Source organism: Phodopus roborovskii, unplaced genomic scaffold (assembly GCF_943737965.1).
Source record: "Phodopus roborovskii unplaced genomic scaffold, PHOROB, whole genome shotgun sequence".
NCBI classification, from domain to species: domain Eukaryota; kingdom Metazoa; phylum Chordata; class Mammalia; order Rodentia; family Cricetidae; genus Phodopus; species Phodopus roborovskii.
Window position 1 is genome coordinate 5,530,742 of NW_026126517.1, and position 72,089 is coordinate 5,602,830.

Sequence of the window (72,089 nt, forward strand, 5' to 3'; positions counted from 1 at the left end):
TGAATGAGGTAACCCAGTCACAAAAAGAGGAACACAGTATGTACTCACTCATATATGGATTTTAGACCTAGATCAAATGATCACCAGCCTATAATTCACATCAACAGAGGTACTAGGATACAAGGTGTGTTCTAAGAGGTTCATATAAAGTCCCTCACAGAACTGGGAAGGGACATGTCCCTCAGAGCACAGGTGAAGCGGGGGGGGGCAGCAAATGGAGAGAGAAGTAGGAGAAAATGAGGGGGAAGAAAAGAAAACATGTGTGACCAGGAAGATTGAGCCTGGTTAGGAATAGAAGATAAGAGAGAGAGAGAGAGAGAGAGAGAGAGAGAGAGAGAGAGAGAGAGAACATAAAAGAGGGAGCCAATATTGGTTTGAAGATAAAGTTGAACACAAAGAAAGGTCGAGGGAACTACAAGACTGCTCCCAACTAACAATCTCAGCTTCCGTGGAAAGGCTATCATAAATGCCCTTCCCGGAGAGTGAGATCAACAACTAACTTCTCCATGGAGCCTTCAACTAATGCCTGTTGAAAACAGGATCAAACACCCATACATAAACACTGAGTCCAAGTAGAACCCAGATGCAGATGGAGAGGACAAGACCATGTGGCAGAAACACATAGAGACAGCTTACCTGAACAAGGAGGAGCTAACAGCCACTAGACTGATAGCTAGGAAGCCAGCATGGGACTGACTCAGGTCCCCCTGAATATGGGTCTCAGCCAGAAGGACTGAGCAGTCTAAGAGACCTCAGACAGTGGAGCCAGGATGTATCCCTGGTGCACAAAAGGACTTAGGAACATATTCCCCATGGAGGGATAACTGCCTTAATCTAGAGACAGGAGAGAAGCCCTAGCCCCTACTTCAAATGACCTGTCAGATCTACATGACCCCAACTGGATGGCATTCCCCTACATATGAAATTGGGGTGGGGGGATGGGAGGGGAGGGTGGTTAGAGTGCATTTGAGAGGGCAGAGAGGGTTAAAGGGAGGGAAGAACGAAGGGAGGGAGGGAGGGAGAGGGAACTGGGATTGACATGTAAAATAATAAATTAAATTTTAAAAAATGCTTTGACTCCAAAATTTAAGTTTAAGGACAAGTTACTGGGGAAAAGGATTTCTATTTTTGTTTTCACAGAAAATGAAAAGATGTGGATTCCTTCCAGACTAATGTGGTTTGACCACACCAGACCACCTGAAACAGAGTACAAGGTGATCCTACATTCAAAACAGCTGGACAAAGCAGCCCTACAGATTACAGCCAGGATTTCTGAATCTTCTTCGAATCCCCCATGACAGCACCCCTTACCAGCAGATAGTAGTTTGGAAAGAACGACGCCCAAATTCCTAAATATTGTGTATAAATGTTTGTTTTCATTTAATTGGACTTTGTTATATAAAATAAAATAATAAAAAAGTGAGGGATTTGATCATATGAACACCTGACATTCAGAGACATCACTCAGTATAATGGAAAAAAGACTGGCTTGTCAATATGTACTAACATAACAATCAGACATCTGGTGTCTCTGAACCTGCAGTCTGAAGATAGCTCTTTGCCAAACAAATTTGATCCCTACTTCTCATCATGAAAACCATCAACAAAAAGGTATTTTGAGGTGGATTGTAGGCCTGAATGTGATATGCCATGTGTTTTAAAGACAAACATCTCCATGAACTTTGAATAAAAACTTCTATAAGATTGTATAAAATATATGATGCAAACTGACAACCATAACAAACATCAGTACTAGAGATGTATCTCAGGTGGTAGAGTTCTCTTCTGGCATGCATGAAGCCCCGGAGCACTACATAATCCTAATGTGATAGCACACATCTTTAATCTTAGCATTCTGAAAGTAGAACTGAAGGGCAGGAAGATGGGAAACTCATGGTCATTCTCAGCTACAGAGCAAGTCTGATGACAGCCTATCTCAAAAACCAATAAAACACTCTAAGACAAAAAATGGTGATGGCTTCAGTTCTACTATAAACAACTAAGATACATTTCAGTTTATCAAATAATAATGCATTAATAATATAATTGAAATACTCATAATGTAAATAAGAGCAAGTGAAGGTGACCTCAAGAAACAATGCTTGATAAAAGAAACTAAACAGTGTTTTGTAGGTTGTATGTCCACTTGATAAAAAAATATTTATTTTTATTGTTAGGCATCAGAGACACAAATTAAATACACAACAAAATATTATTAAATCCCTCCAAATAGTGGGAAGGAAGATAAAAGTAAATGTCCTACCAATAAGAAGCAAGTTGTGTAAGACAGATGTGAGAAGAAAAAAGCTGGAGAGGAAGTTACACAAGAAAAGCCAGGTCCTCTCTAAAATTCTAGGGCTTTCCAGGGTGGCAGTGAAGGATATTCCCATGGTATGTCTCACCAATTTTTTAGGTCAGTCTTACATATATGACCCTCTGTTTAATGATATCTCTCTATTTTGAGGTAAGAGATGAGATTTTACTGGTACATCCAAGAACAACACACTAGAACCTTGACATATAGTGGATGTTCCATTGTCCCAGAAACACATATCAGACAGACAGTTATTATATTGCTACCCTCTGCAACACTCTTACATTGATACCCACTGAGACTCTGACAGTCTAAAAATCTCATGGTTCCTCCTAGGGAAGCTGCACACAGAGAGTGTGCCACACTATGAGGTCTGTGGACACATAGGAGACTTGGCAATGGCTCATGTACCCATAGTACAGTAGACCTGGAGATGTCCCCAGGTCCTTCAGTGTCTGATGTATGAGGCTAGCTGCTGAGTTCCTACTGTCTCACCCACCATCACTGTCTGTCTGCAGTCCTTCTGGTGCTCAAGCCATGGTGGAAGAACACTTGGTGAGGCTGGAGAGTTGTTGAGGAGCCAGACATACTGACTTGCTCTGCATGTTCAATGGCACATTTCCAAAAGGAATAAATTTTCCTTCTTCAAAACCGGGATCATGCCCCTTCTCCATACACCAAGACAAAAGGACCACATGGCTGAGACCCTTCTCTATGAAATGATCATATTGTCCTCAGATGGCTCTGTGTGAGTCCATAGCCTTTTCAAACTGTGAAAGAGACTGCATTCAAACACTTGAAGAATACCCATCAAGTACAGCCTTTTGATTAACAGGAATTCAGAATCTTTTCCTAAATTATCCCAAGACTTCAGTAAGGGTGAATGAGTCGGATGACTCTGTAAGTATATATCAATCACAGAAAAGAGCAAAGGATTTAGGGGTCTGCTACTGAGCCACGTTCAGGTTCAGCCCAGATGGAGACTGAATAGTAAAGGAGTCCATCATAACCCTTTAAAAAAAAATTAAGAAATGTACCATAGGATAACAGGATCAAAATGTGGAACTGTGTGAGTAAATCAAAATTCATGATGGAAACAATGTAAGTGGGTAAGGATTTGTTTTACTGGCATTTCAGAAATTTCAGTTCATAATCCTTTTTTTTTTTTATCCTAGGCCCATGCCAATGGTGACTTTCATGGCAGCTGTAGTACATGGCAGAGGCTACTCATCTCATCATGGACAGAAAACATGGATAGTAGAAGGGCCAAGGAGCACCTTTAAAGGCATACCCCCTACTGACCTTCTTCATCTAACAATGCCAAACCTCTCAGAAAGTTTACAGTGTCCCAACATATTACCACCACTGAGGGACTGAGAATTTAACAAATGAGCCCTAGGGAACATGTTTAAACTGTAAAGGAACATCCTCAGCAGAAAATGAAACTCAGTTTCTCTCAGAAAACATACAAGATAAAACAACATACCTAACCCAGACCTATTACAGATAATAAGGCCATTTTCTTTAAAAGCTGTCTTAGGACTGAAACAATGGCTCAGCATTTAAGACTATTATATAATTTAATAAATTCTTTGAACATAAGCAAAGAATACATATTGTTCTTCCAGAGGACCTGAATTTAGGTCACAGCACTCATGATGTCAGATGGCTCACAACTATCTGTAACTCCAGGTTTAGGGGATCCAACAAATCTGGCTCCCAAGAACAATCCTATACATATGATATATACTTAGGCAAACACATAAATAAATGCTTAAAAAATTAAATTTAAAAACCTACTGTCACCAGAATTATACAACAGTCAATAATAATGTTCATTATCCCTAGTGTCCATGTTCTGGCTATACATAGTGTTTGTTCAAGTAATGGTTTCAGGTCTGGTATTCATCTTGTAGAGCAGAACTCTAAACAGAAAGTGGTTGGTTGTTCACACAATGTCCATGCTACTATTACACTTCAGTAAGCAAGCTTGTCATTTTTGTATCTTTCAAGGCTCATAGCTGAGTATGATTGCTGACTGCTTTTCTCGTCAGATAGTGTTTATAGTACCTCTCAGTACTATTAGAGTTAGCCAGTAGTTACGAAGAATCTAGACAGTACCAGCATTGTTACTGGATTTCTCCATATTCATTGATTCAAATATGTGATGTCTTCAGCAATAGTATCTTACTGTCAAGTTCTAAATGGTATCCCAAGGGAAATGTTAATAGCTTGTAATATTTGGGGAAGTCTATGAGACCTTACCTATCAACAATTCTACAAGAAGTAATCTTTTCATGACACTGTGCTTACTCTTAGTTTGCATCTGGTATTCAATGAGGAATTTGTTGCCCTCTTACAGGGTAACTCCATTTTAAATACACACACACACACACACACACACACACACACACACACACATTACAATTGACAACTGTTAGCTTCTGGAAGAGGGAGAGACAATTTTCTCTAAGAATGTATCCACTGGTAAGTTGACTACTCTCCGGGGGAAGACCTCATCTCCATGAATACTTGGGTATCATAAATTAGTCTTGATGGGTTGGATGTGTGTAGAATTAGGGTGGATCTGGGAGAGGGGGTTGACTGTGACCAAAACATATATGAAATGCTCAAAGAACACACATACACAATTTCTCTCTCTCGCTCTCTCTCTCTCTCTCTCTCTCTCTCTCTCTCTCATGCATATTCAATCTCTGTGTATAAAAGAATGTTCTTTAATGATCTGAGATGCAATAAAAACAACATCTGAATCAAAAAAATCTTTAGAATACTTTGCACTGAATACTTTCAATATTACCATAAGGTAAAATTTAATTGCTTGGGGGTTTCATAGTTTTAGAGACTTTATAACCACACCACTTGAAACTATAAAAAGTAGTACTGTTAATTGATCTGCTTGGCTCTAACTATGTACATTTCTGTATAACCCTATGGAATTTGCTCTAGAAATATTTTTTCTGGCTCCAACTAATTGTTCTTGTATTAAAGTTTCATTCTATGGCAGTGTATCCACAGTAGTAAGAGAAGGCCAGTCACTGGCATACAGATATGACTATATCTGAAGAATAATATGAGATCAAAACGAAATGTCTTTCTACTACTTGAGCACAACGTAAGTATAATCAAAATACTCACATATTAAAGCTTTGCTTTTCTTATATGAAAAATTAATACACACACATCTATTCATTCTTTCTCTCTCTCTCTCTCACATACTCGTGTCTCTGATCTCTCTGGATCAAGCACAGTGGTATATGCCAGGCAAGTGTTCTGCCACCAGTCTATCCCCTGAGTCTTACACCTTATTTATAACTCCCTTTCTGGTTACCTTGGTAAAATTGTGTATCTATTCAAAATATCTGCCTAAGTCAATATTACTTTACAACAGCAATTGCAGTCTGAAAGAGTAAGTGACTGGGCTCCCAGGGTGAGGGATTGGGTTCACATCATTTCCTCAGCAGGCAGCCAGACAAAGAGATGACTTCCAACTATCAGGTAGACAGGAGAGAGACACAGAAGCTTAGCTATCTTTCTAAAGTACACATGTGCTTGGTAGCAAAAATCAATGTTCTTTGTCTATAGGTAAAATATGCAGCCATAAGCCCTCCAACTGAGCTGTCACAGGGGGTTCACTGGTTTTCCTAGAAGGTTTCCCTCATCCTGCCTTCTTCCAGTGACAGTATTAGTCAATCAATCATTTAGTCTCCCCTGACATAACCCTCTCTTCGCTCAATATCAGTATGGTAAAGACAGGTAAGCAGGAGCTGGGCTCACCGAAGAGCAGCATATGATCTCTATCCCAAGAATCTTGTCATTTTGAGATTGAAATTGGATATATTGATTGTATCAGACATTTAAAGAACTCAACCCAGACTATAAGTTAGCCAATCATAAAAGGTTGACAGAAAACTCAAATAAGAATTTTTTAAGAGTAATATATTCCGTGAGTTGCTACCCCCAGCTTCCCCAGCTCTCTAGCAATCCCCAGCTTGATGTGGGTAAGAGTTCAGCAGTGAAAAGCAAATGTTTGTTGTTTTTGCCAAAGTACCTCTCTTATTTCTGCTGCAAGTGAACTGTTACTGTTTCATAACATAGATTTGTATTAACTATAGTTCAAGGAATGAGAACCATTGGCCTTCCACAGAGATGCCAGGGCAGTGATGGACCACAGAACACTCTTCTCCAAGTCAATCTGTTCCCTATCAGTAAGCTCCTGCTGTTCCTCCCTGTCCAGCTCCCACTGACTAATCCCTTGTTGGCTGCAAAAGAGAAGCCTTTGCCTAGAACTTTCTGGCAAAACTAAAGAGAATTTTCTGACAGAAGCTTATCCATTCTGGCCCATGTGCTCTCAGACATATTTGATTTCATGTGGAGAGCTGATATTTCATAGAAGGAAGGCCACCACTCCATCATTCTCATGGCCCTATCTCCGCTGCCCTAGGACCCAGGTCTCTGGCCAACCACTACCTAGCATGCGAATCATACAGAATTCCATACCATGTCAGTGGCCTCACAGTGGAAGCAGATTCATATTCAGAGTTTGACTTTAAAGACAGCTAGGATTAAACTTCAAATCAATATTGAACCATGACCTGAATTCAGGATTATAAAATCTTATCAGATTCCTAACATGCATTTCTTAAATGTTCCATAGATTAAAATAACAACAACAGCAAAAGAACTTGAGGAGCATCCTGGATTTATGTCCTAAGAAAATGTGTTCATCAATTGAATCATCCAGGAACAAGAGATGGGTATCTAGGAAATTAGATTTCAAGGTAGACACATTCTTCAGTGTATGAAAACAAGATGTCCTTGACTTCATGTCTAGAAGAAGGTTAGATGCTTAACTTGTGAATTAGGAGAAGAAAGAATAAAAAATGTGTTTATGGAAATGTCTATCTGGGGTATATGTTGCTGTGAAATGCTCTATTTAGACTTTACTTTGTAAGACATTTGTAAAGGTCCCAAGTCTTGGCTTAGGTGAAAATGTAGGAATTGATATGGCCTGTTTTTAGAGACACTGAGCTGTGGCTTATTATTAGAAGCCTCAAAGAGATAAGTAACCAAACACCCACATACTAGTCTAGCTGGAATGACTAATTGCACTGTTTTTTCAGGAATGGACTACAGGAAATAAAGTAGATGTTTACTGAGGACACTGAAACTAGATGCCTCTTGCCCCAATACTCAGTAATATTGTAGGTTAAGTGGGGCACAAAGAATAAGAAAGTCTTTTTGATATACCATGACTATTGCACACACCAATTCTCAATTGCCAAGATTGTATCAATTAAAAACTTCTAGCATGGATGCTAGAAACTCAGCAACTACACAAGCCATTGGTAGTTGATGGATATTAGGAAAAGGAGAGCTGTAAAGGAGTAAGGTTTTTCCTCCCGCGGCAGGTCTTGTCCCGCCGCCATGCCAGCCCCAAATAACATACTGAGACTCTGTATTTGATATAATGCTGTTGTCCGGGTACTAGTTTCTTATCAGCTAGCTCTGTTTTAATTATTAACCCATTTCTATGTATATCCACGTGGTCTTACCAGCAAGAGGCAACTGACAGTTCTACCTTCTCCAGACTCTCCATCTTGACTCCTCCTTCCTACTTGTCTCCTAGTCCCTCCTATCTTCCTTTCCTATTGGCTAACAGTGCTTTATTCTTTAACCAGTATGAGAAACATATATACATAATGGCATCTCCCATCAGAGAGCCATTTTTCTTTGTTGAGAAATGGCACTGTAAGGTTTACCATGTCACATTTGATGACTGACACTATGTAAATAGGGACAATAATAATTACAATAAAAGCCAGATACCACACATCCTTCACAAGGGTCTATCTTGGTCTACCCAGTAAGGCACATTTTGTAAATTGCCCTGACCCACTTTCTCCATATCAGACTCAGCCCTAACAAAATAAAGCCTCATACCCAGGTCTCAATGCAAAAATACAAATTATATGCAATTTCAAGGAAGCATGCACAAAATCCACTAGGTTTATATCAATAACATTCCCCTGGGCCAAGAAATATCCAACTTTGCTCAATTTAAGGTGGATATTTTGTGATTTATCTTACTGGATCATTATCTTCAATAGAAAAAACAACCTGTTCTGTCCAATTTATCTATGAACTGAATATAATGCATTTTCTATACAGAAGATAAAAAATAAATATGTTATTTGAATGAATAAACTCATGTAACTGGAAACACAAAAGAAATAATCACCAATGAAACTTATCTAAATAAGCACCATTTGAAGGAACCTGTTCCTCATACTAGGTTTTCTTGTCCAGATTTAAATACCTCAACTTGATCTGCCATGCTTTGTTGACACCCATGGAAGGTCTGATCCTTTCTTGACAGAAACAGAAGAGGAGTGAACTGTGGGTAGAGAAGGGAGGTGTGTGTGTGTTGGGGGAGGGAATGGGAGGAGCAGAGAGAGGGGATACTGTGGCCTGGATGTAAAATAAATGAAAAAAAAATCTAATTAATGAAAAATAAAATAACAATTTGAAGTTCACTAATGATTCAAGAAGTTTAAAGAAAGCACAAAGAAATAGATTAATGAACTTAAAGTGAAAGAAGTTAAAGAAAATAAATGTGGGAGAGATGCTGAAAAATAACATAAACATAAGGCTAGTGGAAATAATGAAGATAATCTAGGAATTGAAAACAGAATTAGATGTGGAGTTAGAAATACTGAAGATGACTCAAGATGAAACGGATATGGAATTGAACAACCTATTAACTATTGCCTTAACATGAGGTGGTGTCTACCTTTGATCCTAAGGTAAAGTGTGTTGTTTCTTGGATGCAAAAGAAAGATGGATCATATTTTATTTTATTTTCTCCTCCTCTTAAACAAGGTCCACTCTGAAGTTATGGCTGTTTTGAAACTCTTTATGTACATCAATCTGGCCTTGAACTCACAGAGATACACCTGCCTCTGATTCTGAAGTGCTGGAATTAAAGATGTGTACTGCTACAACTAGTGGATTCTATTTTCTAATCTAATATGGTAATGGTAGCCTGTGGCATTTTATTGGGGAAATGAGCCCATTAATATTGAAAGTTACCAATGACAAGTGTTTATTGATACCTGTTATTTTACTGCTATGATATAGTCTTTCCACCCTCTTTTGGTATGAAATTACTTATTTATTCCTTGTGTTTTCTTAGGTGTGAAAACTTTTTTAGACCCAAGTTTTCCTTCTAGAGCTTTCTGTTGAGCTATATTGGTAGGTGGCCACTGCTTAAATTTGGTTTGAATGTGAAATGCCTTTCTTTGTCTATTGCAATTGATAGTTTTCTTCGATATAGCAGTATGGGCTGACATCTGTCATCTCTCAGAATTTGGATAAAACCCATCTAGTGCCTCTGACTTTTATGGTCTCCATTGAGAATTCAGGTGTTATTTTAATGGGTCTGCCTTTATATACTACTGGGTCTTCTTCCCTTGAAAGTTTTAGTATTCTTTCTTTGTTCTGTATCTTTATGGTTTTGATTATTATATGTTCTTGTGAATTTCTGGTTATTGTGTAATCTATTTAGTGTTCTGTATGCTCCTTGTACATTGTTAGTCACATACTTGTTTAGCTTGGAAAAATTATGTTTTAAGATTTTGTTGAAAATATTTTATGTGCCTTTGGCCCCAGGTTTTTTGAATTCCTATAGTTACTTTATTCATGGAGTCGGTATTTTCATAGTGTTAAAGATTTCCTGAATTTTTTATTCATGTTTATTTACTTATGTATAGATTTAATAGATTTTTGATTAAGGCATTAATTTATTCTGCCTTTTCTTTAATCCCTGAGATTCTCTTGCTCATATCTTATATTCTATTGGCAAGGCTTATCAGTAAGTGTTTTCATCTGACTTCTTAAATTTTCATTTCCAGGTTTTTAATGTTGGGTTTTCTTAAGTGACCCTATTTCTATGTCAAATTATACTGTCAAGTCTTGAATTATTTTCATTAGTGAATGCTACTGTTTGCTTGTGTTTTCACAGACTTCATAAGAGATATTTTCATATTCTCTTGAAAATCATTCAACATCCTGAATAAAATGAATGAAGAATATACGATATTCAAACCCAAAGAATATAGGATATAGACAGAATAAACAAGAGTTGGATGGCACAGAGACATGGATAGAACCAAACATGACTGGAGAAAAAAAAAGTTTCAGCATAATGATGCCTAACAATATTCTGTTATTCTCATAGATCATTGGCTACTCTAATGTCATCAGAGAGCCTTCACCTAGTAACTGATGGAAACCGATGCAAAGACCCACAGACAAATGAAAGGCATAGCTCAGGGAATCCTGCTAAAGGGGCGGAGGAAAGAGTATATGAGCTAGAACGGTCACCACAGGAAAGCTCACAGAAACAACTAATATGGGATCATAGGAGATTACAGATTGTGAAATGACAACTAAGGAGCCTGCACAGGACTTACCTCAGCCTTCTACATAGATGGAACAATTATATAACTTGGTCTACTTGTGGGACTCCTAACAGTGAGAGCAGCAGCTGTCCCAAATATTTAACTGGCTTTTGGGAACCAATTCCTCATACTGGGTCATCTTGCCCAGCCTTAATATGAGGAGAGGTGCTTAGTTTTACTGAAACTTGATATGCCATGCTTTGTGGATGCCCATGGGAGACCTGCCCCTCTTTGAAAAGAAACTGAGGAGAAGTGGATGGAGTGGGCCATTAGGGAGGTTGAGGGGAGGAATTGGAGGAGAGGAAGGAAAGGAAACTAGGGTTAGAATGTAAAATAAATAAACTTAATTTTAAGAAAAAACATACAGACTATAAAAATTTTAAAAATCACAGCAAAGGAACACACAAGAAAGGAGACAATAAAAAGACCCAACTTTCAATATGTAAAAATAGAAAAGGGCCAAAAATTCCAAGTCAATGCCATAGACCTGATCTTCAACAAAATAACAGAAGAAAATTTCTCCAAACTGAGGAAAGCACACCCATACAGATACAAGAGGCACATAGATCACCAAATAAACAAGTTCTGAAAATACCAATGGCATATAATATTTAAATTAAAAATGCACAAAATCATACATAGAATAAGAAAGTATATTGAAAGTTACAAGAGAAAAATTACATATGAAGGAAATTCCAGAAGAATAACAGTGTTTTATCAGTGGAAACTTCAAGAACTACATGAGCATAAAAGAATGGACAATATTACACCAGTAAAACTGGATCAGGAAGTGATATCACTGTACTAATACCTGAAAAAATAGACTTCAATCTAAAACTAATCAGAACAAAGAAAAGCACTTCATCCTAACAAAGTGAACAATTAACCAAGAAGAATTATAATCCTGAATATATGTGCCCAAAACTCTGGTGCATTCAATTAGACTGGAACTTAAAACACAGGTTAATATTACTCATTAATAGTAGGTGATGTTACTCTCCCAATAGTCATTTCATCAAAACAAAAAATAATAATCATAAACAAAGAAATATAATAAATGACACTTCACCTCAAATAGACTTAAAACTTATCTACAGAATATTCCACTCCAACATCAGAGAATATATATTCTCCCCAGCAGCACATTGAAACTTCTATAAAATAGACAAAATCCTGGGTCACAAAACAAATTCATAAATACTGAAATAGCTCTCTGTATTTTATCTGGTCCCAATGTAATAAAACTTATAATCAACAGCAAACAAATCTCTTGTAAGTACAGAAATTCATGGAAATTAACCAACTAATTACTAAATAATGAATGAGTCAATGAAGAAATAAAAACATTCTGAAACTAAATGGCAATGAAACACAATACAGCAAAACCTCTGGGACACATTAAAAGAAGTATTATGAGGGAAACTCATAGTTCTAAGTGCTTACATTAAAACATCAGAAACTTCATGAATAAATGGTTCAATGATGCATGTGAAAAATTTGGAGTTGGTTCTTTGTCAAAATAAGCAAGATTCATGGAATCTTTACCTTAAAAAAACAAAGAAGTAAGAAAAGTACCTAGATTAGCAGAATTAGAAGCGAACATTACAACACACCCATACACACACACACACACACACACACACACACACACACACACACACACACACACACACACAGAATATTATAAGGAGATACTTAAAAAGCCCATATTCCATTATGTTGTGCAACCTAAAAGAAATGTATGAATTTCTAGAGTCTTTTACAGAGATACATCAAGAAGAGGTGAACAACCTAAAGAGATCCACAACAAATGTGGATGTTAAAAAAAATAATAAAGAGCCCTTCAGCTAAAAAACACTCAGGCCCTGATAGATTAGTTACAGAATTCTAAGAAAGCTGGCTTTGTATTTTTTGCTTGTTATTTTGGTTTGGTTTTTTGTGTTTGTTTGTTTGCTTGCTTGCTTTTTTGTTTTGTTTTTAGAGATAGGGTTCTTTGTATTGCTTTGGAACATATCCTGGAACTACCTCTGTAGATCAGGCTGGCCTCAAGCTCACAGGAATCCACCTACCTCTGCCTCCCGGGTACTGGAATTAAAGAAGTGCACCACCAATGCCCACCTCAATTAATGCTTCTTAACCAATTGCAAAAAACTTAGAAAAAATAAAGATTCCAAAATTCCTTCTCAAAGAGCTGGGATTATACCAATATCAAAACAAATTAAAAATACCACAAAAGAGAAAACCATAAGCTAATTTCCCTGATGAATTAAAACATACTCAATAAAATACTTCAAAATAAATACAAAGATACATCAAAAGGATTAACCATCATGATCATGTTAGCTTCATCCCAGAGATGTGCCTTTTTTTGACACATGTAACTTAGTAATTGTAGTAATCACCTAAAATGATACCAAAATAAAACCCACATTATTTCAATAGATGCATAAAAAGCATTTCACAAAATTTATCAGGTATTTTTATGATAAAAGTACTAAGGAGAGTATGAGTAGAGAGAACATACTTCAACATAATAAAAATTATATGTGAGAAACCCATAGCCAACATCATCCTAAATGAAGAAAAACTTGCAGCAATCCCATTGAAGTCAGGATCAGGACAAAACTGCCCAACATCCCCACCCTTTTTCATTGTTGTACTTAAAGCACTAGCTGGAGCAATAAGCAACAGAAGAAAATTAAAGTGATACAAATAGGAAAAGGAAGTTGTCAAATTATTCTTATTTTCAGATGGCATGATATTATTCATCAGACATTCCAAAAATTATATCAGAAAACTTCTGGAAATGACTAAAAATTTTAGCAAGTCGATAAGATATAGAACCAATGTGTACAAATCAATAGTTTTTTTCATAAACTGCCAACAAACATACGTATAAAGATGTCATGGCAATATTCACATACATAGGAGCCTCTAAAAATTAAAGATTTAGAGTAATCTTAACAAAGGAAATGAAGGACATCTGCAATAAAAACTTTGAACCTTTGAAGACAAAGGTAGAGGAAGATACTAGAAAGTTGAAACACATCCATATGCATTAATTATAAGATTAATATTATGAAAATAAAAATTCTATCAAAAGACATTTACAAACAAAATGCAATTACAATCAAAAGTCCCATCTTACTTCTATCAGAAATAGAATAAAACTATTCTAAAATTCATATGGAATCACAAAAGTTTGTGTGTGTGTGTGTGTTTGTGTGTGTGTGTGTGTGTGTGTGTGTGTGTGTGTGTGTGTGTGTGTGTGCTGGGTGGATTAGCATGTCATATCTCAAGATATATTTCAAAGCCCAAGTAATGAAACAATATGTTGTAGGCACAAAAATAGACATGCAAACCAATTTGTCCAACTTCCAAATATGTAAGTAAAAACATCTTCTATTTGACAAATATGCCAAAAATATACTCTAGGAAAAAAGAGACCATCTTTCACAAATGATGCTTAGAAAACAGAATGTTCACACATAGAAGAATAAAATTTGACTCATATTTATCATCTTGATCAAAAACTTGTTCTAAATGGATCAAAGAAGACTTAAATGTGAAGCCTAAAACACTGAAATTACAAGAAGAAAACACAAGTGACACCCTGTGAGACAGGTTAAGGAAGAGACTTTTTGAATAGAACCACATTTGTCTGAAAACTGAGGCCAATAATTGACACGTAGAACCACACAAAATGAAAAGTCTCATTTACAGGTCAAGACAGAATTAGTTAAGTGAAATGGAAACCTATGGAATGGGAGAAAATATTTATCAACCAATTATCTGACAAAGATTAATATCTAGAATATATAAAAGACCTCAAAAACACAGTCAAATTAAAAAAAAAACGCACTTAGAAAAGGGGTTTGGAATTTGAATAGAGAGCTCTTTAAACAAAGAAATAAAAATGATTAAGAAATATCTCAATGTTCCTCTTTTTGTGACTGGTTTACCTCATTCAGGATGGTTTCTTTAAGTTCCACCCATTTCCCTGTGAATTTCAAGATTACATTGTTTTTTCTTTTCCCCCAGAGAGTAGTATTCCATTGTGTAAATGTGCCACATCTTCTTTATCCATTCTTCAGTTGAGGGGCATCTAGGGTTCTTCCAGGTTCTTGCTATTACAAATAATGCTGCTATGAACATAGTTGAAAACATGTCTTTGTTGCATGGATGTGGATCATTTGGGTATATGCCTAAGCATGGGATTAGTGGGTCCTGTGGTAGACTGATTTCCATTTTCCTGAGGAACCACCATACTGATCTCCAAAATGGCTGTAGGAGTTTGCCCTCCCGTCAGCAGTGTAGGAGTGTTTCCTTTTCTCCACATCCTCTCCAGCATGAGTTGTCTTCATTGGTGTTTCTAATTTTAGACATTCTGGCAGGGGTAAGATGGTAATTCATAGTTGTTTTGATTTGCATTTCCCTGATAGCTAAGGATGTGGAGCCCTTTCTTAAGTGTCTTTCAGCCTTTTTTATTCCCTCTATTGAGAATTCTCTCTTCAGTTCTGTACCCCATTTTTTAAATAGGGCTATTTGGTATTGTTTTGATGACTAGTTTCTTGAGTTGTTTGTATATTTTGGATATCAGCCCTCCGTCAGATGTAGGATTGGTGAAGATCTTTTCCCAGTCTGTGGGCTGCCGTTTGGTCTTGTCAACTGTGTCTTTTGTATTCACTCACATATGAATTTTAGACATAGAGAAAAGGATCACCAGCCTATAATTCACACCACCAGAGAAACTAGAATACAAGGAGGAACCTAAGAGATTCATACAAGGTCCCTCACAGAAGGGTAAAGGAACAAGATCTCCTGAGCATATTGGGAGTGGGCGAGGCAGTGAGTAGAGAGGGGACTAAGAGAAAGAGAAGGGGAGGAGAGGAAAGCACATGGGACTAGGAAGATTGAGTCAGGGGAGGAAAAGATGAAAGAAAGAGAGAGAGACACACACACAGAGAGAGAGAGAGATACACCATAAAAGAGGGAGCCACTATAGGTTTCAAGATAAAGCTGACTCTAGAGAAATGTCCAGAGACCTACAAGACTGACCCCAACTAACAATTTGAGCAACAGTGGAAAGGCTACCATAAATGCACTTCTCTGATAATGAGATTGATGACTAACTTATCCACCATCATAGAGCCCTCATCTAGTAGCTGAGGGAAACAGAAACAGACACCTACACCTAAACACTGAGCTGAACTGCAATCCAAAATGCAGAGAGGAAGGACAAGACCAGGCTACAGAACCCCACAGAGACAGCTGACCTGAACAAGGAGGATCTAATGGGCCCCCAGACTGATAGCTGGGAATCCAGCATTGGACCATCTCAGACTTCCTGAATATGGGTCTCAGTTAGAAGGCCTGGGCAGTCTCAGGGACCTCTGACAGTGGAACCAGGATATATCCCTGGTGCACAAAAGGACTTTGGGAGCACATTTCCCATGGAGGGGTACTTCCTTAACCTAGAGGCAGGAGGGAGGGCCTAGTTCCAACTCCAAATGACTTGACAGATTTAGATAACCCCTACAGGAAGGCATTACCCTACCTGTGGAGTGGGGGGGGGATGGGATGAGAGGGTGGTCGGGGGCATGAGAGGGGGAAAGAGAGGGATGGAGGGAGAGGAAACTGGGATTGATATGTAAAATAAGAAAAATGAATAAATAAAAATCTAAAAAATATATATCTCCAAATGTTCATCATCCTTATTAACTTGGGAAATACCAATCAAAACAACTTTGAAATTTCATCTAACTCAAGTCAGTATGGTAAACCATATCCTGTCAAGCAACAAATGCTGGAGAGGATACAAGGAGAAAGGAACACTCTTCACTCTTGGTGAGACTTAAAACTGGTTCAGAAGTGCTGGAAATCAATGTGGGGACCCCTCAAAATCTGTAAAACCTATCACATGACCCATCTATGTCACTCTCTGGAGTATGCTCAAAGGTCTCAACATTCTATTCTACTGATAACTTTCTCAGCCATGTTCATTGTCATTCTATTCACAATACCTAAGAAATGGAAACAACCTAAATGTCTTTCATCTGACAAATAGATAATAACAATATGATATACTCTGTGGAATACTTCACAAATGAAAAGAAAAATAAAATCATGAAATTTGCAGGCAAACAGATGGAACTAGAAAGATCATAGTGGACAACCCAGACACAGAAAGACAGATGCCACAGTTTTTCATATGAGGTTCCTAGCTACAAATCTTCTGATGGCAAAAAACAGTAGAATGAAAGATAACCATGGAGGTTTGAGCAATAGAGAGGAGATAGCATCCCCATCTGAACTAACAATGCTCCCATTCCACAGAGCAATACATGAGAAACATTCCTTTATATTGTTGGCTGGAGTTTTTCAAGAGATTCACAAATCAGCATATTCTATTGCTGTTGCTCTTAGTTGCATACCAGAGGTGTGAGATCAATCCCTATTTTTAAAGAATCTATGTAGTACATAAACACAAGCCAAGGCACTGGGAACATAAAAGTTTACACAGAATTTTATTTTTATTCAGGGTTTGAGGACAGATAGTCCTCCTACTATATTTTTAGATTAATTATACTTTAACTGATATATAAAAACATTAAATTTATATGCATCAATGACATACTATGTGGATTTTCAATACATGTGTACATTTTTTGATTTTTATTCTGGCTGTCATAGGCCAAGCTGTTACCTCTACCGGAGCATAAATAATACATAGCATACTGCCCCAGGATGTCTTGATTAACTTTCCTGCTAGAGGGAATTTTTATTGCTTGTTTACTCTACAGGACCTGAAGAAAGCCTGTAGTACCCACATATTGAGTTTCTGTGTATTCACTATCAACCCCTCAATTGGATTGTACCCATAATATGTGCTTTCAGTGAGTTAGCAAATTATAGGTATTTAGTGCATGATGATGACATGATACTAATTTAAGGGCCTCACAGACACCTAAACTTATGATTTTGCTGTCATAAATTCAGGTATATCCCATCAGGTCTCACTTGGTAGTCATTTTATATATGCAGCCATTTGTGGCTAAAAGTAGAGCTCTGAATTCCTTATGTAGTCCTCAAAAAATTATCTTGACCTGGCACAGGACCTGGCCTCCTTTTAGTCAATGTCCTTTGACCAACACTAAGCCAACCATATGATTTTTTGCTGTCAGTCTACTTGTGACCCTAGATCTACCATGACTCTCATTCCCTTAGGCTAGGCATCTCCCCTGAATGCTTTTACTTTTTTGATAATATCCTAACAATAAGAGCACATCTGATCCCAAGACCCACTGCTGCTGGCTCCTCGGGACCTCACAGGCCTGAGTTCCAGGCTGGTTTCAAGGCTCTACTGAATGTGGTCATAGTGCACAGATGCCAATCACTTGGACTTTGGGGTGTCATACTGTGCCAGATGTGTTTTTTTTCCTTTTACTACATCCACTTTAGTGGACTTTTAGATAAACCATCGCCATACTTATGTGGATGCCATTCACATTCAACCAGTTCAGTTTTGTGTTGGCAACATCCCCATTGTCTTCTCATTTGATAAAGAGAGCCCTGTTAAAATATCTTATGATTCTCCTAAGATCTGCTCTAATGGTTAATTCAAACAAACATGAAGATTAAATTTAATCTCATGAATTAGCCTACCTATTTGAACTTACCTTGCTAGTCAATCTCCTAGAGTTGTATGCAATCACATAGGCCTGGAGGATCCAGGTAATCTCTAACCTTACACTTGACCCTTAAGACATCCCACCCTTTCCATCAGTTTAGGAAGTGAGCCAGATAAACTGCTTGGGCATGTGGTAGAGGTCTGAGTAGCTATCCTGAATATAAGATCTTGTATTACCTTCTTGTTCAACACTCCTAATCTTAGAGAAGCTGCAAGGTTCATTGATCATCCTCACAAGAAAAGCATCCATGAAGAATGAATAATGGAGCACAAGCAAGTGTGAGTGACAGAAGACAGCCTAAGAATCAATGTCTGACAAAACTCTAATGACAATCTGATAATAGCTCCTCAAAATTAGCATCTTCTTCAAATATATTTTAAATAGTGCAATAAGGGAGGAAGTCTTGGCTGAATTAATCACTACCTGAGAAACAATTTCACAGTACAATAAACAAGTAGAGATAAAAAGTGATAAATACATTATACCATCCAGGTCTTGGCCAGAGTAATTTCTTTGAAATGTAAAGGAAGGAAGAATGGAAGGCAGGCAGACAGGGAGATGGAGGAAGTCAGGCATTCACACATCAGTGACTAGCCATGCTTGCTTAATTAAACAGGAAAAAGAGGGAAGTCAGCTCTTATAGAGGATATTCTGAGATGACAAATACTCAATACAAAGCCTTTTTCCAGCTGTTGAATCCCACAGACAAGCACAAACCAGTCTGGTTCTACTTTCTGACCAAAGGACAATAATTGTTGGAGAATATTACAGGATATGCAGATGATATATTGGGAACTATGAAGTGATTATAAAATATAGTAGATAATATAGAGCACACACTTACTTTCAATGCAAGTGACCCATTCTCTCCATGAATTTGTTACTTCTTGCTTTTGAATTTTAGGCATCGTCTTGAGATGATTGCGGCACAAATCAATAGGCAGTAAGATGCCCTTGTTTCTCAAACATTAAGTGACTGCCCTTCATTTCTCTCTGCTAGAAGGTTGAATTCTCTGTATTGAGTCTATATTACACAAGGAAGAAAAAACAGAACTGAAACTCTTCTGTCATAATATGATTGGGTTTTTATCACTTTAGACCCATAGTGGGAAAATAAAAGTCTGTTAGCCATTGCAAATCATATTGGCTTCACGGAACACTGCATACTCTGGTTGTGACATTTAACTGGTAACAGTGGGAGTCCATCAGATGGTACCCTTGGCATGAAAACTTTGTAATAAACGGGGATGTCAGCATTACATAAGTGCCCTATAGAGATGTGTCCTCTAAACGTGCCCAGAGTTCCTTGACATAGTTTAGAGTCCTCAGATACTCTATAATTTAACACACTGGTCTGTTTTTTTCCAGGGGCATGCCAGAGAATGCTCTAAGAATCAGTGATGTGTGCAGCCAATCAAAGTTCTCTGTAAGCACACTGCCAAGATGTCTCGGATGACTCAAGGATTACACTAACTACAACAAAAACATTTCTAAAGAGAGAAATGATATTTACTAATCCAAGCAGTCAGTTCTGTTGAGAAATTAAAGTGAGTTTTAAGTGGTTAAAGTAGACAGCCGATTTTTAAGTCTGTGGAGTCAGATTCCTTTGGTCATCTGTATGACATAGACTATATTTTTCTTAAAACATATGTCATGTTATATATTGTACATTTTATGTAATAATACATGCAATATATAGTGTATTTTATACATAGCATTTTATATATACACATGTACAGACATCAGTAATGCCTAGGACAATACTATGCTCCAAATTCTCTGTCTCTTTTTTACATCACTCACAGGAAAAAGGATGCATCCCATTCACGAACCCAGTTATTTCCTTTTTGTTCTCAAGGTTCATTTCTTAGTCAAGCCTATGTAAGATATATCTCTAAACATCCTTTTCCAATAGTCATTTTTTGTAAAACCTGCTTCAGTGATAACAAGGTAATTTTAAAATTTACAGACAATCTTAAAATCTTACATCATACTAACATAATTGGGGCAGTTACCCATCTCTGTATTTTTACTTTAAGAATAAAGATAAAATAGTTTAGCTACAATTCTTGTAAAATGATTTACATACTTATTATAAAGGTAAGCATGTGACTCAGAAGGAATAAAGTGAAAATAGTGTCAAAGTTTTATCCCATCTTGGATGCCTCATTTAAAAACTAATTTTTAAATTGACAAAACTTGACTTTAAATCTTACAAAGGAAACTCCATATTGGACTACCTATATTTTAAATCCAATTTCTTATAACAAAAAAAAGAAAGAAAAACCTAACTTTTCCTATTAAAAACATATATACTATAATATATTCCTATTAAGATATATACACATAAGTAAACTAAGCAAAGCTACTTTTATTACTATGAAGATACAAGAAAACCAGCACTGTAAATGGCCCCATAGCATGCTCATCTGTAACCAACTAACTTTAATTCCATTTATCCAGATATCCAGATTTGATGGAATCTTCTTATCCAAATTATACAAAAGAAGTCAGTCCCTATTAACAATATCCATGAATGATGTCTTTTTTAAAATGATTTAGTATCCATCATTTATGTATATAAGAGAATTCATCTTTAAAGTGATGGAAATAGATGCAGACCCACAGCCAAACATTAGGTAGAACTCAGGGAATCCTGCAGAAGAGCGATAGAACGGATTGTAGGAACTAGAGGGTCAAGGACACCACAAGAAAACTCATAGAATCAACTAACCTAGGCTCATAGGGACTCACAAAGACTGAACTGACAACGAGGGAGCCTTCATGGGACTGACCTAGGCCCTCAGCAAATGATACAGCTGTGTAGTTTAGTTCACTTGTGGGACTCCTAACAGTGGGAACAGAGGCTGTCTCCAACTCTTTTACTGGCTTTTGGAACACAACTACTCATATTGTGTCACCTTATAGCACTTTAATATATGGGGAAGTACTTAGTCTTAGTACAACTTGATTTGCCATACTTTGTTGATACTCATGGGAGACCTGCCCTTTCCTAAACATGCAGAGGAGTGGATTGGACTGGGAACAAATGGAGAGTTTAGAACAAAAGGAGGATCTGGGGGAGAGACTGAGAGGAGATGGATGAGAGGAAACTGTGTCTGGGATATTAAATAAATAAATAAATAAATAAATAAATAAATAAATAAATAAATAAATCAAAGAGAATATAAACATATGATTTCAAATCCAGTTGCTTCTTAACACAAGTATAATGGGAGAAGAGATAATTAAGTTAAAAGTTTGGAGACTAAAAGACTATGAAGTTTATATTTTACTGTGAAAATTTAGGTCAAATTTCTCTCAGTTTTTAGTTATTATGTCAAGTATTGTAAATCTTCTGAGAAGAATATTTGATACCCCTTCAGTAATGCATAGAAGTAAATGGAAATACAGTGAGGATATGGAAATTTTGAAATATACTCTCAAGCAACTTGATGTAATTGACAGTTATTGAATATTACACTTCTAATAATGCAGTAAGCATTCTTTTTCTGTTGCACCTAGAATACTTTTCATCATGGAAGATATTGCATGCCATTAAAAGTATCAATCAATTGAGAAGTCTAAAATCATATCAAATATATTACTTTATCGACTGGTAAGCTGACTCAATGGGTTAAGATACTTTCTGTCCATAACTGGAAAATCAACTTTGATTCTTAGAACTCATGTAAAGGTGCAGAGGGAGAATTGACTTCCAAAAGTTTGCCTCTGACATCCACACAGAAGCCATGGGATGCTTGTCCATACACACACTCACCTCCGACCCCCGCCCTCTCTCTCACACACACACACTTTTAAATAAAATGTCTTTGAGACACTGTAGTACTATATTAGAAACAATAAAAATTTTATCTCAAGTTTTCCTACTGTTTAGAAATTAAATAATGTTCTTAAAAGTAATACTTCATGTGTCAAAGTAAAAATCAGAGTGGACTTTAATAATATATTGAGCTAGATGCAAATGAAAGCACATTAATTTCAAAATAATTTGAAGATAGACAGATATACTAGTTACATCTCTCATTTCTGTGATCAAATTCCTCACGAAATCCAACTTTGGGGAGTTTACTTAGGCTTGCAGGGATACAGTCCATTATGGTGGAGAAGGAGTGGTGGCAGGGGTAGTGGTCATATTACATCATCAGTCAAAATCTGAGAATGAATAGGGAGTGGGGCAGGTTTAAGGCCCATTCATGATGACCTTCATCCTGCAGTGAACCCCCAGCTACATATGGTTCTCCAATATTCCCACAAAACACCATTAACTGGGTACCAAATGTTGAAAAACATGAAATGGACACTTTACACTCTGACCACAACAACAGGGAATGGTATAGATCAGGGAGGAAAACAATGAAGCAGAAAGCATTAAGAGAAACAAGAAAAAAGGCTGGATTTTTGACAAGAGAAAAGAAAAAACAAACTCATGAAAAAGCAACAAATTTTCATCATGAGATCTGAGAGATGGCACCATGAAACAGTATAGGCAGTAAAAGAAGAATGATAAACTGTTATGAACAATAAATGGGCAATTTATACAGGATAGACAAATTCTTTGAACAGTAACTTCTATCAGAGACAATGCAAGAGGAATTATCTGACTTGAATATATCTGCATATACCTAAGAAAATCAATTTGTAAGATCTTCCCATAAAGCAAATTACAGGCTCAATAATTTGACTAGTGAATTTTACAAAGTACTTCAAGGAGCAATCATAGCAGATTTTCATATACTTTTAGCAAATTGGGGAAGGATAGACTATTTTCCAATAGATTTGCTGAAGGCAAAATTTCTCTCATACTAAAACTACACTAAGATATCAGAAGAAATAAAACTAGAAACATATCTCACATGAACACTGATTCAAACATTTTAAATGGAAGTTCTGAATTAATAATGTACCATGACCTAATGGAGTCCATTTGAGGACTGTAAAATACTTGACTTAACATTATATCTGAATATAAATAATTTAACTGTCCTTTCCCCTGGTACCCGTTAGGAGACTTGAAATCTGGTAGCATCCTGAATCATGCACATCTGTGTGATTTATCACCCTCTGGATCACACCTTAGTTATGATGAGAGATGAGATGGTTCAATCTGGGCTATTTACTAGAAAGACCAGCCATGCGATTACAAGGTCAGGGCTTGAAGAAAGCCTGATCTCTGAGAGCAACAGAGGTAGAGCCCTAGTATCTGCTTGCCCAAATTGTGGAACTCAATGAAATGTTCTAATTCATGAAATACAGATGTCAATCATCCACTCTGAAGCTTCCTAGTCAAGCACATGATGTGCCAGGACAGTGATGCTCACTGACTAGATGGGGAGAATTTGGCTGGACACTTCACCATATGTGTGTCTGGCTTTGGCTGGTTGAGATTTATATTCTTCCTAAAAAAAAAAAAAAAAAAAAAAAAAAAAAAAACTATGATCACGGTAATTTCATAAATTGTAATTGTGGATGACTGGGAATTCTCTGGATCTTTAGTCATCAGATGGAGTGTGGGTGGCCTAATGAGTCCTGATATGTAGCTGGGTTATCAGTAAGGCCAATCTTGGGGAGAATCTAGCCCATATGTTGGAGGTGGCAACCATACAGTACATTCAAATACAATTAAAGCAACTACTCAAGTAGGCCTGAGAAGTATTTACCAAATACAGCATTTAGTCTCAATAAACACGTTCAGCTATCAATCTAACAAAAATGATCTACGAGAAACCTACCCTATACTCAGTTGTGAGATTGTGATTTTATTACTGAAACTAGTAGTAGGATAGGTCCTCATCCAAAACATATGGGGACATTTATATCATTATTAAAGTAGATATTTACATCTCCCACCATTGTATCCTCTCCCACATCAATTTAACCCTTCCTGGCCCATTATTTCTTTTATCCTTTTGTTCTATTGTCTTCAACAATGTCTTCTGAACAAAGCAGAATTGCTGCACATAATAACTTGCAGCAGTTATGACAGCATACAAAAGAGTTGTGCAAGCCTAATCTCAGGGTGGAGAGGGGAGATAGAAATGAAGCCCCACCCCTAGCCAAGGAGCTACTGACAGTTGTTAGCTGCTGGGGAAGAGAGAGTCAGTTTTCTTTAAGAAACTGACTTTAAGGAACTGACTTTAAGAGTGTAGCCTCTTGCAAGTCAACCTCACTCCCTTGAAAGACCACATATCCAATAATATTTGGGCAGCACAAATTGATCTTGATTGATTTTAAAAAATAAAGGACACAAAGTTTCTCTACAAAGAGGGTAGAGAAGGGAGCATGGGTCTGGGAATAGTTGGAGAAGAGTGAGTGAGTATGGTCAAACACCTTGTATAAAATTCTCAAAGAACTAACTTTTAAAAAGCAGAGATAATTAAGTCAAAGTCAACCAGGATATATACAGAAAATGGCAAATCTGCCTATCTTCACAGATGACAAGCTTATCAAAGTTAGAAAACTGGAAACTGTAGCATGCATGTATACTGAACAAATTAAATTTGCGTAGCAAGTGTGTAAGATACAAATTCAATATAAAAATCAATTGGAACTTTTTCTAATGTTTTCCTTCTTAGCTATCTTTCTTCATAAGATAAAATAGTTGACTGTAATATCGAGTAGTACCATAAGTAAAGAAAGTGCTAAAAAATCAAAATGAAAATTAAACAAAATAGAAAATTATCTATGGGGAAATGTCAATGGGACACAAAAGCCAAGTTAAAAGGCATGTAGTGAACATAACTAAGATAAAATTGTTTAAAATGTAAATGAGCACATGACGAGAGAAACAATACATTAAATAAATAAGTAAAAAGTAGTTAAGAAGATGTGACAAAGGACTTCTCCAGAAGACGTCCAGGTACTTTATGTAAATATTCTATTGTTAAGTTTCAGTAGAGCATACTAATATCATTCTAGAAATATACTGAGTTGAAATCTGAGAAGCACTCTCTCTACTAGGCAATCAAAGTTAACAGCAACAATGATAACTCATGATGATCATTTCTATGCTACATATGATGTAATAAGAATGGCAATTTACATTCTGTGTTCATTCACCAGTTCTAAAACCTAAAACTTTAATCTAATCATGAAGAGAATAGAAAATCCCAACTAAGGAATAGTTTACAAGATGTCCAACTAGGTTTTTTACTGAAAATGAAGGTTATCTAAAATAAGGAAAGACTAGGAGACCATCAGCAGGGGATAAGAAACATGAAACCTAAATGTCCTAAGGCATTATGGAGCCATGAAACTGTGATAGAATAAACTAGACACCTTAGTTAATAATAATGTATTGGTATAGGTCCATTACCTGTGAGACATCTACTGTGAAAGACATTTATATTAGAGAAAATGAGTGTCATTTTATAACAATTCTCTGTTCTCATTTTGTTAACAATTGTAAAAATGTTTGTAAAAAGTCTACTTTAAAGCACATATTCCCAACCAAAAATTTTTGTTTTGCAAAAGTATCTATTTGATATATTTGAGACTTAAAATATTTCAACTATTATTTAGGATAATTTTTTTTAAACTGTGAAATACTATTTAATCAGATGAAAGATGTACAGTATTACATATTGAAACTATTTTATAGTATTTGTTTTAGTTTTGAGATTATAATATAATTTCTTTTTCCTTTCCATTATTCCTTCCAAATCCTTATCTATATCCTTGTTCTCTTTCAAATCTATGGTCTCTTTTTCATTGTAGTTATATGCATATTTGTATATAAATATATTCCCAAACACATAAATACACCATACTCAATCTGTATATTACTTATATATTTGAAACTATTAAATAATTGTTGAAAATTAAAAGGAACAAATTAAAAGAGGAAATATAATATTCCATGGGCCTTAAGACCCAGTATTCTTACCAATATATCCCAAACCAATCTAGAGATTTGATCCTATCCCAAATCCTAGCAACATTGTTTTACAAATTAGAACTTTATTAAACTTGTAATTGTTTTTAGCAGTTTGTAATTGACAAAACAAATGCACATTTATAATATACAATAAACTATTTTGATAGATGGATTCATTTTGTAATAGCTAAATTAAATTAGATAATACATTATATTATGAATGATAAAATTTAAACTCATAAGGAAACACAAAAACCAAAGTTGAAGACCCTGATTCAAAATGGAATATAAAGTTGCAGGGCAATAGTGCAGTCTTGTCACAAATATAAGCAGAGTGTTCCAAGGGACAAGAATAGAGCCCAGAAAAAGACATGTATCCTGATGAGAGTTCAAAAGAAAGTCAATAGAGGAAAATGGCTTTTTAACAAATGTAACACCTGGCTATCTATATTTTTTCAATGTCCTTGTGACCTAGTATATAAAATGGCTCATAGTGAAACATAGGAGGAAACACAAAGGCATATATTATACAATCCTTAGGAAAACACATAAGAGAAAACCTTTGTAATTGACTGGCCATCCTAATGCCTGTCACTTGAGCTGCAGACAACCTACCCTCTGCTGTGGACTATTCTTAGGGCTAGAAATGACCTGAGCTTTCTCCTGAGCTCCATATAAACATCTATTAGGGAATAGCATGTGTCATTCTATTCGGCTTTGCAGTCTCCAGTTCTCCTAAGCCAAGGCAGATATACCATTAGCAGGGATACAGCTAAGTTTTGTGGTGAAAAAAATCGAATTTGTCCTCCAAAAAGCCCAATATTTTCTGTTCTTGTGCCTGCCACTGTTCAGCTTTGTTCAGAGTGCAGCATCCCTCATCAGTCTGGAATCCTGCAAACTCTGGTGGAGAGTGCCAAAGACCTAAATGCTAGTAAAGCTCATGCACATGCCTCGGGGTACATGAACACACATTGTGTGTTTGTGGAGGGGGCACACAACCAAATATACATTTCTACTATGAAACTGTTTTCCTCCTGATCCTCTTGATTCTCAGATCTGTGTTCCTCATTCACCTATAACCCTATAGGTGGTTACACTCTCTAAGTAAGTCTCAATTCTGTTTTTCTAAATATAATTATTGCCTGCTTTATAGCCATGAACTTTAACAATTAAAACATCAGAAACCTTTGATTATAACTACTACAATTTAACCACAGAATGTCAAAATTTGAGAGGACTCATGGCTCATGATCATGGCTCACTCCAAAAAGTTAGTGCTAGTTGAATTTGAGACAGTGAAAGTTTACAAAAAGCACTGCAGGTGAGCAGGGCAAAGATGGAAGACAGGCATCCTGGCTCCTAACTTGTGACTTGCACCTGCAGTCTGAGTTTCTACACTGGCTGACTTATTACATATGTAAAAACATATTAAGAAAATGAGGAAAATACTGCCTATTCATCAGAGTAGCAGTGTCAAGTGCTTAGGCAGAAGGAGGAGAGCCTACTGAGTTACTTTTGTGAATAATGATAATGAAACTATACTGCACCCATTTCCTTTAACAAATATAACCTCCTGAGTCTCTGTAGTGCATACACACATACACATGTACATTTTCATAGAGCTACTTGGTAAACAAAACTATCTGTTTGACTTGGAAACAAAAATGTATTTTATATAAAATGTGTTTAATACAAATATTAAGCATTAACTAAGAGGTCAGTGACTCTTGAGTCATAGTAGTATAATAAGATGCATCAGCCCTTCAAAAAATCCTATCTTGAGTTGCCCTTTTGGTGGAATATGCGACCGGATTCACAAAACCTACAAAGTCTAGGACAAACATTTGAAAGATTTCAGAATCTATAATGTCTAGAACTCACTGGTAAAGTATTCACATTCCAGGAGTGATGTACTACTCACATTCTCAGACTTATTCTCATTTTTCTAGTCCTTATCCTACATTACATTCCAGTTAGCACACAATTGTGCCCAGTTGTCTGTACAGCTCATGGTCTGCCTGTGCCTCTCAGAGCCCTCTGACCCTCATCTCCCACATTCAGCACTCTGCACTGTTCTTGCTTCTGCATGGTCAGCACAAAAGGGTAATACCAGTCTTACTTTGTGAGAAACTCTTATGTACTTTGATCTGCATCCACATAAGCCCAGCAGTGATCCTCCAGGGGCTTTGACGAACAGGAACTCAGGGAGAGGAATGTTCTAATGAGGCAAAGGAAAGGGGTGGTTGATAGAGACTGGAGAGGACTTTTACTGCTTGTCCTGGGGCAGATACATCACTAAGTTTGTGACTTTTTTCCCAGGCTCCCCAGGGTCAGAATACCTGGCATCACAGGAATGATCCTGAAGTTGTGAGCTCATTTTCTTTGTGTTCATTTCCCCAGGAATAACCCTCATCATGGAATTTGCTAATATAATTATTCCTCAAGAGCATGGAATAGAATCACACAAAATCAACATGCCTTATTACATTTCTCTGATTAATTTACTTTGGAACAAATACTAATTTCCTGTATCTTCCCTTGGGCCACACTTAGTAATGCCATCATGGATGCTGGAGAGTGCAGCAGTTGTCACCAGGTGCTGTTCTGATGTACTCTAGCAGCAGCTCAGCTCTTGCCTAGTCTAATCTGAAAAAAGTATTACAAGACCCATAAATGCTGGTTTAAGTACAGTATTCTACCTGACATTGAGAGTCATAAGGGATTCTGGAGAGAGTTCCTGTCTAGACTCTTCTAAGAGCATCAACAAAGTACAGTTTCCATTAATACAAACTAATAGTGTAATTAATTATATTTGTAAGTGGCCTTCACATCTGCTAGGAGTGCCATCATGCGAAGGGCATTTGTATCTATAGTCTGGACCTCAGAGAATTGCCCCCAATTCAGTGCTAAAAATGACTGATGAGCCTTGATTCTGTGCCAATCAGCAGAATTTGTTTATGCCAGTGTTTCCCAATATAACCAATACAAAGACTAAGGAAGTAGAACAACTAAGTGGCTGAATGCACGTGTTCCTCACAGTGCAGGAAGCATGGAAGTAAAAAGGAACTAAGCTGTTTTAGATATCTATGTAGTCTAAGCAATTTACTCAAGGTCACAAAGAGCCAATGTATGAAGTCAGACTTTTCCCAATCCAGCCAACATGCAAGCATATCTGTTCATACCCTTGTTGTGCATCACTATTCATTCCCCAAAGGAGGTAATTTACACTAGGGAAATACCTCTGTCAGCAAAGTGCTTGGATGCAAACATGAGTTCAAAACCCAATAGCAATATAAAAGAAATCTGCACAGTACTCTGTACTTTTAATTCTTGTGCAGATACAGATAGATCTCAGGACCTGGCTGGTAAGCCAGCCTACTGAATTGGTGTCAGTCCAAGAGAGACTTGTCTTGAAAGACAAGTTGGAAAGCACTTGGAGAATGATATACAAACTTGATCACTGGCTGCCACACTTGTTGATCTGCAAAAAGCATGCGCACAAATATATGTATGCATGTATGTATATATATACATATATGTCTGTATATATATATATAATATATATAATTTAAATTATTTGTTAATTGAAAAAGATAGCTTCCATAGCTATTTATTGACTTTTATTTGTTTCTTTGATAATTGCTTTCCCCTCTCTTCATTTCAGGCTCAAAATGTTAGTTGGGGTCAGTCTTGTAGGTTTCTGGACATTTCTCTGGTTTCAATTTTCTCCCTCTTTTATGCTCTCTCTCTTTCTCTCTCTCTCCCTCCCTTTTTTCTCTTTATTCCTCCCTTGACTCAATCTTCCTAGTCCCAACTGCATTCTTCTCCTCTCCTTCTCTTTCTCCTATTTTGCTCCCAGCTCAATGCCCCCCCACCCTGACTCCCCATATGCTCATGAGATCTTGTCCCTTTCCTTTTCTGTGAGAGACCTTATATGAATCTCTTAGAATTTTCCTTATATCCTAAATTCTCTGGTGGTGTGAATTATAGGCTGGTGATCCTTTGCTCTATGTCTAAAATCCATATATGAGTGAGTACATACCATGTTCTTCTTTTGTAACTGCCTTACCACATTCAGCATGGTTTCTTCAAGGTCCATCCACTTTCCTGCGAATTTTAAGATTCCATTTTTTCCCACAGAGTAGTATTCCTTTGTGTAAATGTACCATGTCTTTATCCATTCATCAGGTGAGGGGCATCTAGGTTGGTTCCAGTTTCTTGCTATTACAAATAATGCTGCTATGAACATATTGAACATAGTCTTTGTTGCATGGATGTGAATCCTTTGGGTATATGCCAAAGAAGGGGACTACTGGGTCCTGTGGTGGACTGATTCCCATTTTCCTGAGGAAGTGCCATAATGATCTCCAAAATGTCTGTATAAGTTTGCACTCCCACCAGCAGTGGAGGAGTGGTCTACTTTCTCCACATCCTCTCCAGCTCAAGTTGTCATTGGTGTTGCAAATTTTAGCCATTCTGGCAGGAGTAAGATGGTATCTCAAAGTTGTTTTGATTTGCATTTCCCTGATAGCTTAGGATGTGGAGCATTTTCTTAAGTGTCTTTCAGCCTTTTGCATTTCCTCTATTAAAAGTTCTCTATTCAGTTCTGTACCCCATATTTTAGTAGGGTTATTTGGTGTTTTGTTGACTAGTTTCTTGAGTTCCTTTTATATTTTGGAGATTAGTCCTCTGTCAGATGTAGGACTGTTGAAGATATTTTCCAGTCTCTGGGCTGCTGTTTGGTCTTATCTACTGTGTCCTTTGCCTTACAGAAGTTTCTCAGTTTGAGGAGGTCCCATTTATTAATTGTCAATCTCAGTGTCTGTGCTACTGGAGATTTGTTCAGGAAGCAGTCTCCTGTACCAATTTGTTCAAGGGTACCTTCAACTTTCTATTCGTAGAGTTTCAGTGAGGCTGTATTTATCTAAAGATCTTTGATCCATATGGACTTGAGTTTTATGCATGGGGATAGACATGGCTATCTGTAACCTTCTATACACTATCATCCAGTGTGCCAGCACCATTTGTTGAAGAAGCTTTCCTCTTTCAATTGTATAGTTTTAGCTGTTTGTCAAAAAATAGATTTCTATAGGTGTGTGGGTTAATATCAGGATTTTTGATTCAATTCCATTGGTCTACCTATCTATTTTTGTGCCAATACCAGGCTGTTTTCAGGACTATAATAGAAATTGAAGTCAGGGATGGTGATGCCTCCTGAAGTTCCTTTATTGTACAGGGTTGTTTTGGCTATGCTTGGTCTCTTGTTTTTCCATATAAAGTTGATTATTATAATTTCAAGCTCAGTGAAGAATTGTGCTAGGATTTTACAGGGAGTGCATTGAATCAGTAGATTGCTTTTGGCAAGATTGCCATTTTTACTATGTTTATCTTACATATCTAAGAGCATGGGAGATCTTTCCATTTTCTGATATCTCCTTAAATTTCTTCCTTTAAAGACACAAAGTTCTTACTATATAGGTCTTTCACTTTTTTTGGTAAGCATTACCCCAGGATACTTTATGTTCTTTGTGGCTATTGTAAAGGGTGATGTTTCTTTGTTTCTTTCTCAGCCCCTTTGTCATCTGAATAAAGTAGGGCTACTGATTTTTTTTTTTTTTACTTTATCTTTTATCCTGCTAGTTTGCTAGCATTTATCAGCTGTTAGGAGTTCCATGGTAGAGTTTCTCGATTTCCTTATGTAAACTATCATATCATCTGCAAATAGTAAAAGTTTGACTTTTTCTTTTCCAATTTGTATCCCATTGACCTCCTTATGTTGTCTTATTGATTTAGCTACAACTTCAAGTAAAATATTGAAGAGATAATGAAAGAGAGTGCAACTTTGTCTTGTTCCTAATTCTAGAGGAATTGCCTTGGGCATCTCTTCATTCACTTTGATGTTGGCTTTTTGTTTCCTGTATATTGCTTTTATGATGTTTAGGTTTGTTCCTGTTACCCCTGATCTCTCCAAGACCTTTCTCATGACATGGTATTGAATTTTGTTAAAGGGTTTTTCAGTATCTAGGGAGATGATCATGTGGTTTTTTGTTTCAGTTTGTTTATATGGTGGATCACATTGATAGATTTTCTTTGTTAAACCATCCCTGAAAACCAAGGATGAAGCCTACTTGGTCATGGTGGATGATTTCTCTGATGTATTGTTGGATTCAGTTTGCCAGTATTTTATTGTGTATTTTTGCATCAATGTTCATGAGGGATATAGGTCTGTAGTTTTCTTTCTTGGTTGTGTCTTTGTATAGCTTGGGTACAAAGGTGATTGTGGCCTCATAAAAAGAGTTTGGTAATGAATTTTCTGTTTCTATTGTGTGAAACAATTTGAGGAGTATTGGTATTAGCTTTTCTTTAAATTTCTGGTAGAATTGTGCAGTAAAGCTTTCTGGCCCTGGGTTTTTTTTGTTTTTTGTTTTTTGTTTTTTTTTTTTTTTTTTTGGATGACTACTTTTATTTCATTATGGATTGTGAGTCTATTTAAGTAGCTTATTTGTTCTTGATTTAATTTTGGTAAATGATAGTTACCCAAAATTTGTCCATTTCCTTTGAATTTTCAAATTTTGTGGAGTACAGGTTTTCAAAGTATGACCTGAGAATTGTCTGGCTTTCCTCACTGTCCATTGTTATGTCTCCCTTTTCGTTTCTGATTTTGTTACTTTTCTTGTTCTCTCTCTGCTTTTTGGTTAGTTTAGATAAATAAAGGTTTGCCTATCTTGTTGATTTTCTCAAAAAACCAACTCTTTGTTGCACTTTTTTTTTTTGTATTGTTTTCCTGGTTTCTACTTTATTGATTTTAGCCTTCAAATTGATTATTTCCTGGCATCTACTCCTCTGAGGTGACTTTGCTTCTTTTTATTCTAAGGTTTTCAGTTGTGCTGTTAATTCTATAATGTGACTTTATCTGTTTTCTTCATATGGGCACTTAATGCAATGAACTTTTCTCATAGCACTGCGTTCAAGGTGTCCCATAAGTTTGGGTATGTTGTGTCCTCATTCTCGTTGAATTTTAGGAAGTCCTTAATTTCTTTCTATTTATTCTTTGACCCAAGTATGGTGCAATTGGGCATTCTTCAGTTTCCATGAGTTTTTAGGGTTTCTGCAATTTGTGTTGTTGAATTCCAACTTTAAAGCATGGTTGTCTGATAAGATAAAGGGGACTAATCCTTTTTTTTTTTTTTAAATATCTGTTGAGGTTTGTTATGTCACCTAGTATGTAGTCTATTTTAGATAAGATTCCATGTGGAGCAGAGAAGAAGGTATATTCTTTTGTCTTTGGATGGAATGTTCTATAGATGTCTGTTAAACCCAATGAGACATAACTTGTTAGTTCTTTTGTTTCTTTGTTAAGTTTCTGACTTGTGGTCCTGTCTAGTGGTGAGAGTGGGTTATTGATGTCTCCCATTATGAGTGTGTGAGGTTTTATGTGAGCTTTGAGTTTTAGTAGTGTTTCTTTCACAAATGTGTGTGCCTTTGTATTTGGGGCATAGATGTTAAGAATTGAAACTTTGTGTTGATGGATTTTCCGGTGATGAATAAGAAATGCCCATCTCTTTTGATTGATTTTGGTTTTAAGTCTAACTTGTTAGATATTAGGATAGCCACACCTGCTTGCTTCTTGGTTCCATTTGATTGGTAGATCTTTTCCCAACCTTTACTCTGAGGTAATGTCTGTCTTTGAAGCTTAGATGTGTTTCTTGTATACAGCAGAAGGATGGATTCTGTCTTCGTATCCATTCTGTTAGCCTGTGTCTTTTTTAGGTGAGTTAAGACCATTAATGTTGAGGGAAAGTACGACCATTGATTGTTAATGCTTGTTTGTTTTAGATTTGTTGCTGGCTGTGGCTTTGTGAATATTTTTGCCCTGCTTTACTCATGGGTTCTGGTGACATGAGATTATCTATTGCCTATGTCTTTGTGAGCATTGTTAACTTCTTTGGTTTGAAGTTTTCCTTCCAGAATTTTCTGTAGGTCTGGATTTGTAGATACATATTGTGAAAATCTGGCTTTGTCATTAAATGTCATTTTTCTCTGTCTATACCCTAGGCTGGTATCCATGTACTCTTAGTACTGTAGAACATCTATCCAGGACCTTTTGGGCTTGAGAATTTCCATGGAGAAATCAGCTGTATTTTGATAGGTCTGCCTTTATATGTCATCTGGTCTTTTTTCTTCGTTCCTCTTAATATTCTTTATTCTGTATGTTAGGTGTTTTGATTATTTTTTCTTTGGTCCAGTCTATTTGGTGTTTGATATGTTTCTTATACTTTCATGGGCATGTCCTTCTTCAGATTGGGAAAGTTTTCTTCGATGATTTTGTTGAATATGATTTCTTCAATTTTGAGTTGGTTTTCTTCACCTTCTTCTATGCCTATTATTCTTAAGTTTGGACATTTTGTGGTGTCCCAAATTTTCTGAATGTTTTGTATTAAGGATTTGTTGGATTTATGATTTTCTTTGGTAGATCAATCTATTTCCTCTAGTTTATCTTTAGTGCCTGAGATTCTTCCTGCCATCTCTTTTATTCTGTTGGTTATGCTTGTTTCTATAGTTCCTGATCATTTGCCCCATTTTCCTATTTCAAGCATTACTTCAGTTTGTGTTTTCTTTATTTTCTCTATTTCAGTTCTCAAGTTTTGAACTATTTCCTTCACTTGTTTGATTGTTATTTTCTTGGCTTTCCTTACTTTCTTTAAGAGATTTGTTCATTTCTTCCAAGTTTTATTTTGTTGTTGTTTTTTTTTTTCTATTTCTTTAAGGGATTTTCTCATATCATCTTTGAGTGCATCTATCATTTTTATGAAGTTGTTTTTTAAGTTGTTCTCTTCTATTTCATCTGCTTTGATGTGTTCAGGTCTAGTTGGTGTAGAGTCTATAGATTCTTGTGGTGTCATGCTTGTCTTTCTATTGTTAGTTATTTTGTTGTATTGCTATCTCCCCATTGCTTTTTTCAGTGGGTGCAGTTTGGGTCTCTCTCTCTCTTTCTCTCTCTCTCTCTGCTACTCTCCCCACAGTGGGCTTAAGTGGTTCAGAAGTTTGAGGTCTGTGGCTCTGGGTGGTTCCAACTCTCTAGGAGGTCTCTCCTCAGGTAGGAGCCCAGAGATGGGGGTCAAAAATCAGGCTCCAGCCAAGGCCAGGCAATGGGGATCTAAGATCCAGCAGGCAAGGATGCAGGATGGTCCTGTGTGGATAGGCAGATCTCTGGCTGGGATCCCATTCTTTGGCAGAGGAACAATCGTGGGGGTTAGAGATCAGGCAGGATTCAGGGTGGTCCTGTTTGGAAAGGCAGGTCTAGTGTTCTCAGAGCTGCTCCAGGAAGTTCCCCAAAGGTGACAGGATTGTTGGAGCCACCCTCTGTTCCAGTGCTCAACCAGAGAGGTGGGACAGTGGGCAGGATATGCCACAGGGTGGGGGTAGGGCAAATTCTTCATGGGGGTGTATCAGAGCACGAGGAGTGCTGTCACTGGGGACAAGAACCAGTGGGGAGCAAGAATCGGGTCCAATCCAGAGAGTTCTTAGGGAAGGTTGTGTGTGTGTGGGGGGGGGGGGGATTCAACCCAAACTTGTCCCAGACTCACCTCCAGCAGAGGCCCGGCAATGGTGGTCTGTTCTATTTTTTTAAATGTGATTTTATTACTAAATTACTTATTAATAGTATTTGTAATTTTACTATAGATTGTAAAGTTAGAAATTCCACACATGAAACTAAAAAGTAAATGCAATGATGACTTTTAAAGCATAGGCAAATAATCAAAAAGTTCATAAAGTAAGCGAGCTCTTATTGATTATGGCATAAAAGCAATTGAATACAAGTTGCTTTGCAGCTCTATTGGTATATGATAGACAAGTTAAAGTTTTAAATGCTGATGACACAGAATGAGATGGTATCGTGAATATGTTACTTAAGGATTATCATAGTCATATACATTAATATTTTAACACCTCACAATGTTATTCTTTCTATAGTGAAATATTTAAGATTTACTCAATGTACAAATGTGTCCTTAATTATTAGTGATTATGGCTAATGATCTCTAGAACTCACTCCTAGATTAAGCCTTGCATTCATTCTCTGGTGGCATCTTCCTATTCTTCACTCTAGGAAACCCTAAACCATTATTCCTCACTTAGCTCCCCCAAGGTCATCTTAGTTTCCACATGTAGGATGAGAAAGTTTTTTCTTGTGCTTAGCTTATTCATTTAACATAATGTACTTCAGATTCATCTATACCTTCACAAATGTCAAAAATTTCTTTTTTGTAAGGCCTATAGTCCCATGTTCATTTCTCTTATGTTGTTTTGATACAATAAATGTTATTGATAACAGTGTAATGGGTATGGGAGTACATGTATATTTAGTATCCTTTGTTATTGTTATTTACTATTCACAATAACAGAACAAAAGATGTACAACAGAGCCCACTTTAAGAGTTTTAATAGTAAAGAGCAGGGAAAGGGAAGAGGGAGTGTGTGCCAGGCTGTCTGGAAGAAATATGGCTAGAGAGAAAGTGTGGTGGGCATGCACATGCCACGCCAAATATATGCATAGATTATATGACCATGGCTTTGCATATGCCAAAGACCTAGGGATGACCAGGAATTTTGCCTGAATGCTGATGGCTACATGTGCCACCTAGGAACCCTGGAAATGCTGAAAATGACAACAGTTATACTCATAGGAGATGGCCAGTTCAGAGAGTACATATCCTTAATTGCTAGGGGTCTTATCTGGGGTCATCCTTGTAGAATCCTGGTGTATTCCCTTGCACTGAATTTTTATCTGACACCAAAATGCCCCTGATTTCCAGTAGTCTCTTTCAGTACTCTCCCTCACTACTCCTAACCCTCAATCCACTCATGAAATCTCTTCTATTTCTCTTTCCCCTGATTTCCAGTAGTCTCTTTCAGTACTCTCCCTCACTACTTCCAACCCTCAATCCACTCATGAAATCTCTTCTATTTCTCTTTCCCAGGGAGACCCAACCTTTCCCCCATGAAACCTCTGTATTACTTACTCTCTCTGGTGCTGTGGATTGAAATAAAGTTATCCTTTACACCTAATGTCCATTTATGAGTGAGTATATTACATGTTTCTGTGTATGGGTTACCTCATTCAGGATGAGTTTTTCCTAGCTTCATCCATTTGCTTGCAAATTTCCTGATGTCATTCTTTCCAACATCTGCATAATACTCCATTGTATAAATGTCCCATAATTTCTTTAGCAGTTATTCAGTTGAAGGACATCTAGGTTGTTTCCAGGTTATGGATCTTACAAATAATGCTGCTATCAACATAGCTGACACAAGTGTTCTTGTAGCATGGTAGAACATTCTTTCAGTATATGCCCAAGAGTGGGATATCTGGGTCTTGTGGTAGACTGGTTCCCAGTTTTCTGGCAAACTACCACATTGACTTCCAAAGTGGCTGTACGAGTTTGCACTCCTACCAGCAATGTTCCTCTTACTCCACATATCTTCCAACATAGGCAGTCATTAGTGGTTTTTATCTTAGCCATTTGACAGTCATAAGATGGTATCTCAGGTAATTTGATTTACATTTCCATGATAGTAGAGGATGTTGAGCATCTCTTTAAACATTTTTCAGCCATTTGAGATTCTTCTGTTGAGGTTTATATGTTTAGATCTGTACTCCATTTTTAATTGTATTATTTAGTTTGTTGATGTCTACTTTCTTGAGATCTTTATACATTTTGGGAAGCAGCTCTTTGTCAGATGTGGGGTCCCATTCTATAGACTGCTGACAGTCCTATTGATGGTGTCCTTTGTCTTAACAAAGCTTTTCAATTTCAGGAGGTCCAATTTATTAATTTTCAATATTAGTGTATGTGCCGTTGTGATCTGTTACTCTTCCATCAGGTTAAATGTATCTGGATTTATGTTAAAGTCTTTGATCCACTTGGACTTGAGTTTTGTTCAGGTGTGAATGAATTTTCATTCTTCTACCTGCCAACATCCAGTGAGACAAGCCCCATTTGTTAAAGATGCCTTTCCCCCATTGTATAATTTTGGCTTCTTTGTCAAAATTCAGGGGGTCATAGTGTGTTGATTTACATCTGGGTCTTTTATTTGAATCCACTGATCCACCTGTCTGTTTTTATGTCAATACAATGGAGTTTTTATTACTATAGTTCTATAGTAGAACTAGAAATCAGGGACGGTAATGCCTTTAGAAGTTCTTTTATTGTACAGGATTGTCTTAGCTAAACTGGGATTTTTGCTTTTCTGTACAAAGTTGAGTTTTGTTCTTTCAAGGTCTTTAAACAATTGTGTTGGGATTTTAGTGGGGATTATATTTACTCTGTAGATTGCTTTTGGTAGGATAGGCATTTTTACTACACTAATCCTACTGAGATGAGCATGGGAGATCTTTCCATCTTCTGATATCTCCTTCAATATCTTTCCTGAAGGACTTTAAGTTCTTGTCATACAGGTCTTTTACTTGCTTGGTTAGGGTTCCACCAATTTATTTTATATTATTTGAGGCTATGGTTGACTCTCTTCTTTCTTGGCCCATTTATATTTTTTTGTCCTATTACAGAATGTGCCAAGACAAAGTGTGGGGAGGAGATTTAAGTGGGGAGAAGGGTACACAACTGGCCCATAACTGCTCTTTCTTCACACTACAGCTTCAGTGTCAGCTTGACTCCTTGATCTATTGCCAAGGCTGATACTGCCTCTGACTGAATTCTAACATGGAGAGCTTCCTACCACAAGCCCCATCTTGGTCTTCCTAGATGACCTGATATTTTGTGGGTTTTAGCTATCTGCTATCCACAATCTTAACTCTCTGCTCCCTACTAGGGAAACCTATCATCAGGGTCAAGGCATGAGATTAGTTATGACTTGTTTATTGTAACAATTTTAGGGAAAAAAATCTCATAAATTTAAATACAAAGTAGTTTTCCAGGTTTTTTGATAAATATTTCAAGGAAGAAAGTTGTAACTCCTATATCATGCAATGAGAAGGTATTGTATATGTATACGTTATATAAGGATTACCATAGGCATATTAAGTAACATCCAATCATCTCATAAAATTACTCTGTGGGGAGATCATTAGTCATCACTGCTCTGAGCTGGACACTCATTCTCTATGTGCTATTGAGTAAAGAGCTGAGGTGTGAGGATGAGACTAGGGAAAGCCAGAGAACATAACATATTTCTTAGGGGTATCAGAATCTACAGGGGTCTACCATTATTCCTCTAGATTCTTGGTAAGTGTGCCTAAGAAGTGTGAAGGGAAGTGCCAGGAAACATGCATGGAAACTTCCTGGTAAGTGAAAAAAAAAACTCTTCAGAAGAAAAACATGGGGGCCAAGAATCCTAATGGAACATTTGGGTTTGAAACATAAACTGAAACTGAAACATAAATTCCTTGTCCTCTGTTTCTGGTAAGTCAGGGGCAGAGTGGGTTCAGGATAAATTGCCAATGTCAGTCAAAGAATATTGACTGAACCTTGGCTGATTCCAGAGGTCACTGAGGCCAATCCAAATGATGACTGTCCCAGCTTGTATACAGCTTCCTTTACTGAATCCTGACCCCTGGACAGGATTGATATCTTGAGTTAGCTATGTCCAGCTATGTCAAATTGGTTGTCCATGCAGAGGGGCTGCAGGTAGGAAGGACATTGACATTTCATTTTTTTTTAAATTTTACTTTATTTTTATTTTTTATTTTACCTGCTGATCCCAGTTCCCTCTACCTCTCTCCCTCCCTTCCTTCCTCCCTTCCTCCCTCCCTCCCTCCCTCCTTCCCTTCATCTTTTTCTCCCCCCTAACATGCACCCTGAACACCCTCCCCTCCCATCCACCCCACCTCCATTCCACATGTAGGGCTCTGCTATCCAGGTGGGGTCATGTAAGTCATGGGGTCTGTCAAGTCATTTGAAGTAGGGACTAGGACTTCTCTCCTGTCTCTAGGTTAAGGGAGTGTCCCTCCATGGGGGATGTGTTAGCAAGGTCCTTTTGTGCACCAGGGATACATCCTGGCTCCACTGTCTGAGGTCCCTTAGACTGCTCAGTCCTTCTAGCTGAGACCCATATTCAGGGGGTCTGAGTCAGTCCCATGCTGGATTCCCAGCTATCAGTCTGGTAGCCCATTAGCTCCTCCTTGTTCAGGTAACCTGTCTCAATGTGTTTCTGCAACCTAGTCTTGTCCTCTCTCTCTGCATCTGGATTCAAGTTCAACTCAGTGTTTAGTAATGGGTGTTTGCTTCTGTTTCCAACAGCTACTAGATGAGGGCTCCATGATGGTGGATAAGTTAGTTGTTGATCTCACTATCCAGGAAGGGCATTTATGGTAGCCTTTCCATGGTAGCTCAAATTATTAGTTGGAATCAGTCTTGTTGGTCTCTAGACCATTTTTTAGGTTCAGTTTTCTCTTCAAACCAATAATGGCTCCCTCTTTTATGTTCTCTCTCTCTTTTCTGTCTTCTATTCCTATCCTGACTCAATCTTTCTAGTCGCACATGCTTCCCTCTCCTCCCCCTCTCTTTCTCCTAGTTCTCTCTCCATTCATCTACCAACACAAAACAAGGATAAGAAGTCTTGGGCCTAATGTATGGTCTTTCCTATCCAAGAGAGAAACTGTGTTCTGTCCTATCCTCCTCTCCCCTCATTTCTACTCCTTTCCTGTCTCCTCTCTTCTCTTTCCTTCCTACCTACATTAAAGAATCATGAATAATTTTAATGAGCAGCACTATATTTTCATTTAGAGGGGAAAGTAAAATTACATAAACACTCAATTGCCCCCCCCCATTGCCATCTCTGCAAGTTTCTATTAATGGAGGAATTTGATTATAATTTGAAAGAGTGACATTAGATCAGGGAAGAAATAGTACATGGGGAGTTATGATGAACAAGTCAAAATCTCATCATCATTTTCTCTTTAACTCACATTTTCTCATGCTCACCATTCGCAGGGGGGACTGAGAATGTAGCTTTTATTCAGAATCACAGAGCATTTCTACACAGGGGAGTTGAGTTAAACCATTGCTGTGCAGAAAAACCAAGTAAAATATTAAGGAACACAGGCTTGTCAGTATCTCACTGAGCATCATCATCTTCTGGCTATGCATTTGGAAGCTTAGCATCTAACATATGTTATCTCATAGTTTCTAGCACCACCCTTCAGAAAGAGGAGGGATCTGCTGGCACCCTACCTGGGCATGAACCTGAAAGACTTACCAGCTTAGCATTTTTTGACATATTACTGAATACCACATCCTGTAGAAAATATAAAAAGCAGACATTTATGTTTCCATGGCTCTAGAAGCAGGAAAGTCTAAATTTAGCATCTAGTAATCATCTTCTACTTCATTATTCCATGAAGAAAGGCAGAAAAACAAAGAGATTAGAGAGGGAGAATAAAGTCCTCTTAACTTTCCATGTCATTACACCCACTATCACGATAATGTCTGTTTCCTTCACCTATATTGACATGACACCTCTCCCGTGGACATTCCGAGCCACAAGATCAATGTCCTGATGTACTTGGTCTCTAATGAGATTTTCTTCAGAGTTTACAGATGGTGCCTTCTACCTGTGTCCTCACATGCTGAGGACTGTTATCTACTCTTTAAGGGCACTAATTATATCCACAAGAGTTCTGTTTCATGATCTAATCACCTCCAAAGTCACTAAAACAATTTTACTGAGGGTAACGTTCCAATACAGAAAACTTAGTAGAGCATAAGTATTCAAATCATAGGGCATTGGCCCTGCACCCCACCAAAAATGCATTTCCTTCTTTGATGCAGAACATAGTCATTCTATCCTAATGGGTCTAAATGTCTTAACTGTTTCCAACATCAATGCAATCTAAAGACCAAAGTATTATCTAGATTGAATTTTATGTAAGTGGGAGACAAGCATCAGATTCATTCAGAAGAAAGTTGCTCTCCAAATAATTTGCTTCAAAATTACAGTTATGGAAGAATCACAGACTAGATATTCCTACTCCAAACTGAGGAACATGGAAGAATAAAAAGTTTTCATTTACCAAGCAAGCCCTGGAAGTAAAGCTTCAGTGTTATGCTTTCCAAATCCACTGGGATAGGAATCCTTTTGTTATTATTATTTTTTAATCACACAAGGGCAGTGTCTTTGCCTTTCTCCTTTAAAAAGTCCCATGCCAACAGATAGTCTGTTCCTGGGTTCCTCTCCCATGACAGTTCTGCACGGTAGCCTTACATCTATCATGGCTAATTCATTCAACACATTATCCAGGGTCCTGGGACCACCTGTTCATGCCTCACTGTCTGGGAAGGGCCAGCTTCACTATCACAGTTTCATTGTTCATTGCCCTAAGAAGGTACTCTTACTTTCTGAGCTTGTGATGAAAGGGGCACCCCTGATGGTTTATGAACTGACTCAAGGTTAACCTTCATTGTCTTGTACAAAAGGTTTTACTTTTCATTTTCATGGCTGGCTAATTTCTTTACTGTCTGGATGAATATCATTCAGCTTCCATTACATATTGGCATAAACATTCAGTTATAACAGACTGTCAATATTATAAATCCCCTGAGGGCAGAAGCCCAGGACTAGAAAGCCTTTAGAAGTAGGAAAGTGACATCCTATATATGCGCAGAAAGAGAAATCGTCTCTCAGAGATTGGCCCAGAGGTGTGGAGATGCTCCTTCAGTTTCCTTCCTGTTCCTAGGGACCTTTTTGATCTGGTGACATCTGAAGTACACTTCAAGCTGGCATTTTTCATGCTAAGGAGATATAAAATAATAAATGTTAACAAGATTCATTATACTATTTTTAAAAAAATTGTATCACTGCATCAATTGCCTACCCAAAAAGCCATGTCACATACAACAGGATAAGAAATGCTATTGGATTTAGTTCTCTATAATCCAAGGCCATTCTCCATTAGACAGCTGTCTTTTTCATTAGCCTCCTTTGGATTTGAACTAGGAAAATAACATCTACATTTCCTTTACCATAAATTTACTTTACTCTATCTTCCCCAGCTATAGGAAAACATACAGGCATGATCTGGTGGTCAGCCTACCTGGAACACTGCTTCTAAGTAGGAAGCATGGTACACTGTGCTTCTGAGTACTCCTGGAGTCAGAAACTGAATTCTGGAGAAGAGTGTGTAACTGGTAACTAACCTGCTGATAAGTCTGTACTCGCCACACCTCTTTTTATGCACTTCTTCTGAACCGAGGTCCTGGAAAGGAAGCTTAAGGGTTAGTTAACATTTTCTTCTGTAGCACGGCCTAAATGATGAGACTTGAGCCCTGAGAAGTTCCTATTAAGTGTGATGAATGACAGCCACTATCTGTGGCCAAGTGTTATCCTCTCTGTGTCCTCACATGCAGGTGTACACCTTAAGGACAAAGAGTGGTTAGTGATGATTTAAAATAGCCATCAAGACTTATTGTAAACAGCAATTAATTCTTGAAGGATCTCCCTCCCTAATAGCGTTGGAGGTCTAATTTTTCAAAGTTCAAATAAAACTGGAGAGCAGTTTGATTAGTATTGAGTCTTTTGAATAGACCCTTCCACTATGGAAATCAACAGTCCCCCCATGGAACCCACAGCCTCAGTAACCTATGAGAGGAGATACAATTCTTAGGGGCATCTTGACAACAATCAAGTTTGGACAAAGCTGTGTTAGGAGTAGGTTTTCCCCTGCCAGCCTGGGTCCACTACTTCCTGCCCCAAATCACACACAGAGACACTGTATTAGATATAATTCTGTTGGCCTGTTACTCATTTCTTATCGGCTAGCTCTGTCTTAAGTATTAACCCATTTCTATTCATCTTTGTATTTCCACGTGATCTCATCTTACTGGAGAGTGGGCCCGGACCTCTGTTCTCCCCAGTCTCTACATGCTGACTCCTCCCTACTACTTCCTCAAATCTTCCTTGTCTCCTAGTCATGACTATCTTACTTCCCTATTGGCCAATAGTGCTTTATTCATTAACCAGTATGAGAAACATATTTACAGAATGACATCTCCCATCAGAGCTGAAAACTTCCTCCCAACTAGATGATATTTTTCATGCTGAAAGCTATTATCCAGACTGTTGGCAGAGAATTGTTGTCCCTGCTCAGCTAGGGACCTCCTTGTGTGTTGTGCTACCAACATGACAGGTGAGATTTACAGCTTGTACAAAGAATGTCCTAGATCTTTGAAGTTCTGCTGCTACTCACTCTTAGCAAGTGGGAATTGGTCTTCATATCTAGCAGCTAAAGAGAAACTGAAAAGCAATAACAAAACAAAAGGTGTTAGCAAGGTCTTACCATCTGTATCAATTGTTATATCAAAATAACAATCTCTGTACTGCTGCATGGACGGGAGCAAACTGTTGATACTGTTGTGTCCATGTTTAGGTGTCAAGAGGTGTGCTACTTGGGAAGTTATGAATAAATATCTTTTCACTCCAGATAGAGCAATGGCAGGTCAAGTAAAGGATTTTGTCAATGTCTATCTTGGTGAAATAATTAGTTCATTGTGGTTAATTACAGAAGCACATCCAGACCATCTTGCCTTTGCACCACTGAAGAGTCCCTCTCTCTAGTCAGCCCTCCATTTTCTCTATGCTTAAGCACATGCATGTGGGGCATTTGGGGATGGTGACTGGAATTTCAGCTGAGGGCCCAGTAATGGGTCATATTTCTATTGTCTTAAGCAGTTGCATTTATGACAATCTGTTATAACAACACTAAGAAATCACTACAAATCCTAGCTGGCAAAGAACTCAAATACCCATGGACATATTAGTAAGTTAATTTTGATATTGACATACAATGAAAACATTTTAATAATACAACCTAGCAATCTGTTAGCACTTATGATCACACAGATTGATCCCAGAAAAAAGAAAAAAAAACTACTAAGTGGTAGAAGCTAGTTGATAATAGTCCATGGCAGAGTCCTGCTTATAGGAATTTATTGACATATATAATTGGTACATGGGACTCAAAATATAAGGAGCCACTGAGAAAGGTACTGCATGCTTTTCACATACATGATTGCATCTTAGTATGTTGAGGACTTCCTTGCTTTAGTGTTATAAATCCACTAAGGGCAATACACACTTGTAAAATCAGTTCAGATAACCATACAGTGTGGGAATAAGGGTCCAAGAACTTCTAGGGTAAAGGTAATGTGTCCCTTCTTCATTCTGACTCTGTGAAAATTCAGCAAACTGTGGAAGTCTCTCTATGCATTTACTACTCAATAAAACTATATTAATACATTTAAAACATATATTATGAAGACGTTTTAATGCAGTCATCTTACAGAGCTCTAGAGAGAATATTTTAACCATTAGTCTGTCTGGGGTGTTAAGAAGGGCTGCAGCCATTTTGGGAATCTCTACTTAAAACAAAGAGATTTGAATAATTAATTGGATATCTCAGGGTTTTCCGACCTGAGGATCCTGCCTCTTCCTGCAGAAGATTGTTTGCTGGGAAGGAGAAGGACCTACCCAGGTACGAACCCTTGTGTACACACTATCTGTGGCCATAGCTAACAGAGAAGGTGTTTTCTGCTAACACTTGATGCTTCATGGCAAATCTCCACTAGGAAAATTTTGAGGGTACTGTGATATGGAGGGTCTCAAATTTAACAATGTGCTAGATAATACTATCATGTCCCCACTGTCATTCCAATCACTCAGGCCTGAGGTATGTATGGACAGAGGAATTTTCTTCAGGGCAAGTCCTGGTGCATATATTATAAGGTGCATGGGGGAAGAGGTGAAGGACACCCTGTATTCCCTGAGAATGATGATACTAAGAGACAGTAATAGTTCAGATACAGCCTACCTAAGTTAGCAGCAGTTTCCTCTTTCATTAGAAAGGCTCCTACAGCTGATGAACTGATGACTCTTGTGGAATCTCCTGAATGCTCTCAATTTAACCTGCATGACAAGTTAGTCACAGTACAAGACCACTGAAGGATCAAAAGGCCATGGAAAAATGGTCCCTGACCATGTTGTTCTTCCTGTGGACCCTCTGTTGTTCTGGTATCATGTTCCTTTGTGGCACTCACTCTATGCCTGAATGGATGGTACACCAATTCTTGACTGCCTTTCTCCACATGATTCCTGCCATGCAACTGGAGCCAGGTACTAATTTTTCCTACATGAAACCCAGATGCAGTTGTTTCTACTCAGCCTACTTCAGTCATTGCCTTGGCTAAAAACTATTTTATGTGGTTCTCTCCTCTTGCTCTGGCCAGGTACGGCTCCTTCTGTTTCATGCTCTTTCTGTAGGAGAGATAAGAATTATTTCTATATATTGGTGAGTGTGGCTGTTTAAATGAGAATGTCCTCCAGAGATTCATGTGTTTGAATAATTGGCTTCTGGTTGGTAGAACTGTTTGGGAAGGAACAGAAGGTATATTCTTGTTAGAAGATGTATGTCACTGGAGGCAGACCTTGACGTTTCAAAAGCTCATTCCATTCCCAGTTAGCTCTCTGCCCCTTGCTTGTGGAATAAAGTTTAAGCTTTCAGCCATTATTTCCATGCCATGCCTTCCTGCTTCCATAATCTTCTCCATGATGGTTATAGACTCTGAAACTGTAAGCCATCAATAAATTCTTCTATAAGCTGACTTGGTCATTGCATCTCTTAACAACAATAAAATGTAATTAAAACAATAAAGAGCTTATAAAGGATTAGTCTGGTAAAAGAGATTTCCCAAAAGCCTTAGAGTTTTCATGCCTAGATTTCCATACCCTAGAACTCTGACCCCATTGAAATTACCAGGTTTCCTTCATACTTCCATAAGAGCAACATAGTAAGGGAAAGTACCCCAGTTCCAGAGATCTAACAATCAATAAACCACAATTTTTTGTGTGTTTGACCCACAGGGTGATGCACCAATAAAAATAAGTATAAGAAGTCTTTAGGGAAATCACAACGAGCACCCTGTAACAAACAAACCAACATTCTGTAATGCATGCTACTGGCTCATTAACAAGAGTCAAATGCACTGAAAGCATTAAAATTAAGACATTAGATCCAATTATCTCATCAACAGCAGTCGGGGAAGTTGTGAAGGGTTTATTTATTCATTAGCTTGGGGAGAAATTCAGTTGCTCCTTAATTATGCACTGATACATACATATACATAATTTATATACATATAAATGTACACACATATATAAATTTCTCTTCATTCTCTTCTAATGTATTAAAAAAGGAAAATACAAAATAGAAATAAAGCTGCTTAAAGATGGAAACTACAATAAAATTCTGGATACTGTATGCTATTGTATTGTCTTTAAATTATTTAACTACTGAGGAAATAACAACAACTGTTAAATGTTGCTGGATTAATCCAATTTATATATTTTGAAAATGATTTGACTTCAAAATTCAAGTCTAAGGACAGGTTACTGGGGAAAATGATTTCTATTTTTCTTTCCACAGAAAATGAAAAACTATGGATTCCTTCCACACTAACATGGTTTGATAAGCAAGACCCCTGAAGTATTGTCCCTGGGACAAGGCAGACTTACAGACCACTACAGCCAGAATTTCTTCTTGGGATCCCCAAAACTGTGCCCTTACCAGCAGGAAGCAGTTTGGAAAGGACACCCAAATTCCAAAATATTGTTTATAAATGTTTGTTTTTATTTAAATGGGCTTGGTTATAAATGGATAAGGATCACAAACAACCTCTTTTTAGAGGTGAAAAGGGAATTATGGTATAGATATGAATACTTTCTTTTAAAATGGATTTTCATTTATTGATACAAATTTAAGGTCAATTTTGTGATAGTTATACTTCTCTTGTTTAGGTATTGTGTTTATATAGCTCATTTAAAGAATGTAATGTATAATTAAGTACAGATTATAGATAATTACCTATAATAGTCAAAATGTATAGTTAGGTGAGTTAGGTTTCCTAGACATACAGAGATGTGTTGAGATGAATAGGCATTCTTAAAACCTATCAAAGACCTACAGAATATGTCATGTAAAATGGTTTAGGTTTTTTCTTGACAGTGAGACACAACTGCTCCTGGTAACACCACCTGCATCAGAAAGGAAGATGGACATCGAAGAAACTCCTTGTGGAGTTTACTTTCAATATGGCATGACTAGCCATTTAAGCAAGATACTGATCTTATCTAGACTGACTTTATGCTATATAAACTAGATATGCAGGACCCACAGTAAAGTGACTGCTGATACAAGATGGACATTTGCTACAGGGTTCCAGCTTCATTAAGAGTCTACCAGACATAGAGAAAAGTGACTGACAAACTGCCAATACAGGGGGACAGTTTAAAATTCCCTGTTTGCTGAGGAGACTGCCAGACATGCTATGGCCTATAGGGTAAAGATGGAACATTATAGAAGAACTTCAGGTGACTGATCAGGTAGAAAGATGTCTCTGTCATTTCTAGAGTTTATATATTATCCTTCTGTGGTCTTTGATGGAGTTGAAGACAGATAGTTATGGTTATAGTTTTCCTTAGTTAGGATTAAAGATAAGTTACATATAGGACTTTAGACTCACAAAGATAGGATAGATGATAAAATGTTTTCTTTAAATCTTGCTAAATGTTAATGAACTAAATACTGTTTTTTTTTTTTTATTAACCAAGTCCATTTAAATTAAAACAAACATTTGTAGACAATATTTGGGAATTTGGGTGTCGTTCTTTCCAAACTACTTCCTGCTGGTAAGGGGTGCTCTCATGGGGGATTTTAAGAAGATGCAGAAATCCTGGCTGTAGTCTGCAAGGCTGCTTTACCCAGCTGTTTAGAATGTAGGATCACCTGGGACTCTATTTCATGCAGTCTGGCTTGATCAAACCATTTTAGTCTGGGAGGAATCCACAGCTTTTCATTTTCTGTGGAAACAAAAATAGAAATTCTTTTCCCCAGTAACTTGTCCGTAAACTTAAATTTTGGAGTCAAAGCATTTTATTTTATTTAATTTGTTATTTACATGTTGATCTCAGTTCCCTCTCCCTTCCACCCTCCCTCCCTCCCTCCTTCACTCCCTTTTACCTTCTCTGCCCTCTCACATGCACCCTAACCACCATCCTCTCCCATCTCTTCACCAAAATTCCATATGTAGGGGAATGCCATCCAGTTGGGGTTATGTAGATCTGACAGGTCATGTGAAGTAGGGACTAAGGCTTCTCTCCTGTCTCTAGATTAAGGCAGTTATCCCTCCATGGGGGATGTGTTCACAAGGTCCTTTTGTACACCTAGGATACATCCTGACTCCACTATCTGAGGTCCCTTAGACTGCTCAGTCCTTCTGGCTGAGACCCATATTCAGGGGGGCCTGAGTCAGTCCCATGCTGGCTTCGCAGCTATCAGTCTGGTGGCCTGTTAGCTCCTTCTTGTTCAGGTAAGCTGTCTCTATGTGTTTCTGCAGCCTGGTCTTGTCCTCTCCATCTGCATCTGGGTTCTAGTTCGACACAGTGTTTATGTATGGGTGTTTGCTCCTGTTTCCAATAGATATTAGATGAGGGATCCATGGATAAGATAGTTGGTGATCTCACTATCCAGGAAGGGCATTTATGGTAGCCTTTCCATTTATGCTCAGTTGTTAGTTGGGAGCAGTCTTGTAGTTCTCTAGACCTTTCTTTGTGTTCAATTTTATCTTCAAACCAATATTGGCTCCCTCTTTTATGTTCTCTGTCTGTCTCTGTCTCTCTCTGTCTCTCTCTCTCTCTCTCTTTCTCTCCTGTCTTCTATTCCTAACTGGGCTCAATCTTCCTAGTCGCACATGTTTTCCTTTCCTCCCCCTCGATTTCTCCTACTTCTCTCTCCATTCGCTGCCCCCCCCCACTTCCTCTGTTTTCTGGGTGACTTGTCCCTTCCCGGTTCTGTGAGGGACTTTTTTGAATATCTTAGAATACACATTCTATCCTAGTTCCTCTGGTGGTGTGAATTATAGGCTGGTGATCCTTTGATCTAGGTCTAAAATCCATATATGAGTGAGCACATACTGTGTTCCTCTTTTTGTGACTGGGTTATCTCATTCAGGATGGTTTCTTCAAGTGCCATCCACTTGCCTGCGAATTTCAAGATACCATTATTATTTTCTGAAGAGTAGTATTCCATTGTGTAGTTGTGCCACATCTTCATTATCCATTCTTCAATTGAGGGGCATCTAGGTTGCTTCCAGGTTCTTGCTATTACAAATAGTGCTGCTATGAACATAGGTGAACAGATGTCTTTGTTGCATGGATGTGGATCCTTCGGGTATATGCCTAAGAGGTAGATTGTCAGATCCTGTGGTAAACTAATTCCCATTTTCCTGAGGAACCACCATACTGATCTTCAAAATGGCTGTATGAGCTTGCACTCCCACCAGCAGTGGAGGAGTGTTCCCCTTTCTCCACATCCTCTCCAACATGATTCATTGGTGTTTCTAATTTTAGCCATTCTGGCAGGAGTAAGATGGTATCTCAAAATTGTTTTGATTTGCATTTCCCTGTTAGATAAGGATGTTGAGCACTTTCTTAAGTGTCTTTCAACCTTTTTGATTTTCTCTATTGAGAATTCTTTCTTCAGTTCTGTACCCCATTTTTTAATGGGGTTATTTGATATTTTGTTGACTAGTTTCTTGAGTTCTTTGTATATTTTGGAGATCAGCCCTTTGTTGGATATGGGATTGGTGAAAAATCTTTTCCCAGTCTGTGGGCTGCAGTTTGGTCTTGTCCACTGTGTCCTTTGCCTTACAAAAGCTTCTAAGTTTGAACAGGCCCCATTTATTAATTGTTGCTCTCAGTGTCTGTGCCCCTGGAGTTATATTCAGGAGGCGGTCTCCTATACCAATTTGTTCAAGGGTACCTCCAACTTTCTCTTCTAAGAGGTCAATTTGGCTGGAGTAATGTTGAGGTCTTTGATCCATTTGGACTTGAGTTTTGTGCATGGCAACAGACATGGGTCTATCTGCAGTCTTCTACATACCCTCATCCAATGGTTCCAGCACCATTTGTTGAATAATCTGTCCTTTCTCGATTATATAATTTTAGCTGTTTTTTGAAAATCAGGTGTTCATGGGTGTGTGGGTTAATATCAGGATTTTCAATCGATTCCATTGTTCTATCTTTCAATTTTTGTGCCAATACCAGGCTGTTTTCAGAACTATCTCTGTAGTAGAGCCTAAAGTCAGGAATGGTGATGCCTCCCGAAGTTATTTTATTGTGTAGAATTGTTTTGGCTCTCCTGGGTCTTTTGTTTTTCCATATAAAGTTGATTATTATCCTTTCAAGGTCAGTGAAGAATTGTGGTGGGATTTTAATGGGGATTGCATTGAATCTGTAGATTGCTTTTGGCAAGATTGCCATTTTTACTATGTTTATCCTGCCTATCCAAGAGCATGGGAGATCTTTCCATTTTCTGGTATCTTCTTTAATTTCTTTCTTTAGAGCCTCAAAGTTCTTATTATATAGGTCTCTTACTTGTTTGGTAAGCATTACACCAAGATACTTTATGTTGCTTGTGACTATTGTAAAGGGTGATGTTTCTCTGATTTCTCTGTCTCTTTGTCATCTGAAAAAAGTAGAGCTACTGATTTTTTTTTTAGTTTATCTTGTATCCTGCCAGTTTGCTGAAGGTGTTTATCAGCTGTAGGAGTTCGCTGGTAGAGTTTATAGGATTGCTTATGTTAACTATCATATCATCTGCAAATAGAGACAGTTTGACTTCGTCCTTTCCAATTTTGATCCCCTTGATCTCCTTTTTTTGTCTTATAGCTTTAGCTAGAACTTCCAGTAAGATATTGAAGAGATATGGAGAGAGAGGACAGTCTTGTCTTGTTGCTGATTTTAGAGGAATTGGCTTAAGTTTCTCTCCATTCAGTTTGATGTTGGCAGTTGGTTTGCTGTATATTGCTCTTATTATGTTTAGGTATGTTCCTGTTATCCCTGACCTCTCCAAGACCTTTATCATGAAAGGGTGTTGAATTTTGTGGAAGGCTTTTTCCACATCTAGGGAGATAATCATATGGATTTTCTTTTTCAGTTTGTTTATATGGTGGATCACATTGATAGATTTACATATGTTAAAACATCCCTGCATTCCAGGGATGAAGCCTCCTTGGTCATGGTGGATGATTTCTCTGATGTATTCTTGAATTCGTTTTGCCAGTATTTTATTGAGTATTTTTGCATTGATGTTCATCAGGGATATTGGTCTGTAGTTTTCTTTCTTAGTTGTGTCTTTGTGAGGCTTGGGTACCAAGGTTATTGTGGCCTCATAAAAAGAGTTTGGCAATGAACCTTCTGTTTCTATTTCGTTGAACAGTTTGAGGAGTAGTGAGTGGTATTAGTTCTTCCTTGAATGTCTGGTAGAATTCTGCACTGACGTCATCTGGCCTTGGACTGTTTTTTGTTGTAAGGCTTTCGATGACTGCTTCTATTTCATTGCGGGTTATAGGTATATTTAAGTTGTTTGTCTGTTCTTGATTTAATCTTGGTAAGTGACAGTTACCCAGAAATTAGTCAATTTCCTTTGAATTTTAAATTTTTGTGGGATACAGATTTTGAAAGTATGAGCTGAAAATTGTCTGGTTTTCCTCTTTGTTCATTGTTATGTTTCCCTTTTTCTTTCTGATTTTGTTAATTTGCATGTTCTCTCTCTGCCTTTTCGTTAGTTTGAATAAAGGTTTGTCCATCTTGTTTATTTTCTCAAAAAACTAACTCTTGGTTGCATTGATTTTTTGTATTGTTTTCCTGGTTTCTATTTTGTTGATTTCAGCCCTCAAGTTGATTATTTCCTGGCTTCTACTCCTATTGTGTGAGTTTTCTTTTCTCTGTTCTAAGGCTTTCAGCTGTGCTGTCAATTCTCTTATGTGACTATCCTCTGCTTTCTTCATATGGGCACTTAGTGCAATGAACTTCCCTCATAGCACTGCTTTAAAGGTGTTCCATAAGTTCTGGTATGTTGTGTCCTCATTCTTGTTGAATATTAGAAAGTCCTTAATTTCTTTATTTCTTTTTTGACCCACGTGTGGTATGATTACACTTTGTTCAGTTTCCATGAGGTTGCAGGTTTTCTGCTATTTGTGTTGTTGTTGAATTCCAATTTTAAAGCATGTTGGTCTGATAAGGTACAGGGGACTATTGCTATTCTCTTGTATCTATTGAGGTTTGTTATGCCACCTAGTATGTGGTTGATTTTAGAGAAGGTTCCATTTGGAGCAGAGAAGAAAGTATTTTCTTTTGTCTTTGGATGGAATGTTCTATAGATGTTTGTTAACCTCAGTTGAGACATAACTTCTGTTAATTCTTTTGTTTCTTTGGTGAGTTTCTGATTTGTGGTCCTGTCAAGTGTTGAGAGTGGTGTATTGAAGTCTCCCACTATAAGTGTGTGAGGTTTTATATGAGCTTTGAGTTTTAGTAGTGTTTCTTTCACAAATGTGTGTGCCTTTGTATTATGGGCATAGATGTTCAGAACTGAGACTTAGTGTTGATGGATTTCTTCTGCGATGAATATGAAATGACCATCTTCATCTCTTTTGATTAATTTTGGTTTGAAGTCTAACTTGTTAGATATTAGGATAGCCACAGCTGCTTGCTTCTTGGTTCCATTTGATTGGAAAATCTTTTCACAACATTTACCCTGAGGTAATGTCTGTCTTTGAAGCTTAGATGTGTTCCTTGTATGCAGCAGAAGGATGGATTCTGTCTTCATATCCATTCTGTTAGCCTGTGTGTTTTATAGGTGAATTAAGACCATTAATGTTGAGGGTGAGTAAGGACCATTGATTGTTGGTGCTTGTTTGATTTAGGTTTGTTGTTGGCAGTGGTATTGTGAATATATCTGTTCTGCTTCACCCTTGGTTTCTGGTGTAGTTAGATTATCTGTTGCCTACATTTTTGTGGGCATAGTTACCTTCCTTGGGTTGGAGTTTTCCTTCCAATACTTTCTGTAGGGCTGGATTTGTAGATACATATTGGGAAAATCTGGTTTTGTCATTAAATATCTTGTTTTCTCCATCTATAGTGATTGAGAGTTTTGCTGTGTATAGTAGCCTAGGCTGGCATCCATGTTCTCTTAATCCAGGACCTTCTGGCCTTGAGGGTTTCCCTGAGATTCTCTCTTCCATCTCTTGAATTTTGTTGGTTATGCTTGCGTCTGTAGTTCCTCATTTTTTGCCCAGTTTTTCTATTTCCAGCATTCCTTCGGTTTGTGTTCCCTTTATTTTCTCTATTTCAGTTTTCAAGTCTTGAACCGTTTCCTTCACCTGCTTAATTGTTTTTTCTTGGCTTTCTGCACTTTCTTTACCTTCATTAAGGAATTTGTTCATTTCTTCCACTTTTTTGTTTGTTTTTTCCTCCATTTCTTTAAGGGATTTTCTCACATCTTCTTTGAGGGCCTCTTTCATTTTTACGATGGTAATTTTTAAGTAGTTCCCTTCTGATTCCTCTGCTTTGTTGTTGTGTTCCATTCTAGTTGATGTAGATTCCCTAGATTCTGGTGGTGTCATGGTTGCCTTTCTGTTTTTAGGTGTTTTCTTGTATTGTCGACTTCCCATAGCTTCTTCCAGTACATGTTGTTGTGGTCTCCCCCTCTCTCTATGTTACTTCCCCGGTGGGCTTATGTGGGTCTGAGGTTCAATATCTGTAGTTCTGGGTGGTTCAAGCTCTAAAGGAGGTCTCTCCGCAGACAGGGACCCTGGGATGGTGTCAGGCATGAGAATCCAGTAGAAGATGCCTGCAGAAACTCAGAGTGGTCCTGCAGAGATAGGCTGGCAGAAGAGGACAATGGCTGGGCTGATACTTGGGAAGTTTCTGCATGATAGTGGGATCTCACTGGAAACTGGCACTCTCCAGCTGAGGCCTCTTTCTTTAGCAGAGGCCCTGCTTTGGGTGAGGCCAGGCAAGAGGGCTAAGAAGACCCCTTTCTTCTGTATGCTATCCTTAGACCCCAGTCAGGCCAATGAAGCTGTTGTAACTGGCAGTTAGAAATGACTGTACAGTTATTGGATAGTCCTATGTGCACATGTCTTCTCTATGGACCCATGGATCTGAAGCCTCAATACTGCCCAGTGTACTTCTACCTACCCTCAAAAATCACAAGCAGCCTTCAGCTTTGGGGCCAAGTGTGTCTCAGGAAGATACTTCTTCTGTACAATCAGCTCTATCCCAAACCACAGCTCTCATGAGTTTCAGGAATGTTTATGAGATGCTTCAATTACAATCTTCTTGTCAAATCCCCTTGATGTGGTGCTGAGAAAATACATGGGACCCTGGCCATTGAAAGGTGGTACCTGGGCTCTCATGGTGGTCAAAGGAGAGGCTATGATGAGCTACTTTTTCCTGGATGCTTCTGCCCTGATACCTTCCAACTTTGCCAACTGTCCTGTTACCCTTCTATTCTCTCTTCTTCTGGGGCCTCTGTGGCTAACTGGATGCACCATTATTTCTAACTACCCAAAGTACCCTTGAACTCAACAGAGACATCATTCATGCCCAACTTAAGTGCTGTCCCACAGAGGCAGCATGGCCATTCCCATGGTGCTGAAACTTACAAGAAGCTGGGAAAGGAACACAAGTCTTGGAAACCTGGGTTCTTGCCCTATGATATCTCTCTGAGCATCAACTCTGTTTCTGCAAAAATGGGTCTCATTGCATCAGCTTCAGATTTCCTCAGGAAGCTCAAATGCCTCCATGCCACAAAGCATCTCTCTATGAACTGTTCATCAGACAACAGAGTATATAGAAATGTAGTCAATGCATGCCTATTGGCAAGCAGTGTTTAGGCATAGAAGGTAGTCCAGCATAGAAAGGTCAATATCTTTTCTGAAGTTCTCTTAGCACATTTTGTGCCACAATATACAGTGAAAATGACCTTTGTGTTCACACCCGTCCTTGCTCCAAGGCTCACAATGGCAGGAGAAAAGAAGGAATGAACCTGCAGCCTCTGGAATTAGAAGTTGAACCTAACACACCCTCCAGCCCTTTCCAGCATCAACACACTATTGCTGAGAGGCATAGGGAAGAATCGGGTTCAATCCATAGTTTTGAAAATTCAGTTCTAATTATCATTCAAGGCATCAGGACTATGGGTATTTGAAAAGCTTAACACTAGGGCAGAGATTGTTCCTTAACAGAAGGACAGGCACATTTGCATTCCATGTTTGTGGCCTGAACTTAGTGATGTGTATGCAGTTTCCAGAAGCACACACACACACACACACACACACACACACACACACACACACGTGTACTTACACACACACACACATATATATATATATACACACACACACAGGTGCACACACATATCTAAGATTCTACAAAGATGATTGCTTCATTTCATGATTGTGGTAGGTTCAAATGTAAAAGGCAGAAAAAAATTAAGGTATATTTGTCATCTTAATGATGGATTCATCACCCACTTTTATGTCTACACTAATGTCCCAGAGGCCATCGGATGATAACTGTTGACTATAGTAACTTTACAGGCCACTAGCTTCCATGAATCCAATGCTAAGGCTATCAGTCATTGGAAACCTATAGCAGGCATTTCTCTGCTTTTGTTTAGCCTGACACAAGTTCCCACCAATATAATTGGGAAAAAGTGCCTTGATGTATGTTTTTACTTTGTTTTGTAATTATAGAAACCTCACAAAACTGCCCCCATGTTAGAACATCTTTTGTAGGGCAGTCTGAATTAATGCTTCACTGATGTAGTCACTCTTATTTGACTTAGTGATAAACCCTTTATTTTCTTTGATGTGAGAGCTGTGTTTTGAGTTGACAGAGGAAACATAGATTAAGGGAGGCTCCTGTACCCACAACTTGAGTACTAGGGAGAAGAAAGCAAAGCTTCACCATAAGCTATGGATCCACATCTCTTCCCAGCACACAGGTGGGTTATCCTTCACAAAGCCCCTAGAGAGTGGAGCTCATGTGATCCTCTGGTAGGAACATTTTGAAAATCTCCTTTTCTCTTTCCCTGATGGTCAGACATCATACACTGAGGATGGTGTGTGTGTGTGTGTGTGTGTGTGTGTGTGTGTGTGTGTGTGTGTGTGTGTAGGGGTGCTATCCCTAGACACCTGTGCAGCCATGGAATGAGTCTAACAGGGAAGATGTTTAGGTATGGAGAGATATAGTCACAGTGCATTGTTGACAAGAACAGTGCTGTAAAAATTAAATTAATTTTAAGTGCTCTTAACTATGTATTTATTTTATCATATTTAAGAAGCTTTCAGATAGTAAGTCTGTATTGTTTTTAGTGCATTATTCTTTCATTTCTCTTTCTGAGGTTGCAATAACTCAAATGTTAGAGCTTTTATCACAGTGGTATTATAGTCCCTGGGACTCTGTTTGGCTTGCATCTGTATTTTCCCTCACTAGATAATTCCTACTCCTCTTACTTTGCTTCATGTGGTGGTCCTACCTGTCATTTCTCTTTGCTGTTTAGTCTACTTACTTGAATTTTAATTTTCATTATAGTAGTTTTCAGTTATAAGACATGTATTTTATTGTTTTACATCTATTGTTTCCTTGCTGAGGGTTTCTACTTCTTTGTTGAGATGTGCTGTTTATTTTCACATAATCCTAATTGCTTAGTAAAGTAATCTTATAAGGATTGATTTAAAACCTTTGCCACATTATTAAATGTTTCTATATTGCCATCATTTGCTTACTTTGAAATATTCCTGCTACTTGATATGAATACAGTTTCTCTTAATTGACAGCTGACATTCCAGATCTTATTTCCAGGTATAAAAAGTTTATTAAAAAAAAAACTTCAACCAAATAAAAAAAAAGATCACACTAAATTATCCACATCCAAAGTCTCCACGACTTAATTAACTTGTATCCAGATAGAACCAATATTTGAAATGAAAGCTGTGAAGATTCACATTAAAATTTAAACTTTAAATATCAACCATATTTTATGCACTTGCTCCAAAAGCAAAATATGACAGAATTTGAATTTAAAAAAATTACCTTTATAACCTATTTAATTATGTTTTTTATTTTCTAAGAGATTTTTATTTGTCTAGACTTTCCTCTTTTCTCCCTTTGGCCAGAGATTAGGGCTCAGGTCAATGTTCTTTGCCAACTCTAGGTCTGAAATATCTGAATAATAAAAAAAAAAAAAATCTGTAGTCATCAAAACATTTTTCCTTGACTTCTAAGATTCCAAAGCCCCTCTCTTTTCTATTTGTTTTCTAAAACACCCAAGAGTTACAGCTGCCCATAGTAGGATTTAGAATTTTCCCTTGATATTTTAAATGTCATTCTATACTAGGTAGGTACTCCCTCTCTACTCTGCTTCCATACCTGCCTATGACTATACCTTTTTGAGGAAGAAGCACACTTCAGCATATGTGGCTAACACCACAGCAGTACTGCCACAGGAATAGTAGCAGGGAGTCAAGCTTGTATTCAGCACCCAGGGAGCATGGATATTCTATTTGTAGCTGTACATTGATTGTGTTTGTCTTTACCCATTCTGACTTGTACCCAAACCCCACAGCTTAGTTGTATCCTCTACAAAGTAGATATGGTGATACTGCATAGACTCTTGCATTGTGGTATATAAAGCACAGTGTACAAGCTTAACAACACTAATAGAGAAAGAGACAGAGACTCTATTTTCATGGACCTCAAAAACCAAAGAAAGTGCTTAAAGTGATTCTCAGTATTGACCATCCATAAAAAGGACAACCTGTAGTGATTCCTAGTACTTATTATGCATGCAAAGAACAGTTAAAAGTGCAGAGTTGACTAAAGTAGGCGTGGCTTGACTTCAGTGAGTTTACATTGCACCAGAAGAAACATGTAATTTTAACCAAACAAATAAGTAAAATTGGTAATTATTGATTGTGTTATATATTGCAAAATTAGAAATAGAATGAATAATGAAGAGGTAAGTAAAGAAGAGGGACTTCAAATGGGTGGCTAAAGAAGAGTGATACTTCATAGGAAAATGAATGATGAGAAGGTCCAGACACACATAGCCACAGAAAATTCAAACCCACCAGTAGGAGAGCAAGGTTGGACTTGCAGGGAAGAAAAGATTTTGTGTTCCTGAATCAAGCCTTCTCTTGAGATGACTCAAAAATCTGCTTGATTCCTCAAAAGAAAGTCATTCAGGTGATAGCAAACTGTTCCCATCCTGCTGAGCTGGCTCTCTCAATCTGAAATGCTGATTTAGTGCTGATCATGCTGCGTGCTGGGGTGGTACAACTAGGAAGTGAAGAGCAGAACCACTGCAGGCCTGTCCCCATTACAGACTTCACCTGCTTCTTGCTTTCTTGATTTTCAAAAGGTGACTTATATGTCCATCTTAGTTAGGGTTTCTTTTTGCTATAACAAAACATCATGACTAAAAGTAACTCATAAAAGAAATGGTTTGTTTCATCTTCCTGTTCCATTTTGCCTTCATTATAAAAGGAAGTCAGTCCAGAGACTCAGGCAGAAACCTAGAGGTTAGGAATGAAACTGAAGTTATAAAGGAACACTACTCAGTGATTTTCTACCCATGCCTTGCTCTGTTTTCTTAATGCACCCAGGGTCACCAGTCTAGGGGTGACACCACCCACAATGAGATGGGCCCTCCCATATCAATCACCAATCATGAATATCCCTGTAAGCTTTCCCACAGGCCAGTCTCAGTGAGATACACTTTGAGGTTTCCTCTTCTCAACTGACTCTAGATTGTACCAACTTGACATAAAGCAAGCTAGCATATTTGACCCTTGTCAACTTGACACACAAATACATCACTGTTCATCTACAACTTTTCCTTTCCTGTCAATCTACAAATCTTCTATTAATGTCAATATCACAATGTAAAGCATTGTAACTTTTAAAAGTTCCAGTATTAAAAACTCAAACACTTTAAGAGTTAAGTCTCTTTTAAACATCCAAACTCTTATTCAAAGTCCAAAACTCTCTAAAACTCCAAAGTCTCTTTAAAAATTCAAAGTCTCTTAATTGGGCTCTCATAAAATCAAAAGGAAGCTATATATTTTCTTACTCCAAGAGCAAAGAATCAGAGCATGGTTACAATTAAATTCAAGCAAAACCAAAGTTTGACAGTTTAAAAAGTTCAGTGCCTGTACATCAATCTAGAAGAAGCATGCACTATTCAGTGGGTGTGACCCTGCTCTCCCAAATCTTTCTTAGAAACTGGATTCAACCTCCCCATAAAGAAACAAGGAGACACATGATAAAGTCACCATGAAACCACAGGTAAGTCTTTATTCCAGTTGCTGACATGTTTGGACACACTTATAATCTTCTGACTCCAAAGGACCTGGAACACTTCTGAACTGCCCTCTGTAGCACACAACAGTTTGTCTGTTAGGTTTAGTCAGCTCCGCTAAAACATTGGTGCATATTATAGTCCTTGATCCAAGAAAGACAAGGTAAGAAATCCATGCAGGAACCTGGAGGCAAGAACAGAAGCAGAAGACATGGAGGAGTGCTGCTTACTATCTTGCCCCCACCTGCTTATCCTGACTTTTTTCATAGCACTCAGGATCACCAGTCATAGTGACCTGAGCTCTAACATGGCAAGCATCGATTAAGAAAATGCCATACATGTTTAGCCCACAGGCCAATCTTGTCAAGGCATTTTCTTGGTTAAGGTTCTCTCTTTTCAAATAATTCTATCTTATGTCAAGTTGACATAAAAGCAGGCAGCACTACATTTCTAATTCAATTTAGTGTTTCCCACCCCCTGATGGTTCTACCTTAATATACCTTAGACTGAAAAGTAAAATCATATGGCTTAAAGAGAAAGAATATTTTGTGTAAAAGCCATGTCTAAGTCAATTCCTCTAGACCTACGGAGGGATGAAAAACACTTTATATTTCTATTTGTACTTTCTTCCCTTGCAGTAAATAGCCATTCCAAATGACTCTTGACATCTTTCTCCCCCGGTTTTGATACCTTCATCTCCAAGATTAACTCTTCACAGAAATCATTACCAACTCAAATTAGCAGATGATCCAAGTACCCAGCATCTTTATTTTGAACTTTGCTTGGCTGCTTTGTTTTTAATGCTGTATTTCCCCTAACACCATATTTAAATTTAGTCTATGTTTCAATATGGTAGAAATGGCAATCAATTATCAAAGGCTACTTTAAAAGAAAAAAAATCAATTATGTTAAGTAAAAAAATAATAATGAAAAACGGGGGAATGGAATCTATTTATCTCAGTGAAATGCTGTGAAGCCCTGACAGGAAGTAGGGAAGTACAAACTGTTCTGGACAAGCTTTACTTTTTGCCAAAGTGAAGACTGGGTGTCATATCCTCCAAATTTATTCTTCCAACTAGAACTTTGCATAAAAATAATGAAGGAACTGTCTAAGAAGCTAAAACCAAGGTTGCTGTGAATAGCCAAAATAAGATATTTGAGCATTCCAAGACAGGTAGACTTTCCCTCATTTTCGTTTTCCCTGAGAATCACAGTAGGTTTGACACCAGGCAAATATAACTTCACTCTTGACTTTCTGGCTATGACTGAGGACTGTAATATGAAGGCAGTTGTTTTATAGGTTTGCAGAAATTGCTGCCTTAGAATCAGCAACTGGATAGAGACTTACCTTTGCTTTCATGGTGACTTTATCATGTGTCTCCTTGTTTCTTTATGGGGAGGTTGAATCCAGTTTCTAAGAAAGATTTTGGAGAACAGGGTCACACCCACTGAATAGTACATGCTTCTTCTAGATTGATTGAATTAATGTACAGGCAGCCTGAGACTGCTCACCTACAGAGACTTCCCTCAGGGACTAGCTAACACCTTCCCCTGTACTGCACATATGAACACACTGAACACTGAAGTGAAGGTTATTTTGTCTCTGTGCCTGTCCTTCTTTTACTCCTTTATCACCCTAGTCATATCTCTGGGACCCAAACCACACATGGTGCAAAAGTTGTCAGTCTTTAATATCAACCAACACCTAAGTTATCAATGGACACCTCAGAAGAAGAGATAACGGAAAGGGAAGCAGAATGTCAATGTACTCCCTAGCCTCTAAAATCATGGGTAGTGTATTGCTATAGTTTATAAATTGTCTGATCTAAGATATTTTACTATAACAGAATAAATGGATTAAGGCATAAATTATCATTAAGGATTAGATAACTATAAAACAAACAAACAAACAAAAAGCTAAAATATTGAATTTTATAACAGGTAGAGCAGAGAATTTGGAGGTTCATGCTAATGATCACCCGGATTGCCTTAGTGAAAAGCCAAGGATGAATCTAGGGAGCACTTAGAGGCTAGAGCTATTCTGAAAGCTTCAGTCTTAGAGATGATGTTTGTGACCTGAGTATTGGTGGAAATGTAGAGAACAAAGGACATTCTGCTTAGATTGAAGATATAAATGGATAGCAGAGGAAAGGCGATCTTTGCTGTAAACTGGTGAAAACCCTTACTGAAAAATGTTTCATAATAATACTTTGTGCAGTGCAAAACTTCTGATAAATGATGTATTTGGTAGAATAAATATTGAGAAAACTGCTGAACATGCATCATGATGTTTCTTAAATGCTCATAGCAAAATACAAGAAGCAAATCAAAGGCAAAGATCATAAAGAAAGCAGAATTTGCAAACCTGGTTTATCCTGTGTTATTATGTAGAAAATAATAGTAGGCATGTCCAGGAAGGAACACCAAAGCTGGGCACTCATCTTTATTATTATTATTATTATCATTTAGTGTTTTTTATTTTACATATCAATCCCAGTTCTCTCTCTCTCCCAACCTCCAGTGCCCACCCCTGGACTCCATCCCATCACCTCTCCATTCCCCAGGAAAGGCAAGACCTTCCATAAGAGATCATCAAAATCTGTCAAATCATTGGAGTAGGGCCTAGGCTCTCTCCCGTGTCTCTAGACTAAGGGAGTAACTCTCCATGGGGAATGGTCTCCCAAAGTCTGTTCATGCACAAGGGATTCATCCTGGTACTACTGTCAGAGGTCCCATAGACTGCTCAGTCCTCCCAGCTGACACCCATATTCAGGAGCCTGGTTTGGTGCTATGTTGGTTCCCCAGCTGTCAGGCTGGGGTCCATGAGTTCCCACTTGCACAGGTCAGCAGTTTCTGTGGGTTTTCCCAGTGTGGTCTTGACCTCTTTGTTTGGCACTTGTCCCTCTCTGAAACTTGATTCCAGGAGTTTGGCTTAGTGCTTAGCTGTGGATCTTGGCTTCAGCTTCCATCAACTACTGGATGAAGGCTCTAGGACAGCAATTAAGGTAGTCATCATTCTCATTTTAGGGGAAGGGCATTTAAGGTAGCCTCTCCACTATTGCTTAGAATCCCAGTTGGTGTCATCCTTGTGGATCTCTGTACAATTTCTTAGTGCCATATTTCTCTTTAATCCTATAATGGCTCCCTATATTGATGTGTCTCTTTTCTTCAGGGATCTGGAAGTTTGAATGGGGAGATGAATAGAAGAGAGTAAGATAGGAGGCACTCATCTTTTTACAAGGGTTATCATGGATAAATGTAAGTCAGCTGAGCTCATCAAAGCAGTGGGAGGCCAACTAAGTAGTGTTTCAGAGTCTTGAAGCTGTCACATGAAGAGTGCTGTAAATTTGGAATGGGTATTCACTAATTCTAATGCAGCTACCTTTGACTATCCTTTCTATGATTCAAAGGATGTCTTAGGCCAATCTCTGAAGGGCTCAAGTTTTCCCTTTGACAAAATATGCTTGGTGGATGCATCTCCTTTGATATTTAAGCATATCAAAGTTGTGGGGTCATAGGTGTCATTCTTCAGAATTCAGGGGATGTGTTAGGTAACCATGAAGCTCACGCAGATAACTAATATATAAATAATGCCACCATGGACAGATGTACATGTCCCACAGAGTTGGCAGGAGAATTATCTCTGAGACATCAAAGTGGTATAGCCACCAGTGTGCTATTCCAGGCATTTATGTGTATAATCTGTGGGCATATGAGTATGATGCATGAGAACTATTGGATGAATTGTACCCAACGAAATTATAAGAACATGCTGTCCCAGGGCCTTGGGGACAAATACTCAAAAGTGAGACAAGGAGTCATGGATTCATCAGATTCACAACTGGAGGACAGATGTAGCCCAATTAGTAGAGTACAGCCCTGGTATGGTATGTATGGATCTTAGAGTCCCATCCCTAATACTACAAAGCAAACAAATATATAAGTATTTACATAAATAAGTGTATTATTGCTTGCCTTGTTAAGTTTTGGTTTTACTTTGAACAAGTTAGCACTTTATTCTTTCTTATATCTCTCTTTTGAAACAGTGACATCTAACATATGCTTCCACCACTACTATGGTTTGGAAGTATGTACTTTGACTGTATGGGGTCACAGCTAGAGATAATATTGCTTCATAGGATGAGTGCCTTCCATATTTGATTCAGATAATTAGTAAAGACTCTAGTTTTAGACACTTAAAAAATTTATTCTGGGGCATTGAACATTTGGAACTGCTGGGATGAAATTGATATATTTGGTAGATAAAAAAGACACTGACTTGAATCACTACAAATTGAATCCTGTTTTCTGAATATATGATTCCCAAAATTTATATCTTGTCACTTATTTCTCAATAAAGATGACATTGATGGGTTCTTTGTAGGTGGTTAGTGTCATTACTACCCTCATAAGAAAAAGTCCTAAGGGCTGGAAGGATTAAACTCAACTAATAATGGGCTTGTTTTGCGAAAGGACCTGTGTTCAGAACTCACAATAAAAGCCACGTATGATGGTAGCACATGTTTGTAACATAGTGCTGGGATAGGAGGGTAGAGGTGGAGAGATAGAAAATCTCTAGAAATTGCTAGATAGCAAACCTAGTAATCATGAGAGATTCAAGCCAATGGGAGGCACCATTTCAAAATATGGTAGATGACTTTCCTCTAGATTGTTGTCTGATCTTTATACACAAGCATGCATAAGTACACATGCCCCCCACAAATTAAAATAAAGAGGAAGAGTGATAGACTTTTCCCTGATTCCATCATACAAGGACATGTGGAAGAGCTATGAGAAACATACCTTCACTAGACCAAAGATGATGACTCCATGACTTCAGATTTTTCAGTCTCCAGAATTATGAGCAATAAATTTCCAATGTTAACAAAAAGTCACTAGACAGAGATATCTGATGGGAACCTACAAACTAGCCAGGCTATTGTCAAGGCTATTTTTTGCTCTCCACAAATTGATGGTAAGTACCTATTAATGAAGACAACATGTGCACAACTCGTTGAGCATAGAAAAGTTGAGCTGGTGCCTACCTAAAGCATTCACAGTTGTTCATGGTTCTGGAAGGTTCTCTGCTCACTACCACAGGAGAAAGGTGATCACCAACCCAGCTACAATCCCTTCAGTCTACAGTGGCGTTCTACCTATACGATATGCTAGTGCAATAGTGGGGCAAAGCTTGTGGGAGTACCCAATCAATGTCTAATTTTATTTAACGTCCACTCCATGAGATAGAACCAATATTTCCTGATCCTGGGGTGGCCAAGGTCCCAACACTAGCTAAGCCAGGAACACAAGAAAAGATGAAATACTACTTCTTTGCTGAAGGAGCATAGTAATACAAAGACTCCTAACAGCAACTCCTATACTCACACATAGGTGCCTTGCTCATTGATCATCAGAGAAACTTTCTCCTGCAACAGATAGAAACAACTACAGATAACAAAAGCAAGAGAATATGAAGAGAGTGACTTAGCCCTAAATGGGATATATCTATGAAACCACTCCCCTCAAGGCTCAAGGAACTCCAAGGAAGAGGAAGCTGAAAGAGTGTAAAAGTCAAAGTAGATAGAGGACACCAAAGAAACAAGGCCTTTGAAACACAACATCACTGGCACAATATGGACTCAAAGATACTAAAGCAGCATGCACAGGGCCTCCATGGGAGAAGTAGACATATACCTCCATCCTTAACCTAGAAACAATCCCAAAATAATCACCACTTGCAAATGTGTAAAACAGAAACAAGAAAAGAAATATAGTTAAGGTTTTTTATTTGGTTAAAACCGAGAACTGTCTATTTACTTATTTGTTTGTTTAATAGAATGATTAAAATAATCGTACAATTCTGCAGGAAACATCTGGACCCAGGACCAGGAGCTGTAAATTGGGAGGATTTTATTTTATTTTATGTGCTTTAATCTTGCTATTCATAAATGTTCTGCCTAAATTGATTATTTCATCTTAGCTTAACTTTGGTAAGTCATATTTGTTAAGAAATTTATCCATTTCTTTTGGAATTTCAAATTTGTTAGAGTATAGAAATTAAGGTATGTCCTTGTGGGTTTTTTAATTTCACTGGTTTCTGGGTATCATATCTTCTTTTCTATATCTAAATAGTTAATCTTGATAATTTTTTCTCTTTCTTTGATTAATTAGTCTTAGAGTTTGTCAATATGAATTACCTTTTAAAAGAACAAATTCCTTGTTTAATTGGTTAGTTCTCTTTTCTCATTTCTGTTTCATTGATTTCTGGTGTTAATTACTTACACCATTTTCTTGTCTTTGTTATCTATTTTTGAGATTCTCATTTAATTGCATTTCTATCTTCTCTTTCCTCCCTCCAAACCCTCCCATATACCCCTCACAGTCTGCTTCAAAGTCATTGCCTCTTTTCTCATCAATTGTTATTGTATGCATATTTGTGTATGCATATATATTCTAAAATATGATCTTTTGAGTCCATATAATGTTACCTGTTTGTATATTTTATGGGCTGACCATTTGGCACTAGGCAACCAATTGGTGTGTTCTTCTCCAAGGGAAGACCACCTTGCACATTTACTCAGTTTTCTATAGTTCCTTGAGTATGGTAGACGCCTCTTGGGGTTTTCTCTGTTCAGCTTGGCATGTTCGTTGGTGTCAGCCTTGCTCAGCTACTATTTGGGCAGTTATGTTGGTGGGACTTTACAGGTTCTGGTATTTCTAGGAGACAAAAATCTGACAGGAAACTTACTAATTCTCTGGCTCATCAAGGATATTTCCCTTTGCCTTTGTTAATAATCTGTTAGCTGTGAAACTTACAAAAGCTTCTAGAGTTTCACATTATCAAGTGGAACTGTGATACTACCTATTTGGCTCTCACATGAACATACCAAGAAAGAAATTATGAAAACAACCATATTCTTAATCGATCTATATAAACACTGAAGAAAGAATTGAAGAAGACAGTATAATATTGGGAGTGGAAAGCTATACATGTTCACAGATTGGAAAAATCAATATTGTGAATATTGCTATCTTACCCAAAGCAATCTACAGATTCAGAACAATCCCAATAAAGATTCCAGTGTTGTTTTTCATAGAAATAGAAAAGAAAATAAAGTCATGTTAAAATTCACTGAGAAGAAAAAAAAAGTAAGCAAGTAAGCAAGCAAGCAAACAAAAAGCCAGGTCACCAAAGCAACTCTTAGCCAAAAAAAAAAAAAAAAAAAAAAAACCCTGAATATTTTGTCACACCTGGTTTCAACCTATACCACAGAGCCAACTAAATAAAGCATCAGGTTACTGACTTAATAGTCATCCATGTAGATAAATGAAACAGAATAGATGACCCAGCTACAAAACCAAACAGCTTCAGCCACCCATTTTTTGACACAGATGCCAAAAGTACACATTGGAGAAAAGGCAACATCTTCAGTGTACAGTGCGGGAAATATTGGAAAGCTACATATAGAACAATGAAAAGGGATCTGTATTTCTCACCATGAACAAAATAAACTCCAAATGGATGAAAGGGCTCAACATAAAATCTGAAATGCTATAGGAAGAAGTAAGAAATACACTAAGAGGCATGGGTAAGAATATTGTAAACAGATCTCTGGCTACCCAGGAAACAACCAACAAATAGGACCTCATGCAATTTAAAAGTCCCAATAAGAGAAAACTTCTTGTGATCAAGACAATAGAATATGTACCCTGGAGGAAACTAATCATTTCAGTTGGGCCAGTTCAATCTCCTGGGCAAGAACCCTTAGGAAGAAACACCCTTAGGAAGACTTAAGTCATGCTATAATGTCAGATGAATAATTGATTTCTTATCCAGGGATTCAGATGTTCATCACAACCAAATAAACCTCAGTCACTTAGCATAAAGATAATTAACTGTTACTAGAGATTTCAGAAAGTTGGCATATATTAGCTAGCTAACTTTGAAGAAATAAAAATCAAAATGTACAGTGAGGAGGAATTCTGAGGGAAAAAAAATCTTTCAAACATAGCTATATAGACAAGGGTCAGCAATCCATAAATCCTCCCTTCCCGTATTTTAAATTTTTATGCATTTTAAATCTCAATTACCTGGTAAAGTTTTGTTTTATACCCAGACTCAATTGTCCCACCACCACCCAACTGCATCCCCATGATGGCCTAGAGAAGCCACCACAGCCCCCCAGCCTTTATTTCATTTCCTTTGTGCCAATTCTTTCAAAATTTAGTCAATCAGGAAAGACTGTGAGGTCAGACCCCACCAAGCCAAGGGGGAAAAGACAGTTACCACCTTTACTGGAATAAGAAAAAGGAGAATTTTCCACCCCAGTTGGTCGTGGCACACACTTTGGAAAAAGAAATTGCCTTGCCAAGTTTAAAAACAATAAACTTTTGCACAGCAAAGGAAAACTGTCAATCAAGTGCAAAAGCAACCCCAAGAATGGAGAAAAAAAAGTGTTCCAGCTATAAATCTGATTAATCCGTAGGATACAAGAAGAACAATAACAAAGTGCCATGGATATGAAAAGTGAATTCTTAAAAGAAGCAAATGGCTAATAAAAATGGTAGGTATTTAATGTATTTAGCCCCAAGAGGAATGCATATTAAAACTTCTGTAAGATTTGCCTATCATCCAACCTATCAAAGCAGCAAAATAGGTTGCACAACCTGTGCACAGGCCCAGCTGGGGAGAAAATTAGGCTTTCAACCTACCCATGGCATCACTGCACTCCCAGGCCTAGCTAGTATATTGCAGCCTGTGCGACAATCCTGCCTAGTGACTGCCCCCGAACCTCACCCTCCAACACTGTTGCCACACTCTCAGGCTTAGCTGGGATTCATCAGTTTGTGCATCAACCCAGCCTGGTAAGTGACCCATATTGCTACCCATGCACATCATGATCACACATCCAGGCCCAGCTCAAGTGGCAGTTTGCACACCAGCCAAAGCAAACCCAACGTGGAGTCACATTCTCAAAATGTCTTGGTTATCACTAAAGTGGAGTTGCCTTTATTCTGCCCATATTCAGAAAGCATATTCATATATTTATGCACATAATTTTAATGGAGGTATAACATATGTATTAGTAGTTCAGTAGTGTTTCCCAAGAGTTGTGGGCTGGCTTACAATTACTTCAGTGATAGGCATGGGAAACAGAAATTTTAATTGTTGAACAGGGTGTCAAAAGACTCCCAAAACTGTATTAGTTATTGCTGTTGCCCTTGATTGTCTCCAAGAATTTGAAGGTAAGACCCTATTTCTAAAGACAATATACACTTTGGACATAGGACTTAGAGGACTCAAGATGGAACTGATCTGGAAGCCTCATCCCTGAGGAATGCCTCTCATAGTATTCAGTCAGTTATGTAGGCTGCCAATGAAGAGAAAGCTGTAAGCAGACCCATGCATCTATAAAGCCTATAAACCACAATGACAGGCCTGGAAAGACATTCCCAGTGGGTGATTGGACAAATGTCTCCATAGGAAGCACCATTTGCTTCTCTTTTTTTATTATTTTTTTTATTATTTTACATATTGATCCCAGTTCTGTCTTCCTCCTTTCCTCCCATGCCCCCTAACCATCCCTTCCATCCCACTCCTCACCTCCCCCTGCCACAGAGACGATGATTCCTTCCAGGAGGGATCAACAAAATCTGTCAAGTCATTTGGAGTAGGGACTAGACCCTCCCTCCTGCCTCTAAGCTAAGGGAATATGCCTCCATTGGGGAATGTGCTCCCAAAGTCCTTTCGTGCACCAAGGATACCACTGTCAGAGGTACCTTAGACTTCCCAGGCCTTCTAACTGAGACCCATGTTCAGGGGGTCTGAGTCGGTTCAATGCTGGTTTCCCAGCAACCAGTCTGGGGGTCTATTAGCTCCCCCTTGTTCAGCTGTCTCTGTGGGTTTCTGTAGCCTGGTCTTGTCCCAATTTTCTTATCACTCCTCCCTCTCTGAATCTGGCTATCTTACATGCCCTTCCTTGATAATGAGATTTAGGACTAACTTATCCACCATCATAGAGCCCTCATCCACTGCTTCCTTTATAGAGGACCTGAATTTGGTTCCCAGCTCCCACATGTCAGTTTACAAACATGCTTAACCCTGGTTCTGGGAGATCTGATACCCTCTTATGCTTCCCTATATACCAGGCATGTACGTAGTACACATAATATGCATACAGGCTAAGCACTCAAACACAAATACATAAGTAAACCTTTAAAAATGAGTTGACCCTAATGGTTCAGTAATGCCAATTTTATCCTAAAGGCAGTCAATGTCTGTCTAATTGGACTTAAGACATACTTAATAGGAGCAAATTTAGTTTAGCTACTTGTGGCTAGGCAGGTCATTGACACTAGAGACACTAGAGAAGAACCTTCTCTCACTATTTTCCTAAACCAATGTAAGTATTCTAGATATTCATCCTTAGGTCTCACCATTTATCCATAAAGCCTCTTTTTGCAGCAGATGGGGAAGCTCACAACTTGTCAAAATGCAGAGAACCAGTAACCATGGGGTTCCCAATCCTAACCCCAATTGGTATATCTACAATGAAACCCCTATGCCTAAGGCTTAAGAGATTTCTTGGAAGTGAGAGTGGGAAATTGTGAGAGCATGAGGACCAGATCACCCTCTAGATATTGTGGATGGTTATATCCATGAAATCTCAATAACATGTTGCCTAAAGAAGACCTAAGTAAAGGCAACACAAGTCAACCTGCCAACACAGGTTGGGAGAAGTTTTACCAGGCCCAAATCCTAGGAGAAAGAGCTACACACTGTCAGTGGCTCTGGAGAGGGGGATAATTAGTTTTCTCCAAAGTGGAGCCCCCAGATGAGTTATTCAACAGCATGTAGTTAGCCCTAAATCCACATACATATAAGCAACACTAAGTGGATGAGAGAGAGAGACAGAGACAGAAAGACAGAGAGAGGATAATAATTTGAGATTGGGGGTAACATTGTCAATGTGGGAGGAGCTATAAGGATAAAAAGAAGGAGTGTAAATTATGTAAATACAGTACTCATATAGGAAGTTCTCAAGAAAAAAATTAAACAAGTCAACAATGCTAAGAAGGCTGTAGGGAAAGAGGGATCCTTTTTCACTGTTGCTGAAAATGTAATGACTCCATATCTTATAACAGAGACATATTTTTATCCACGTTTGTTACTTCTCTGTTTATAATAACTAGGAAATGGACTTACCCACATACTTATCAACTAATGAGTGAATAATGAAAATTGTGTCACGTTTACACAATGAAATTTTATTTGCTGCAAAGGAAAGTGAAATTTGTAAAAACAAAAATTATGAAATGGAAAAAATTTTATTGAACATAGTGCCTTAGGCTCCAAAAAGCAAACACCATGTGTTCTCTCTTATAAGTGACTCATAGTTTGAAATTTTGTATTTATGTTTTAAGTTTGAATATCTGTAAAGTCTCAGAATAAGGAAAGAGCCATGAGAGATGAGGTAGATGTCTGGAGTGAGGG